At 42.0% G+C, this 72089-nt stretch overlaps 1 long non-coding RNA gene across 2 annotated transcripts; it reads left to right on the top strand.

Annotated features, from left to right (window-relative positions):
* The first annotated feature begins 36291 nt into the window (after positions 1 to 36291).
* On the top strand, positions 36292 to 50963 carry LOC310826593. Of its 2 annotated transcripts, XR_014555870.1 has the most exons (3): positions 36292 to 36465; positions 50443 to 50526; positions 50627 to 50963. It is a non-coding gene; the product is annotated as an uncharacterized lncRNA (long non-coding RNA). The 2 variants fall into 2 exon arrangements; XR_014555869.1 differs by lacking the exon at positions 50443 to 50526.
* The last annotated feature ends 21126 nt before the right edge of the window (positions 50964 to 72089 follow it).

Below are 72089 nucleotides of genomic sequence, written 5' to 3'. Positions count from 1 at the left end.
TAGGGGAATTAGAAGCTTTTGGAATTAGAACATTTTTGCAGTGGAGCAGGAAAAGAAACCATAGGAAAGTGAGGAGAGAGAACAACAAGAATAACAAGAACAACAAGAATTGGACAAAGCTGGAAGTGGGAACATTTGGGACATCCAGATTTGAAAGGTCTAAAGAAATAAAATTGGAGTTTTTACTCTTAAATATAGAGATCTGGATGGAAAAAATGGACCTTCTTGAGATAGAGTCCTTCCAAGATTGGATGTTCGAAACTAAAGACGACCAAAAAGATGGCAAAAGACTATTAAAAAGATGGCAAAGTGGATTTGTGAAGGATTTCGGCCTAGATGAGGGATCTCCAGGATGACAGCAGACATTGATGGACATTGGGGAACGCAACCGGGAAAGGGGGGAGGGAAATTTGGAATCCAAAGGGTGTAAAACTATACTTTATTTTTTATTCTTTTTATCCTATTCTGTTCTGCATATTAAAGAGGGGAACTCGTGGAAGGGAACAGGGGTCAATTTTAGGGGATGGAAAAATATCTTTAACATTGGGTCAATAAGTCCAAAATTTGGGGTAAGAACTTGCTGAATCTATTTGAAGGAATTGGAATACAAGAGGGGGTGGGGTGGAGAAGTCCTGGAAAAATGTTAATGAAAATAAGGTTTAAAGTGGATGTTTTATTTTTTTATTTTTCTTTCTTTGTTATATTTGGAAACTTTCAATAAATATTATTTAAAAAAATTAAATTCAACTAAGGGGAAACGAGGAAGTCGTCCTACAAAGTAAATAACTGTTATTTTCAATAAGGTTATGATTTATGTTTGTTATGTTTTGCTTGTTTCATGTTTTTGTTTGTTGTTGATATTGTAAAAACCAACAAAATTTTTGGGGAAAAAATAGAACAGTGTCCTGAAGATAAACAATTTTCATTTGATACCTAGAACTTACCACTGAGTTAAGTATAGAAGGATCTTACAGCCATTAACCAGCCTTTCCTTTCTCCAAGATGCATAGCATCTCTGAATACTGACTTCCATCAACTGTTATAGGCTTAGAGGTTTAAAAATGTTTTCTGTGTTATCTCTCATGCACAGCTGAAATAAATAATATATATCTTTATGTATGGGGCCCAAATCATGGGATGTAATCCATTGGTGCAGTCAAATGCAACATTCCTTATTTCCCTAGAGTGGCCACATGCAGGGGGACATCCAGTCAGGGTAACTTCCTGTTTCACTGACTGGAGCTTCCTCCCCCTGTATGTGACCTAGGAGATGGGCGTGGCTCTGACTGACTCATGCAACCATTTTCTCAGTCCTGTGTTTGTCTACTTTGCTTCACTTGTTCTTGTCTTGTTCTATCTTTTGCTGCCATGCTGCTCTATTGCAGCCATTTTGTATTAATGTAATTTTGCTGTCTGCTGGCTCTTAGCCAGCAGCACATGAGTTCAATCTCCATCTGAGATTAACTCACAGTTTCTTTGTGTAACTACCAGGTAAAGCCTCCCTTTCTGGGATCAAATTTTGTTACTTTACTCTTGTGCTTTTATTCTTTTAGGAGGGATACAAGGGAATACCAGGAAATAATCTTAGCCAAGAGATTCAAACGAATCTGCAAACTATCTTCCAGTTATATTGAGGAGAATCTGCTCCGCTACATCACTTACTAGTGTGAGTTAAGGAAGGATAATGATTATCCTATATACCCTTCCCTACTATCCTTAACATTCCCACACAAATAAGCATTATGGTGCTGCAGTGGGAATAAGTGGGGATAACTAGGCATTTATTCCACCTATCACCTTTCTGGAATGAGGCCAGTGCCAGATTTACGTATAAGCTAAACAAGCTAGAGCTTAGGGCCCCACTCTCTTGAGGCCCCCTTAAAAAAAAATCACTATTAATATACTTCTTCTTAATTGTATTTCAGTTCAACAATTACTTTGATAAAATAAATATTTTGGGGGGCTGCTAGGGGCACATTGGAAGATGGCCGACAATACCATCTCTCCATCTCACACGAGGTAATTAAGAGGCTGATATGGGAGTATGCAGCCTCCCTTGTTACCCCAAGGGAATGGGGAACACTGCCTTGCCTGCCGTTGCCATAAATCACCCCCGAGTTCGAAAGAAGGGGGTGAGAGCACAATGCGCACAGCAATCGTGTGGGATGGCTCTCCCGGACGCTGTCTCTGATCGCGCAGCCTGGTTGCAGCAGCTCAAAATAAACAATTAGAGAGAAGCAAATGCACATATTTTGAGTGAAGATCGGGAGTTAAGACTGCTAATTGAAGTGACCTCTGTGAAGTGGAGCGACGGGCTGGATTCAGGAAAATATATCAAGAAGAAGACACATAAAAGGGTCGGTATGTCGGAACGGGATGGAATGGGGGGGACTTCTACTTTTTTATCTTATGTGATTACCTAAGAATCCCCCTCCCCCAGGAAGAATTGTTGCAATTACTGTTTATAAGCAGGACGATTAAGAACTGTGTGGAAATGAATTACTAATCAAAGACACGGCTTGTGGAATATTTGAAAAGGAATGAAAGGCCTTTGGAATGACACAGTTATAAAAAGAGACTCATTAGGAAGCAGGCTGGTTCCAGGATTTACGATTGAGGGGGAGGAGACCATGGCTCTGTTATTATATCGGACTGTGAGTTTGACCTGGCAGAACCCCCTAAGAAGATCGAGAAGAGAGTGACAGGCCTGCGAGGATTAATGGGCAGACTTCAAGAATGTTTTGTACGGAAGTGTTGAAATGGTGTCTGTCTGTTTGAATATGGCTCTTGGAAGAAGGGAAAATCCACACAGGATATAACAGTTTGTTTTTAACCCACTTGTGGAGACTACCAGAGGTCACAAAGAAAGGAATATATGATAACAACAAGAAGACGAGGAAAATAATAAAGAGAAGATTGGACAGAACTGTGAATATTAAAGCAGCAGCAAGAGAGATGTTTGGATCCCTTTCTGAGATCGAAGTATGGGTACCCCCAACAAAAATTTAATAATTTGGCTTTGTAATTTGTAATTAATGTGATTTGATTGGTTTCTTAATAAAAATTATATTTTAAAAATATAAAATAAATATTTTGTTATGTGCAAATGGCTTTAGATTAAGGTTGCCAGATTTTTTTTCAAAGAATCCGGAGATACTTTTTTTTTTTTTTGAAAAGAGAAAAAAGTTATTTTTTAAAAAAGAAGAAGTTATATCTTCTCTTCTGTGGTCTCCTCTGTTGCTCTAGCCGCCATAGAGTAGGCTTGGGTTGGGCCTGGGCTCAGCCATGTGTCCTTACCATCCCGGTGCTCTCCTACCTCTCCTCCTCAGTAGCAGCAGCAGAGGTGGCGCAGCAAGGTTGGGTTTCCCCTCTTTTTTCTCCCTCCTCTTTCTCTCTCTTCCTTCTCCTTCTCCTCTCCTCCTTCTCCCTGCATTGGCTCAGGAGTTTTCCTGGCCCCAGAGCGCCACTGGGCAGTAGGCCGGTGGCTGGGCGCTCTTGCTTCCGGCTCTATTTGGGTTGGGGGGGTGTCAGCAGGAGTCTCAGCAGCCCTGAGCCTGCTGGGTAGCACAGTTGGCTCTGGCTGCCTTCAGAAGCTGCTTGCTGCTGTAGCGCCCACCATTTTGCCTCTCCAGAAGTCCCCATATGATGTGTCTTGTGTGTGACACATCAAGCCAGGATTGAGAACACCTGGCCACCTGGCTGACTGCCCAGCAGAGCTCTGGGGCCAGGAAAACCCCAGAGCCAACGCAGGGAAAAAGAGATGAGAAGGATTCATTCCTTACTAATAAATCTATAACATTTCCCAGGGACATTAAATGAAATCCGGGGACATTCCAGGGATGGATTTTGTCCGGCGACAGATTTGTAAATCCAGGGACTCTCCCTGGGAAATGGGGATGTCTGTTAACCATACTTTAGAAACCTGTTAGGTCCATAAATTACCATATAGCATATATTCAACACAAAAAACAGTGACAATTTGTTGTTGACAAAGGACAGCTGGACATATAAAGAGCCCCATTACCTTCAGTAGCTTAGGGCCTCATCAAACCTAGATTCAGCCCTGATTATGGCTAATGTAAATGTGAATTCCCGTCTGCATAGTAATGCATATTGAGAACTCCATTAAAAGTTGGGCTTTTGGTGCACTGATGCAAACAAATGCATACAGGAAAACATACAAGTACCTCCCACCCACCACTGCTGCCCTAAGGATTCAAATCATTTGTGCGTTTAGCAGGAAGGGGCAAAAATCCAGTTGATCAAATGCGAGGAACAGAAAGATGTAGCTAGTGCAAACGGAACATGTACCAATTCCAAAATTAATTGCAGAATTTTTCTGCAAACATTTGGAGCATGTGTCAAGCAGAACACCAGGCACAGCAAAGGTCTTAGAAAACATAACAGGGAAAAATCCATGCAACCCCAATTAGAATGCAGGCAAATGTTTCTACATATCTAATTTGGTTCCAGGAAGTCTGAAATCTGTCAAAAGAGAGAACCAATGTCCATTTGCAGCCTTTAAATATATGGTGGGTGATTAAAAGAAAACACCAGAAAGATTTTCAGTTGGCCTTGAATATGCATGGGGAGTTTGCGTTCATCTTATGTGATAAGCTATATTATTAATGGCATCTGCTATTCATCTGGGGGATTTTGCGTTGCTAGGCATCTATTAACATGACAGGCCTGGAGGACAGCAAGTTAAGCAGGTCATATAATCAACATCTGCAAATAAATAAATATATTAAAAGGGCTCATCTATCATGTCTGGGACACATTTGTCAGAATCAGAATCTCGGCAGCAGGATGGCAACGCAGGGAAGCCTTAATGCCTCCCGCATGCTATAGGAAAGCTTAACACAGAAGCCCCCTCTACAATCAACTTATTTAATATTTGCCATCATTTGTTTGCTCTGCTTGTATGGAATAATTGAATAATCTATTTGCTATTTTACTCTCGCAGCCAGGAAACCTATGGCAGTGCCACATTCAGTGTGAATAACTGTTTTTGATAACTGCCGAATGGGAAAAGGCACCGGAGCGGAACCAATGAATTGGAAAGGCTCATTCGTAGCCTTATCCTGCACAGTAATTCTTGAATTGCTTTGCCTGTCATCACGAGCCATAGGAATTATAGTGCTCAACACGGAGGCAGAATCAGACTTCATAATGACCCTCTAGTCAGAGCTGATAAACAATGCTGGGGGGGGGGTAGGGGGAGAGAGACAGAAGTGGAAATACTTGATATTAAAATATTAAAGGGCTAGATTTGTTTCCCTTCTTCCAAATTGTCTTTCTGCTAAAGCGAGTTTGGAAACCATCTGCAAGAGTGACGGAGGGTGTTTTTGAACTCAGTTCTTATCTGTCAGGGCTCTTAGCCTTCCATTTCCCTGTCAGTGTACTTAGATATTCAAGATGCTGCTGTGATTTGTTGCTGCTTCACTGACTGCTTTATTGTCTTAATTTTTAATTAATGATGGGAATGAAAAAGTAACTATAATAGGGGATATTACAAAGGCAGGATATTAGATGCATCAATCATGCATATTTTATTTCACGAGGATAACCAATTTTCTAATTTCCCAAAGTTAGATTTGCATACAGGGGTTCAAATTTAATGAGAAAGGGAAGCTTCATATTTGAAAGCTCATCTCATCAATAAATTAGTTCTCTGAAACACATGTGTGGCGTGTCTGAATCCCTTTCTGTTACATATGAGGAAAGAATGCGCTAGCTTAACTTCTCTTTTATAAATCTCAGGGATGTTATTTATGTGCTGTCGACTAGATCTAAATGGTACATCAGCGTGAAAGACAAAACATAGCAATTAAAAGACCACCAGATTTGTCCGTTCCCAATGCTCCTATGAAACACTGCCATGGATTGCATTGATACAGTAGGTCCACAATTGTATGCAACAAAGACCACATTAACACCAGACCAGACCCTATTAACACCACATTAACACCAGACCAGACCAGTGTCCCTATTTTCCAGGGACAGTCCCAAATTTACAGAAGCCATCCTGCTTTCTGATTTCATCCTGGAATGTCCCACTTTTCCTTAGAACCTCCCAGTTTTCATTGGAGAAATGTTGGAGGGTATGGTAAGGTAAAGGTAAAGGTACCCCTGCCCATACGGGCCAGTCATGTCCGACGCTAGGGTTGCGCGCTCATCTCACTCAAGAGGCCGGGAGCCGGCGCCATCCGAAGACACTTCCGGTTCGTGTGGCCAGCGTGATGAAGCTGCAGCTGGCGAGCCAGCACCAGCGCCGCACACGGAAATGCCGTTTAACGTCCCACTATAAAGCGGTACCTATTTATCTACTTGCACTTAATGGTGCTTTTGAACTGCTAGGTGGGCAGGAGCTGGGACCGAATGATGGGAGCTCACCCCGCCACGGGGATTCGAACCGCCGACCTTACAATCAGCAAGTCCTAGGCACTGAGGTTTTACCCACAGCGCCACCCGCGTCCCAGGAGGGTATGGTAGGACGTCCCTATTTTCATCAGAGAAATGTTGGGAGAGCATGGAGTTATGTGACCCTCGAGCCAAGGAGAGAAGTAACTATGCAACCTTTAGAAGACATCTGAAGGCAGCCCTGTATAGGGAAGCTTTTTTATGTTTAATATTTTTAAAAATCAAATCAAATCTTTATTACGGTCATAGACCAGCATAAGGGTGGGTTGGGGGTTTACAGCCATGTAAAATCTGAAAAACGAGTTGAAAAACTAAAAAGAATTAAAAATCTATAAAAATCTAGGAAGCTAGGAAAGTCTAAAAGAAGGGTTAGGAACATTAGATGGGAGTGGCAGATCGCAAGACTATAGCTATCAATCTACAGAGAACTCTGATATGAGTGCTCATTAAATCTAGTTTGTGGCACAGGTCAACATCTGATGAATTTTGAGCGCTGCTGTGCAGAATCTGGCAAGATTGTCTGTTTTAGCAGGGATGGTATCTGAAAGCAGCAAGAAGGTACAAAATTGTCCTGTGCACCCTGGGTACTTATGCAGTAATGGTAAGATGAGGCTAGTACAAATGTTTCTGTAAATACAGACACTGTAGAAGCACATGCTCTGTTGTTTCTATTTGTCCAGAGTCACAGGGACATTGTCTCTCTGGGTAAGCAGTCTTCCTGTATTGGCCTTCAAGGAAATGTTTTGTTATGTTGGAAGCCGCCCAGAATGGCTGGGGCAACCCAGTCAGATGGGCAGGGTACAAATATGATGGTGATGGAATAGCACGTCCCTGTTTTCATCGGAGAAATGTTGTGGGGTATGCCATGCATTTAAAGCTCCACGGTACCACCTTAAATGGTAACGGCTTCCCCCAAAGGATTCTGGGAACTGCCAGTTGTTAAGGGTGCTGAGAATTCTTAAAGTTAAAGGTAAAGGAACGCTGACAATTAAGTCCAGTCGCGAACAACTCTGCGTTTTTTTTCTTACCTGCACTGATGATAGTCATTGTTTGGATGGGGGGCTTTTATCCATTTCTGCAGTCACACAATCAATCAATCAATCAATCAATCAGTAGCTGAACTGGGTTTCACACAGCCACAAAAACAAATTAACCGAAAAAGCCTCAAAAACGCAAAATAAATAGCAAAAACCAAAGCGCCCAAACTTAATGCATTCCGGAAGTCCTTTTGACTTCCAAATGTTTGAAAACCAAGGCGCAGCCACCGCAGAAACAATAGCTGACAACTGCGTTGGATGTTTGGCTTTCAAAAAATGTCCGAAAACCGGAACACTTACTTCCGGGTTTTCAGCATCTGGGAAACAAGGCATTTGAGTACCAAGGCATTTGAAAACCAAAGTATCACTGTACATGGTGCCTCGCAAGACGAAATTAATTCATTCCGCGAGTTGCTTCGTCTTGTGATTTTTTTGTCTTGCGGAGCGTGGATTCCCTGGGTATTAACGGCTTTAAGAAAAAGGAAGCAAACCTGCAAGACGTTTTCGTCTTGCGAAGCAAGCCCATACGGAAAATCGTCTTGCGAAGCAACTCAAGAAACGAAAAACCCTTTCGTCTTGCGCGTTTTTCGTCTAGCGAGGCATTCGTCTTGCGAGGTACCACTGTATAGTGTTATAAAAATATTGTCAGTATATTATTAGCCGACGTGTTGCTTGTTGCTGTTCAGAGAGTTCACAAACAGAGGATGGCATCAGCGAGACATCCTTTCTAGAGGAAAAAAGCAACAAACTTATAAGCAGAGAAAAGAGGTTCTCCAGGAGTCAGTCCCATATGAATTATTTCTGAATGGCTTTAACCTTCAGTCAAGTTTCAGTATTGAGGAGTGCTTAAGGGGGGGACACACAATAAATTGAAGAGGAGATTGAACTGATTAGATGAATGGCAGCAGGGAGATCAAGTGTTTGTATTCACATTATTTGAAAGTGCCTTGCTCTGAACCACTGAACACTGAAAAATGTGAGAGTCTTACCAATATTTGACTGAGTGTAGCTTTGGTAGTTTGTATCTCACCAAAAGAATGGGGTGGGATCTGGAGGCTTGAAGCACAGCTAAAAGGATATAAGGATGTTTCCTCTTCACTGGATTCATAAGAAGAATTTGGATTTGATATCCCGCTTTATCACTACCGGAAGGAGTCTCAAAGCGGCTAACATTCTCCTTTCCCTTCCTCCCCCACAACAAACACTCTGTGAGGTGAGTGGAGCTGAGAGACTTCAGAGAAGTGTGACTAGCCTAAGGTCACCCAGCAGCTGCATGTGGAGGAGCGGAGACGCGAACCAGGTTCACCAGATTGCAAGACTACCGCTCTTAACCACTACACCATGCTGGCTCTCTCATAATTCTTCACATTGTTCTGATCCAAGGATTTCATTGTCCCCATTTCGAGGAACATCACACAGAGGACCAGCATCCTCAATACAGTGCTAGAAGGTTACATTCTTGTATTCTATTCAGTATTCTGGCATATCCTGAGTTAGAGATTATCCCTTCCCCATTTTGGCAGTGAATCGATAGGTAAAGTTCACTTGGAGAATAAACATTCTGAACTGGAATGCAATAAGGAAAAACAATTTATCCCCCCAACACAACACAACTAAAAAATAAACCATTTTATATTTGAACCCGTTCCATAGTAATGACTATATTTAGAGGCAGGAACCTAACAGATTTGAGGGGGACGGGAAATGATATTGCTTACTGCCTATCAGAACAGTAGAGCACATTATTATTAATTAACTTTGAATACTGCCCTATACCTGCAGTCTCAGGGTGGTTACAACATAAAATCACAAAATAAAATCACAAAATACATAATAAAGATAAAAAACAACACAATAACCCCCCTCCCCCTCCCCCGTTCCAGAGGATCATAGGTTCTTACTTGATATGTTATTTATTATTATTATTTAGTAATTTTCTATGCCTCCCTTCCTCTGAAGATCACAGGACAGTTTACACTATATATATAAATGCGTAACATAATAACAAAGGATTTGATAAGACTATAGCATTTGGTGTAATAGCAGAGGTATTTTTTTGTTTTTTGTTTTTTTAGGTTTTTATTTATACTTCTCATGTTTATACATTTCATTCGTTTTACAATCAATTTAACATTTCAAAGTTTGACTTCCTTCTCCCTCTTTCTGTGGTTCCTTAAATTTATTTTTTTATATCTTCTGCATATCCAATTTAATTTATTTTGCTCATTTAATTATCTACTTTAAATATATACTCTTATGAAAGTTCAGGTTATTACAATAATCCTGCTAATGTTTTTATCTGATTTCAGTTTATCTGTAAATATTCAATAAACCATTTCCATTCTTTTATAAAAAGTTTGTTAATTCTTCCAGTAAGTTTTGCTATTTCTGCATATTCCATAAGTTTTTATATCCATTCTTCCTTTACTGGGACTTCTGCTTCTTTCCACTTTGGGGCAAGTAGCAGTCTTGCTGCTGTAGTTGCATAGATACAAAAACTTCTGTACAAAAACTTCTTTTTCTTTTTTTTAAACAAAAGTTATTTTGAACATCCTTTTCAATTCATTGTAGAACATTTCCCAGTAAGCTTTAATCTTACTACAAGACCACCATGTATGATAAAAATAATCTTCTTTCTCTTTACATTTCGTACACTTGTTTGGTTTAGATTTATACATTTCTGCCAGTTTACTTGGTGTTAGGTAACAACGATATATCATTTTCATATAATTTTCTCTTAAACTATAATATGCTGTAAATTTTATATCCATTTTCCACAATCGTTCCTGTTTTCTGTATTTTCTTACAGCAAGCTGAGCGTTGTATAACATCATTTCATGTTTGAAAAATTCAATATGCACACATACACACATACATATATATCTGAATGATTTGGTGTGCACCCTTAAGGTAATGGGGAAGACTTGTCTTTCAGGGTTAGGGGACCTGGGTGAGAGACAGTGCATAGGTTCCCTTCCAGGCCAACTTGGCTTGGCCAAATAATATATGGCTACCAAGAGGCCAGGTCATCAACCCAGAGCTGTGTCTCAGGAAAGCTTCCTTCAACACTCTGAGTAGGGGACCTGGGTTACGCCTGGCTACCCCTTACCAGTCCCAAGGGCAGGTTGTTTCTGTTTGGAATTAGACTCCACCCTGCACAATCTCAGTTAAAGATCTCTATATTGGACAAACAGGCCAAACACTATGCCAAAGACATAAATCTGATATCAGGAATCACAAGACAGAGAAACCAGTAGGAGAACACTTCAGTCTCCCATTGCATTTTATACGCAATCTCAAAGTAGTTGTCTTATTACAAAAGAATTTCAGAAATAGACTGGAAAGAGAAGTTGCTGAATTGCAACTTATTACCAAACTTAAAGGGATGCGGGTGGTGCTGTGGTCTAAATCACAGAGCCTAGGGCTTGCCGATTGGAAGGTCGGGGGTTCGAATCCCCGCGATGGGGTGAGCTCCCGTTGCTCGGTCCCTGCTCCTGCCAACCTAGCATTTCGAAAGCACGTCAAAGTGCAAGTAGATAAATAGGTACCACTCCGGTGGGAAGGTAAACACAGTTTCCGTGAGCTGCTCTAGTTCATCAGAAGTGGCTTAGTCATGCAGGCCACATGACCCGGAAGCTGTCTGCGGACAAACACCAGCTCCATCGGCCTATAGAGTGAGATGAGCATGCAACCCCAGAGTCATTTGCACCTGGACCTAACGGTCAGGTGTACCTTTACCAATCTTAAAACCATGGAGAGACCTGGTCTGAATAGAGACATTGGATTCTTATCTCATTATACATGATCAAGCTATTTTTAGCCATCTCACCCCTTGCTTTTTCCTGTAAGACCAATTGCAGTCATTAACAGTTGTCAACAGGTTTACCACACCTATCAGCCAATCACCCATTCCCACCACCCTTCTGAGTAATACCCCTTCCCACCCTCTCATATATAGTGAGTCTGGTTTCAGTGTATCTGAAGAAGTGTGCATGCACACAAAAGCTCACACCAATAACTAATTTAGTTGGTCTCTAAGGTGCTATTGGAAGGATTTCTATTATTATTATTTTGTTTTGTTTCAGTTGCAGATCTGTTATTAATAAAGCTGTAGCCCTAGTTCATCCATGCTTCTGTGTCTCATGTTCCTATTTCACCATATGCTGCCAAGCATTTTTATGCCTCAAATCTGGTGGGGGATTCCAAACAGCATCCTTCACCCCATTTCTGTTGAGCTGGTGCTAGCCTGGCAGGGCTTAGGATGAGACACAATAGGATTGCATATGTATGAGCTTTTGATATATACCCAAAAAGGCAAAGGGTGAATGTGATAAAAGTTGGAAGTGCAACAGCAGAAAACATTCCATGTGTGGCACCCTATTTGCATAACTTAATCATTCCAAAATATAGACACGCTTTTACTCGCACAAGATTGAATATACAGTCATACCTCGGTCTAAGAACAGTCCTGTTAATGAACGATTCAGGCAACACACTCTGCAAAACTGGAAGTAGGTGTTCTGGCTAGTGAACTTTGCCCCGGAAAATGAATGGAAGCTGACCGGTGGAAGGGTACCGGTGGCAGGATGCCTCATTGGGGAAAGTGTGCCTCGGTTTAAGAACTTTTTCGGTGTAAGAACAGGCTTTCGGAACAAATTAAGTTCATAAACGGAGGTACCACTGTACTGCCTTAGGCTGTTCTTGAGGGACGATTCCAAAAAATCCCACTGGGAAAATGGTTATGTCCCTGTAGAGATGGCAGCACTGAATCGGTGGTTCATGTCCTTCTGGCCTTCACTCTACAAAAATTTGAGGATCAAGGTTATCACCCCTCTATTATTGTCCATTTCAGGTCACCCAACCACTGTTACAGTGTCCATTCTCTTGGCAGATCAAGATGAACAGGTGACAGCAAAAGTTGCAAGGTTTTTAACCGGGGCAATTACAATTAGATCCATTATTTGACTATTGATCCAAACCCACGAAATGTATTTTATATAATTAACTTTTTACCTTTATCATCTGTATACTGAATTTTGTTTTATAGCTCTGGCTGGTGGCTGATGCAAATAAAGATTCATACATTCATTCCATGTGTGACTTAAAGGTTCATTCTTTTATTAGTAAGCAAGCTATCCAAGAAAGGTGGTGGCAGCAATGATTGGCCACGTAGCGCTGAGGGACATTGCCTCTGTATGTTGGGTGGGATGCCTGCTATGTACAAGGCCTGATGAAAGACAAAAGCACTCTGTTCCTTTATCAGTGTTGTTGTTCTGTTTTCTCAGAACAAGTCTCATCAGAATATCTTTTCTCTCTGGACTCCGCCTGAGTTATTTAAGTGACTTTGCTATCAGTAAATGCAGGCTTCACATATTTATCAGAGTCAGAATTGGATGCATATTATAGCCCCAGGACATATTGTATACTATAGTTCCATTTGAATTTTTTAAGTACCTTGACTACTCTGTTATGGAATGGAATGAGAGGATTTTAAAAAACACCCTATCCAACATGAATTAATAATAATATCCTCCAGTGTGCACGTGGGTTTTTATTTATGCAGGTTGCCAATTCAGTGAAATGAAGAGGAAAAAATCCACATGAGTGGACCTGTCCCTTCTATTGAAATGAGTAGGTTAGTCTTTACATGTGTGGAAGAATCAACAAGTTCCACTGATTGCAAAGGAAACATAAATACATCTAAATAAGTATGAAAAGATGTGGCCTGTGTAGATAATTGCCTTTGAAATAAAAAGCAGCTATTTTCTCTTAATGTTTTATGCATTTGTTTCTGACAACAAATGTAATAAGATAAAGAGATGGCCGCAATTCTGAATAGCATTGCAAAAGAGGAGATGAACATTCTTCAGCTGATATTCCAAATATGTCTCAACTCAGAATCTGAAAGCAAACATGTCTAGTCCCAATCTTCCTTTTTTTGATTATTTACCTACAGGTTTAGATAGATGTACAGTACAAACCCGTAATTCTTAGTCCCAGGTGCAATGGCAGAAGTTGTCATTTATAGTGATTGCTAGCACCCTGTCAGTTCATTTCAATGCTGTCAAAGTCAATTATACCTAGCGAAGATGGTTGGCGCAAGTGTCATTGACCAGAAGTAACTGGATTGAACAATATGAGCGTCTGACACAATAATGTAAAGCCTTGAGCCAGTTTGCAGATTGTGAGACCTTCATGCTTAGCTGAAAGATATCGCTCTAAATAGTAATAAACCTAAAGCCATGCCAGTCACAGAGATCACTCAAGTATTCCGTGCTGTATTCTGCCGGAATGCCTGTTAAGCTGAGGCCAATACTACTGTATTTGCTTTAGCACATACCAGAACATATTAGCTGTTATAGTTCCCCCCTCCCACTGTAATCCAATAACTTCAGCATCTTTCTGTGGACATCGGGGAAAAGAATTAGATACTGAGACAAATTCAAGACTCTCAAAACAAACTGTTCTAAGGTCAACAAGGCAGTTTTACTGTAATGCGCCAAAGGAGGTCTGCAAATTTCACCTCGTTCAGAATACAGCTGCAATATTTTTAACTGGGACCAGTGCCAGTATGGTGTAGTGGTTAAGAGTAGTAGACTCGTAATCTGGTGAACTGGGTTCGCATCTCGGCTCCTCCACATGCAGCTGCTGGGTGATCCTGGGCTAGTCACACTTCTCTGAAGTCTTTGAGCCCCACTCACCTCACAGAGTGTTTGTGGTGGGGGAGGAAGGGAAAGGAGATTGTTAGCCGCTTTGAGACTCCTTCCGGTAGTGATAAAGTGGGATATCAAATCCAAACTCTTCTTCTTCTTCTTGTGCACAGGTTATGCCAGTGGTTCACCAGCTGCACTTGCTCCTCAGGGTCCATTTCAAAGTGCTGACATTTTATTTTTTCAGAGAAAACCCTCCTGGCTTGGGACCAAGGCAGTCCTTCAGGTATCCGTCTTCCCAGAACACCCTCTGAGGATGGATGCTAGTTCTGCCCTCATCACCATCTCAGTCACTTTCACGAGCAGGAATGGTACCACTCTGAAATGGGGAGTCTGCTCAGCTCTTGACCATTCCTTGTAAGATTTAGAATTTGGGAAGACCAGGTTTCCCCAGTTGTTAAGGATCTCCACTGCAAACTCATAAACGGTGATGGAGATGGTGCTGGTATGCTTGTCCCCACCACAGCTTGCAGCTGGAGTTAGCTGGAGCTCAGTTTTAGCACCTCTCAGGTGAGCTCCATTGCCATTATAAGAGAACAAGGGAGAGGCTCATGGTGAGCTCCAGCACCTCTCAGATGGGCTCCATGGCCATTGTAAGAGAACAAGGGAGAGGTTCATGGTGAGCTCTGGCACCTCTTTTTCTAGAAAAATAGCACTGGTCATAGAATCATCAAATCGTTGAGTTGGAAGGGACACCAAGGCTCATCAAGTCCTACCTCCTGCATTGCAGGAATCTCAGCTAAAGCATTCAAGACAGATGGTCCACACTCTCTCACCAACCTCACCTTTTGACATAAACACAGAAGTAGAATGCCTGGTTAGGGCTACTCGCTAGGGAAATGACAGAGCTGTCTTCTCTGTAGATTTCCAAGGAAGGTTTAGAAAAACGACAGCCCCTGATTCTGAAATGTAAGGGTAGGGTGTTAGGCTAGATTTTAGTTTGGGATATCTTCCTAAACAACCACATTGCCGGAGTTTTCTTTCTCCACCTCCTGCCCAACTAAGTTCAAGATATCTTCAGGCTTAACTTAATATATGCTGCAGAGATGAGCATTCCTAAAGTGCCCTCTCTCACACAGAGCTTATGAAATATTGATATAAGGAAAGAAGGAGGCTTAGGAGAAAATCCGGCTGCCCTGCAGTGCCTTTTCCAAAGCCACTCCAAGGGCTAAAGTTAAAGTATCTTCTTATTTTACTCTCTCTGGGATGGCTTTAGACTAGGAAGTTGGGGCTTGGCAAGCTGTCTCATGGACTCTCTTAGTCAGAGCCAATTACTAATTTGAGAAACTGGACCACAGCTTTAAGATCACAACATGGGACAGTCAAAACTCAGCCTTGTTGAATTAGTTACCGTCTTTTTTTTTTTACCCTACCTTTCCTTGAATGGAAATCAAGGCAGCTTACAAGTTCTTAAAAAAATAAATATCTAAAGGTTTAAAAAAGTACCCTCCTTTAAAAATCAGTTAAATAGCGGCTAGCATTCTCTATGCACAAAAATGGAAAGAAGAAAATGTCCCAAACCAAAGAAGAATGGATAACTAAGGTGATAGACTGTGTGGAATTGGCAAAGTTTAACAGCCAAATTACAAGAACTTAATGATGATTGTTTTGTTGAAGAATGGAAGCCTTTTTCTGTCTACTTAAATAAATGGTATAGAATGATGAACACATAATCAGAATTTGAACTATGAACAACAGAAGGAATTAGAGATTATTGTATTGCTACTATGGTATAAGGGACAGAATATAGTGTTCAGCAAAGGGGGATAAATAAAGAACGCCATGGAAAACAGGGTGGGAAGTCGACTAACAAAAGAAAAAATATATGATATACTAGAGTTTAGATGTTAAATTTCTGAAAATTCAATAAAATATAATGGGGAAAAAATCAGTTGAAGAATTATAACTTTTAACAAACATTTTAAGAGTTGGGGTTTTTTTTTGCACTTGAAATAGCATTTTCATCCTGATTGATTTTCTTTATTGGGAAAAATAGAGAGGGAGAAAATAAAATGGATAAACTAATTCTAAATTAGGTCCAACTTGACCATGGAGCATGCTGTATCTATCATATATTTCATACAGTACCAAGTTTCAAGTTAGTCTGTTGAACTATTTTCTAACTACAGTGGTACCTCGCAAGACAAAATTAATTCGTTCTGCGAGTTTTTTCATCTTGCGAATTTTTCGTCTTGCGAATTTTTCATCTTGTGAATTTTTCATCTTGCGAATTTTTCGTCTTGCGAAGCACGGAATCCCATATGAATGCATTGAAAAAGAAAAAGGAAACAAACTTGCAAGACGTTTTCATCTTGCGAAGCAACTCAAAAAACGAAAAACTCTTTCGTCTTGCGAGGCATTCGTCTTGCGAGGTAAAAGGTAAAGGTAAAGGTACCCCTGCCCATACGGGCCAGTCGTGTCCGACTCTAGGGTTGTGCGCCCATCTCACTTAAGAGGCCGGGGGCCAGCGCTGTCCGAAGACACTTCCGGGTCACTTGGCCAGCGTGACAAGCTGCAACTGGCGAGCCAGCGCAGCACACGGAAACACCGTTTACCTTCCCACTAGTAAGCGGTCCCTATTTATCTACTTGCACCCGCGGGTGCTTTCGAACTGCTAGGTTGGCAGGCGCTGGGACCGAGCAACGGGAGCGCACCCCACCGTGGGGATTCGAACTGCTGACTTGACGATCGGCAAGTCCTAGGCGCTGAGGTTTTACCCACAGCGCCACCCGTGGTCTTGCGAGGTACCACTCTATAAATCCTAGAACCTGCTTTCCCCCAATTTCCATTAAAATAGTAGAATGCAATTCAGCCAACTTATCTTTAGCACAGAGCCACAACTGTGGCCATACAATGACATTAGTTGGCAGCAATGGGACTTAAGTCAGTAGTAACTTGTTCCATTGTTTTCAAGACTCAATTTATTTTGCTGAAATCCAATGAATTTGAGAAGACCAACAATTAATGATGACTCTTCCCCCTACTTAACAGACCTACACTAAGCTCATTGTTACTTACAAAACATCTATGATGTTGAAAATCCATATCAAATTCTTTTTTTTTCAAAAAACAAAGAAACATAAAGTTTGAAACTAAAAGTACATGGTATTTCAGTTTTCTTTTTTTATAATATTTTTATTCATTTTCAAATACAAATTTATATAACCAATCTCAGAATTTATCACATAATCTTCTTTTTTTTACTTCCCCCAGTTTCTCTGCCAATCTTCCGTTTTGTTAATTTATTCACACATTTTCTAATTTTAATATTGCCTTTAAAATATAACCTCCCCAATCTTATTCCCTTTTTTACAATATTCCTCAAATTTTCACAGAACATCTTGAAAGCCTACAAGCGTTGTCTGTTCATCACATATACTTTTCAGATACTCTGTAAATTTTCCCCAGTCCTCGATGAACTTCTGGTCTCTCAAATATCAAATCTTCCCCTTTAGTTTATCCAGTTCTGCAAAGTCCGTCAATTTCAGTCTCCATTTTTCAACCGTCGGTAATTCTTCCTGTTTCCATTTTTGGGCCATGAGTATTCTTTCCGCTGTTACTGCGTATTGGAAAAGTTTACAGTCTTTTTTTTACATATTTCATTCCCTACAATTCCTAAAAGAAAAGTCTCCGGTTTCTTAAACAAATGGTATTTCAATTTTCAGCCTCACAGACTGAAATTACGCAAGGCTGGATGACACAAGGTTGGGAAAGCTGTATTTATCGCACTTAATAAACATTGGGCTACCTCACCCCAATAACCACGTTCTGTTGGGGAAACAAAATACAAATAAAATGGTGGGGTGTTGTTGTTGTTGTTTTTGAAAATGAATATAATATTCCCTCCAACTCTTAAAAAAAAAGAATCTAAAAAAAGACCAAACATTTTGCTGAAAGACAATTTTAAGAGAGAGATAGGCTTCATAATTGTTTTTGTTTTATTAAGCTTTCTGGGTTGGGGGGCGGTATCCCTGTCAAAATGCTGATACATTTTTCAACATTTCACCTAAGAGGGCAATTGTTTTCTGCATCTCTAATAGTCTAGATGGTCATGTTACCCTAATACAGACCTCTCTGGCTGATGTTCTCCATGCTGCCAGTTCCAATGAATGCCTGAAAAGCTGCCGCTTCAACAGGTATATCCTCCGCTGTTTTTTTGCTGCTGCTTAATCTTGTGAAATAGGGCGCAGGGATTACTCTAAATCTCCACATGACAAGATGAGAAAAATCTGCTTTAGTGCCCAAAAGATAGAACTACTGATGCAGAAAATCACTAAACTGCCAATTTTTCAATGGTGCTGAAGGTTTGGAGGGAGAAGGAGGGGGAAAAAATCCCTGTAAAGCAGGGAGGGTGGAAAGAAATTCCAAGAGCTTGTCTTCCACAGCTAACCCAAAATAATATTTAAAAGGACCTTGAAAAGAAACAACAGAAAAAGGGGAGGGAAAATGGGTTTTCCTGTCATATTCTACTCAGAAATGGGAGAAATATGGAAAAATATAGTTCTTTTTCAGGTGTGTGGGGCTGGGGGTAGGAGGAGAAAATGAGATTCATTTATTTTTTAAGATATATCAGTCACCTATACTGACAAAGCCAAAAATGCCAATTCTAGTGTTCTCTCCTTAAAAAAACAACACACACCATAAGTTGTCTAGATATACATTTTTTTCTGTGCTATTGAGTTCATGACAGTGCCACTGTCTTTCAGTTGATACTACTAACAAGCTTTTATCCAGAAATCGTCTTATTTTTGGCTTGTGGTAGTTTTTCTTTATTCCCAGGACATCAATAGCTGAAATAAATGGCAGGTACTTCCTCAGTGGAAATTAACAAGCAATATATTTTCCACAAGGGACGCGGGTGGCACTGTGGGTAATACCTCAGCGCCTAGGACTTGCCAATCGCATGGTCGGCGGTTCGAATCCCCGCGGCGGGGTGCGCTCCCGTTGTTCGGTTCCAGCGCCTGCCAACCTAGCAGTTCGAAAGCACCCCCGGGTGCAAGTAGATAAATAGGGACCGCTTACCAGTGGGAAGGTAAACGGCATTCCGTGTGCTGCGCTGGCTCGCCAGATGCAGCGTCGTCACGCTGGCCACGTGACCTGGAAGTGTCTGCGGACAGCGCTGGCTCCCGGCCTATAGAGTGAGATGAGCGCACAACCCTAGAGTCTGTCAAGACTGGCCCGTATGGGCAGGGGTACCTTTACCTTTATATATTTTCCACAATGCATTGAAACTGGGGTTTTTAAGCACCCCTGGGTGCTCTCTCTACTTGTAACCAACCTTGCTTCCTTCCTCTCTGCCATAATGTCAAAGACCCTGTTGTTCCCAACTTCAAGACCCCTTTTGATTTTTCTACCAGCTTCAGCAGGAAAGGATACAAAAGCCTGCAGTAGAATTCAAGAGTTTTCTCCCATCTTCCTTTGTAGAAATGTGAAGGGAGATTCTCTTACTTGGAAAGCTCTACATGACAAGCAAATAAAGCTGCCACAGAGCTGGTCAAAGTCACTTTGCTACCTGAGGCAAAGGACAAGAGGGTGTCCCCCTTCCATGTACAGAAGCCAACTCGATTGGCAGTTCATTCTTATTTCAACGCTAGCAATGGGGCAGTCAGTGCCCTCTGCCACATCCGATGGATGCAAGCTAGTTTATTGGGTGCAGAAAAAGCTATGTGGCATACACAAATCTGTCCTTCATTGGGGGAATGGCTGGAGGGGCTTAGGAACTTCTCCTGGTGGGCTTCCATCATGACCTCCCCTAGGATCTGCTGTCTGAGCCAGTTATATCACTCCAGATAATAGCATGGCCTGCTTGCACTCATGCCTTTGGTTGTTAGACTTTCAGAAGGATTCATTTTGTGGCAACATGCTTTTTCCCCTAAAAATAATAATAAATGTTTAGAGGTACTCTCATTTTTCTTCTCATATGTGTGTGTAGATAGATAGATAGATAGATAGATAGATAGATAGACAGACAGACAGACAGACAGACAGACAGACAGACAGACAGACAGATAGATGATAGATAGTTAGACAGATAGATATAGGTAGTGCTTTTTTCTTTAAAAAAATGTTTCAGGGTACTCTCATTTTCCTACTCATATTGAAATACTGCCAAACTTAGATTCACAAAACGTTTAGGGGTATGCGTCCCCCTGTGCCCCCCGAAAAAAAATCACTGGATATATACCCATTCATTAGCAATGAATTTATTTAGGCACAGGAAAACTTATACAATGGTTATAGGAGTTTTTCTAGGGCTGTTTTGAGTATTAAACCTCAGTACTCTGGTTCAGAATGCCTGGTGCAGGTAGAAATTACATATTAGTTATCAGATATTAGCCTCTCTATTAGGTAGAACCATATTTGTTGAACATTTAAGAACAAATTAAAAGTCCCCGCTTTAAAGTTTTGTTTAAGTTTTATAAGCCTTCAAGTAAATGTCAGTTTTCTCTGACAAAGGAATCCAGGTACCAAGGTAGTAAGGCACATTTTGTGAAGGAAAACAGATGTGCAGAAGAGGCACATACTTGCACCTCAGATTGTGGGTGCCCAGTGGTGCATGCATGCGCAACACATAGCTGTCAACTTTCAGATTTGAAAATAAGGGATCGGCAGCCTCACCTGTCCCGGGGATAGTCTACGGGATATATAACAATCCAGGATAGCAGTGGGAAGCAGCGAGAAACGGCACTGGAATAAGGGAATTTCCCACAAAAAAAAGGGAAGGTTGACAGCTATGGCGCAACATGACATCATGATGTCACTCACTCATCACATGCTCGGCCTACGTCCGCTACCGCCCACTTCCTCCTCCCCACTAGCTCTCTGTTGCCGCGGCGGTGACTGGGGTGGGGCTTCGACCTCCCCTGTGAGTTCTCCATTGGGGCCCACTGCGACTGTGGCTGTGCTTCTGGAAGTGTGGCCAGGCTTCTGGGGGCATTTCAACAGCTGTGGGAGGCCTCGGTGGAGGCCTTGGCCTGGTGGCCATGGTGGCAGCGGGGGTGAGGTGGGTGTCCGAGCATGCATCTGTGGGGGGAGGCCTCCCCTGCCCCCTCAACATTGCTGGGGCTCGTCCCCCTGCCTACAAATATTGAGGTGGCCGAGGCATCCACTGCCCCATAGAGATGCCACTTATGTTGCACATCATAACTCAGAACATTCTGTGGTTAAGACACCGGATAGTTCTATGGTTTAGTAAAGTCACAGAAAACAGAACGTAGTGGTAAAAACCTTCTATTTAAACTGTATATTGTCATGTAGAGTATGGAGACATGATTTAGTCAATGGACTTGTCGGGTTTAACATAGAAATTAACTATTATAAGATAAGAAATGGATAGTCATAAAAGGGTAGGGCATGAAAGCAGAGCTCAACCTTGGTTTGCCACTATGACTTGGAGAACTCAAGGTAGATCCTGCTTTGCTGAAATTTAGACAGGGCATGGTCTTTCATCAATAGAGATTTTGGGTTTTCTGCTTTGCCTCAGAGCTTGTAAGTCTGAAAGCATTACAGAAAAGGGTATAATTGGTTCATCCCCCCCCCCCTATGATTAAATCCTTATTGGACATCATCTGTCTGTGTGTGCATGTCAGTGGTGATCTGGTTGAGACATTTGTCCCATAGCCTATGTATTGGGAGAGATTGCTTGGATTTTCAGTAACATTTTAGCCCAAACATGGTCCATATAGCTCAGTATTCTCTACAATGACTGGCCGTGATCTCCAGTTTTCAAACAGAAATCTCTCCTGGTTCTTCCTAAAGAATCTAAAGCTCAAAAACTCTTATGATGCACCTAAGACTCTTATGATGCTATGACCCTTCCCTATAGGAGACATCATGGCACAGTTGTCCTAAATGGTCATTGCACACCTAGGATTCCTCAAAACAAATTATATTTACAAAGCCACTTCCACCCTAAAGAGGAGGTGGGGTTGCGAACACTCACGACCCCTCCACGTGTGCGGGAGGGGCAGGGTGGACAGTCCCTCACGATTGGGGGGTTCCCGGCTGCGTCACTGCCCAGGCGACCAATTGGGTCGCTCGGGAGGTGTGGCCTGCTCAGTTTAAGCAGGACGCAGGCATTTCACGCTTCCAGCTGCTCCGGTTTTGACTTGGTTTTTGCGTTGCGCTCTTCCTTTGCATCGCGAGGCTTGGATCTGGGGATTGCCTGCGGTCACTCTCATTCTTACAGCATGCAGGTTGAGCGGGTCGGTAGGTATTTCCTCCTTGGCCAGCTGCTTCTACTACTCAGCCTAGGACCCCTATCAGTGGCCCCGGGGGAGCTCCTAGTTGATGTGTATCAGCAGGACTCCCTCTACTGGTGGTTAACCCTTCCCGGACTCCCTGAAGATGGGCAGGAATCAGATATAGTTGGTTAGGTCCAGTGCCTAAGCCAACACCACTCACAATCTGCAACCAATAAAGTTGTGGCCTTTTTTAGCCCATTAACCTAAAATACTGGTGTCAAGTGTCTTTAGTCAACTTCCAGGGGGTGGGACCTTACCACACAACTAGTACATATTTCATCTGGTTTCTCTTTTTCTATCTCTGAACTGAGGACACGTGAGTGACAGTTGGCCTACCCACATGGATGAAACTCGCGAAGCAGGCCAAGGAAGGATTGTTACTATCAAAATTGCCATTTTTGGAGCACATTTCTCCTGATCTCTCTTGTGTGTTGCCTATTTATAGTCATTTTGCCCTTCAAGCATTCATACTGTGAAAAATTGAGGGGACGCCGCTCAGGCAGCTGGCCATGCAGAAGAGGCACAGATGGATCCCCTCATTTCGTCCTAATTTTATTTGCAGCAACCCCTCTCCCCAAAAGACCCTTCTGTATTTATTAGGATTGACTCTCACATACCAGGGTTCTGTTGGGTCTTCTGAAACAATATTAGTTAATTATTTGTCACACTAGACCACTTCTGACTGGAATTTCAGAGACTATTCGGAGCTTGCCACTTTATAACCAAGTAGAATTATCATTAAAAATTAGTGATGATCTCTGGTCACATTTGTTATTTCTTCTGCCACCTACATAGCATATTAGATTGCATAATTTTTCACAAATAACAAACAAGATCACTATAGGTGGTCTTAAATCAGTATTGCATGAATTTACATGATGTTCCATTATGAAGCCAACATTCACCTATATTGATTTTGGGATAAAAAAAATCAGGCCAGATTTCTATGTTTTCAGACCATACTTATCAAATCTATACATTTCATTAGTTTTACAATCAATTTAACATTTAAAAATTTGACTTCCTCCCCCCCCTTTTGTGGTTCCTTAAATTTATTTTTTAATATCTTCTGCATATCCAAATTCATTTAACTCTCTCATTTAATTATCTACTGTAAATATATACTCTTATAAAACTGCAGGATATTACAATAATCCTGCTACTGTTTTTATCTGTTTCCAATTTGTCTGTAAATATTCAATAGACCATTTCCATTCTTTTATAAAAAGTTTGTTAATTCTTCCAGTAAGTTTCACTATTTCTGCATATTCCATAAGTTTTGTATCCATTCTTCCATTACTGGGACTTCTACTTCTTTCTGTTTGGGGGCAAATAACATTCTTGCTGCTGTAGTAGCATACATAAATAAATTTCAATACAATTCAGGTAGTTCTGTTCCTATTTTCATTGGAGAAATGTTGGAGGGTATGGAGCTATTCAATGCCTGTACAGTCGTACCTTGGATCTCAAACTCCTTGGCTTCCGAACAAATCAGCTCCCGAACAGTCGAAACCCGGAAGTGAGTGTTCCGGTTTTCAAACAATTTTTGGAAGCCGAACGTCTGGTGCAGTTCCATGTCTTCCAATTGGTTGCAGGAGCTTCCTGCAGCCAATCAGAAACTGAGCTTTGGTTTCTGAACATTTTGAAAGTCAAACTGACTTCTGGAATGGATTCCGTTTGACTTCTGAGGTACAACTGTATGGGGAAGTTTTAGAATGTTTAATTACCAGTATGTTTTTATATATGAGTGGTTGGGGCAACTCAGTCAGATGGTGAATTGTTGTTGTTGTTGTTGTTGTTGTTGTTGTTGTTGTTGTTGTTGTTATTGTTATTATTAATAGGACATCCCGATTTTCATCAGAAAAATGTTGGAGAGTATGAGTTATTTAACATTGCACTTTAGCAGGTTTCAACAACAGACCTCAGGGACACAAAATTACAGAAAGCACTCCAGCTGTGAATTTGGATACTGGCCTGGCCCTTACAACAGATATGGGCTTGAAATAGCCTGTGAGGTGTTATCTAATGTGTCCTGGTGCCATCTCCCAGCTGTGTTAGGCCTTTGTGAAAATGTGGACGTGTTTCCCCCCATTGACATTAAAACAAGAAACCAGATCGATATCATGCTTGCGCTTTTGGATCTTTTCCTATTGGAAAACGTGCTGTTGTTTTCTTCAGCCCTAAAGGCCATTCTGGCATTTGAATTATATTTCATTTTCTTTTCTTTTCTTTTCTTTTCTTTCTTTTTCATTTTCTTTTTGCTTCCCAGCCTTTCATGCATGCACGCCCTATCTCTTTTTATCTCTTTTTATCATACAGTTCAGTACGGTGGCATTTTTAACTTCAAAATATTCCCTTATCTCTTCCTTATCGGTAACTACTGTTATGTAAGCAAGGATTTCATTACAGCTAAATGTTCACACTCTCTGGTTCCTTGTTAGAGACAGTGTTTACGTTCAGCAGATCAGTGTCCAGGTATTCACGAAATGATGTTTATTTCCTTCCCCCCCTTTTCATTCTGCTCAAAAAACACAATTAAGAATTCCTCTTTCACTCTTGTCTCCAGGTTTCCTTCCCTGTGGAACAATGCATCCCTTCATTTTTATTCATGTCAGCGGGCAGAGAAATGGGACTCAGGTATTTCCTTTTCTAAATGGTTTACTTTCAGAATACAGAAACAGTTCTCCCAGGCTTCATGCGCTATTTAGCAGCCCCTGTGGCCCGCCCCTTCTCACGCCACTGTGCATCACAGCTGGGAGTCTTGTCACCACAACAGGCGAGAAAAGGGAACTGACAACAGGACAGGGAAGGAAACAGGTTGACAAAGAAGCAACTGCCCTGTTTTCCACTTCGTGGGGGCGGTATTTAAAGAGACAGCATGAGAACTGCAAATGCAAGCCTCATAAACAAACTACATTTATGTGATCAATAGCTATTAGCCACAAAGGCTATGTTCATCCCCTCCAACGTTCAAAAACCAAAGCGTTCCAAAACCAAGGCACGCTTCCCCATAGAAAGTAGTGCAAAATGGATTAATCCATTCCAGTCTTTTAAAAACAACTCCTAAAACAGCAATTTAACATGAATTTTACTATCTAATGAGACCATTGATCCATAAAATGAAAGCAATAAATAATGTACTGCTGTCACACAATCAATCAATCAATCAATCAGTAGCTGAACTGGGTTCCACACAGTCACAAAAATAAAACAGAAAGCCGCAAAAACAAAACTGCAAAATAAATAGCAAAAACAGACAGACCTCAGCCGAATACTCAAAACTGAAGTGTGGCACTCAAATCAGAAGCGTAACACTAAAAAGGGAGCATGTTCGGCTTCCAAAAAAAAGTTCACAATCCAGAACGCTTACTTCCGGGTTTGCAGTGTTTGGGTTCCAAGTTGTTTGAGTACCAAGGCATTTGAGAACCAAGGTACCACTGTAATTATACCCCTTTAATCTGACTGGGACTTTGCTACACAGCTGCAAATAAAACTTTTTAAATGAGTTGCAAAGGGCAATATACAAATGTGACACTAGAGGGCGAAAGTGAGCTACGCAAAATTCAATGTCTTTTTCAAAACGTTTTAAAATAAGGCATTTTCACAGCAGCTTCTTTTATATGAGTGTAGATTTCACTTGGGTTGCCCCAGCCACTCTGGGCAGCTTCCAGCATACAGTGGTACCTCAGGTTAAGTATTTAATTCGTTCCAGAAGTCCGTTCTTAACCTGAAACTGTTCTTAACCTTTAGCTAATGGGGCCTCCTGCTGCAACCACGCTGCCGGAGCACAATTTCTGTTCTCATCCTGAAGCAAAGTTCTTAACCCGAGGTACTATTTCTGGGTTAGCAGAGGCTATAACCTGAAGCGTATGTAACCCGAGGTACCACTGTATATAAAAACATAAAAAATTAACCATAAAAAACTTCCCTATACAGTATAATTTATTATCTCCTTGGCTCAGGAGGTTGCATAACTCATACCCTCCCCTATTTCTCTGATGAAAATAGGGAAGTCCTACGGAAAAGCAGGACACTCAAATCAGAAACCGGGACGACTCATGTAAATCTGGGACTGTCCCTGGAAAGGGTTGCATAGAGATAAATAAGTAGTTTGCTGTAAGATGCATACTTCTCCAACATAGAGCAAATTGTTGACTGGCTCTTTCCATGAAACAAAAGGATGGGAGGCCATTGCTGGACCTCCACACAGGTGAAGAGACTAGCGACAGCAATTGTTTTCAGCAGCAAACTCGTGGAACATTTTCTTTTCTTTTGAAGGTGTGAAGCCCTTAGGCAATGTGATTCATTTCAGGTGAACTATGAAATGATCTGGCATGTTTTTAGGAGAATATTTGGCTGGGAGACTATTACCTTATGGAGCATTCAGAGAAGCCATACTCCTGGGGGTTAGTACCATCTGTATGGAACAACTCCTGACTAAGCTGCAAGCAGTAAAAAATTTCCAGTATAGTAATACACAACTGTTCAGTTATATATGTGATCATGTGAGAAACTGGCTGCTATCAGTGGATTTCTCTCTCTCTCTCTCTCTCTCTCTCTCTCTCTCTGTGTGTGTGTGTGTGTGTAGATAGATAGAGCCTTTTTCTATAAAAAAAGTTTCAGGCTACTCTAATTCTCCTACTCATGTTGAAATACTGCTCCTCAATGAGGCAAAACTGAGATTCACAAAATGTTTAGGGGTATGCATACCCCTGAGTAGCCCCCAGAAAAAGGGCACTGGATGTATGAGAGAGAGAGAGAGAGAGAGAGAGAGAGAGAGAGAGAGAGAGAGAGTGTTTTATTTTGGAAGAAATCATACTTTAGTTTAGATCAGATATGAAAAATAATCATCGGAACTGTGGTTTGATTCTGCCAATAATGTCAGAGGGACAGACGGCTCTAATGTTATTGCTGTTATTATTATCCATCTGTTTATCACAGGGCAGTTTACAATACAGAAACACAAACATACATACCAGAGTAACAAACAGTATCCTCTGTTCCTGCCAGTTTAAAAGGCCATATATTGTTTAATTAGCCAAAGGCCTGGATGTTTTTACTGGGCTCCTAAAGATCTGTAACAAAGAGAACATTCCACAAATGGGGAGCCACCACAGCAAAGGCTTGTTCCCTTGTTGCTGCCCTCTGGATCTATCATGACATACGATGGCACACGAGACACACAAAGAAGGGCTTCAGATGATGATTGCAGGTTCCAGGTCAGTTCATATGGGGAGAGGTGGTCCTTGAGGTATTGCAGTCCTGAGCCATTTAAAGCTGTATAGGTCAACACCAGCACTTTGAATTGGACCTGGAAACTAACTGACAGCACAGCTGGGCCAAGATTGGTGCTCAAATCATCTTGCCTTGGTGAGCAACCTGGCCACTGACTTCTGCACCAGCTGCAGTTTCTGAAGCATCTTCAGAGACAGCTCCAGGTATAATGTGTTGCAGCAAACTCATCTAGAGGGGTCTCTGGCAAGAGAGACTGAGTGTTTAACCACTTTGAGGATTGTAGCTCTGTGAGGGGAATTGGGGTCTCCTAACAACTTCCTAACAGCTTCAGGACAGATCCTGAAGCTGAGGCTCCAATACTTTGGCCACCTCATGAGAAGAGAAGACTCCCTGGAAAAGACCCTGATGTTGGGAAAGATTGAGAGCACAAGGAGAAGGGAACGACAGAGGGTGAGATGGTTGGACAGTGTTCTCGAAGCTACCAGCCTGAGTTTGACCAAACTACGGGAGGCAGTTGAAGACAGGAGTGCCTGGCGTACTCTGGTCCATTGGGTTACGAAGAGTCGGACACGACTAAACAACAACTCCCAGCACCCTTAACAGACAACAGTCATCAGCATTCTTTGACTGTTTAAAGTTGTATGATACAGCTTTAAATGTATAGTGCAAACAGGACCATACATATGAACTGCACAATTAGTAATGTGTTACTTGGAACTAAATTAATTATAATATGGGTTTGTGAGTCTTGTTTCATATCAAAGCTTCTGGAACTATGAGTCTGGACTTCCCTCTGACTCCAACATTTCACTGAAAACCGGGATATGTTTCTTACACACCAAGTCTCATGCTTGATGAGCTCTATTATACATTATTGAAGCTCTTTCCTGTCTACTGGATGTTATATTCATTTACCTGCAACTGCCTGCAATCGCCTCTTGTTGTATTCATTCATCGGCAACTGTCTGTATTCCACTGATTTAATAGCCCAAAGCCTGTTTGTTTTTCAGTGCAAGATATACTTTGAAATTGTAAAAACTTTGCTGTCTTACAATCTATTTCAGCAGGCAGCGTGTGTGAAATGGCAGACTGGGTTAATCCACATGTATTTACCTACATGTGCACTAGTACACTCTCCAAATGTCCCTATTTTCCAAGGACAGTCCTGGATTTACAAAAGCCATCCCGGTTTCTGATTTGTTCCTGAAATGTCCCACTTTTCCTTAAAAAGGTAAAGGGCCCCCTGACCATTAGGTACAGTCGTGACCGACTCTGGGGTTGCGGTGCTCATCTTGCTTTATTGGCCGAGGGAGCTGGCGTACAGCTTCCAGGTCATGTGGCCAGGATGACTAAGGTGCTTCTAGTGAACCAGAGCAGCACACGGAAACGCCCTTTACCTTCCCACCAGATCAGTACCTATTTATCTACTTGCACTTTGACGTGCTTTCGAACTGCTAGGTTGGCAGGAGCAGGGACCAAGCAACGGGAGATTACCCCGTCCCGGGGATTCGAACTGCCGACCTTGCGATCAGCAAGTCCTAGGCTCTGAGGTTTAACCCACAGCACCACCCGCGACCCTCACTTTTCCTTAGGACATCCCTATTTTCATCGGGAAAATGTTGGAGGGTATGGAGCTATGTGACCACCAAGCCAAGTAGATAAATAACTATACAATCTTTAGAAGACATCTGAAGGCAGCCCTGTACAGGGAAGTTGTTTTGTTTTTTGCTTTTATTTTTTAAAATATATTTATTTATGCTGGAAGCCCCTCAGAGTGGCTGGGGCAAACCACTCAGATGTGCAGGGTATAAAAAAAGATTATGGAATAGGATGTCCCTGTTTTCATTAGAGAAATGTTGGAAGGTATGCACTAGAGGCAGGAGGATGTGGGTAGTACTATGGTCTAAACCACTGGGTTTGATGATTGGAAGGTTGGCGGTTCGAATCCCCACGACAGGATAAGCTCCCATTGCACGGTCCCTGCTCCTGCCAACCTAGCAGTTCGAAAGCACATCAAAGTGCAAGTAGATAAATAGGTACCGCTCTGGCGGGAAGGTAAATGGTGTTTCCGTGCACTGTTCTGGTTCGCCAGAAGCAGCTTAGTCATGCTGGCCACATGATCTGGAAGCTATACGCCGGCTACCTCGGCCAATAAAGCGAGATGAGCACCGCAACCCCAGAGTCGGTCATGACTGGACCTAATGGTCAGGGGTCCCTTTAACTTTACCTCCCTAGATGTATAGATGGACTCCAGCTCCCATCAGCTCCTGCCAGCATGGCCAATGCTAAGGGGTGGTGGGATTTGCGATCCTAGAGGGTTACAGGTATAATCCTTGTCTTAGAGTCTCTGGAAGGGAAGCCGAACTCTTATGACTGACAACACTAGCAGCACACAAAAACAACATTTTAACAAGGTATCCACAAAAGGTGACAAACACAGTAATTTTCTAGGCACACAAGCAGAAAATATGGCCTAGTCCTGTTAAAAAGAAAGTTGGCATGTGTGCAATCTTATTGTGTACATATATGAAAGTAATCCAAGAAACAAGACCATTTTTTGCTATATTAGATCTATTAACTTTAATGATATAATTATAATCATAATCACTGTTAATTTCATATTATAATTATGTAGGTGATTAACATAATTGTTGGCATTGTGTGGATTGTTTGGAATATTACCACTTCTCTTTGCCCTAGTTTTGGGAAAAGTTAACTCCAGCGTACAAAACCTAGAGGAGATCTCTCTCAGTTTCTTATTCCTCACATCATGCTTCCTTTTATTGCATTAATATGCTATGTAAAATGGCAACATTCAGAGGTGCCACCTTGGGCCAAGGATTGGGGGAACCAGCCGCAAGCAGCGTGCCTGTGACATCAAGTGTATGTCGGGGTTGTGCGTCGAGTGCCTGTGACGTGACACATGTGCGATACCGTTACTCATAAAAGTCTTCCTTACATTGAGGTTACCAGATGTCCCCGTTTCCAGGGGCAATCCCCAGATTTACAAATCAGTCCCCTGACAAATTCCATCTATTTAGTAGGAAGTTCAAAAGTGTCCCCGGATTCATTGAAAAAAATCTGGTAACCTTATGTTACATTGTTGTTTCACCTAGTTAGCAATGGCACTTAAACAAGCCTTTCTTCTCAATGGGCAGCGTGGACTGATCAGAATGCCATTGTGCAGAGTGTCATCACATTTCAGCTCATTTGATAGAGACTAGCAAAATGCAGAGCAATGGGCAGCAGCTGGTGGTGAGGTCCAGCTGCTCATTTGACCTTCATCTGGCCGGATCACAGTGGCATACTGGAACTGAGAGAAAGACGGCTAGGGTGGCCTGGTCACTATGGTGCAGACCCACCAATCTCACCGCTTCTGCTCCCTTTCCGCTCTCCGTCCCAGTATACCTGAAGGAGCGTCTCCACCCCCACAGTTCTGCCCGGACACTGAGGTCCAGCTCCGAGGACCTTCTGGCGGTTCCCTCACTGTGAGAAGTGAGGTTACAAGGAACCAGGCAGAGGGCCTTCTCGGTAGTGGCGCCCGCCCTGTGGAACGCCTTCCCATCAGATGTCAAAGAAATAAACAACTATCTGACTTTTAGAAGACATCTGATGGCAACCCTTCAGATTACATTCTGTTGGGAGCCTCCCAGATGGGTGGAGTATAAATATTTTATTATTATTATTATTATTATTATTATTATTATTATTATTATTAATCCCAGTTTGCTGCAGTGACTCAGCCAAATGACTCAGCACAGCAGCCCACCATGCCGTTCACCGGTGGCAGTGGGATATCCCCCTTTACACTGATTTTTTAACTAAGCTCTAAATTCTTAAAGGCGTGGGTATCACAATGTAAACAAGTAAAGTATGTAAACAATAGTAATCTCTGCCTGTTTTCATCCAACCAATGAAAGCAAGTGAGCACAGAGTAGGTTTTACAGCGCTTCAAGAAGATGCTTTGAGCCCAAGCTTTGACAAACTGTCAGGGAGCGAATGATTTTCTTTCTACTCTCATTGTACAAACTTATTACACAGTCAGAATCATCAAGAGAGCATTCCCAGACAGTCTTCAAAAGTATGACACTGTGTTGCAGACACCTCTGCCTCTTGTTATTTTTGAAATAGCAATATGCTAGAATTTGGAAGTATCCCTCCACCTTGCTATGTTCTTTTCCTCTCACTGCTGTTTATCATTTGGATTTCATTCCGTCTGACAGCCGAGTGTCCTCATCTACCATTTCATTTAATGATTACTGCATATATTCACTTTGGTTTTCTCTACTTTAGACAAGTAAACCTTTTGCATGCAAGTACCAGCAAGAGCTTACCACAATCATGGTTCCTGTGGCTGCTGTAATAATTAAAGGGGTCTTGTCCATTTCTTAAACCTTTTGCAGCACACACAAAGGAATCAGTTCATGTAGTGGTTAGAGAGTTTGACTACAGCTGTGGAGACCTAGGATCCAACCCTATGCAGCTCACTGAATGATCTTGTGCCAGTCACTATCTCCTGAGGCTTGTCCACACCTCTACCTCACCATTTCACCCTGGAATGACTAGTGGTTGACCACATAACCAAACCAAATGGCTTCCCGTTTGTTCTGACTGAGTGGTCAAGAGCATGTTTTCCAGGGGAAAGCTGCAGGGCAAATCAGAAACTGTGCCTAAAAAACATGAGACAAGTGGGAAGCTGCTTGGACCCATGGTTTCTAGGCATGGTTTCTAGGCATGGAAGTGTGGAAGTCTAACTTACCACACAGGGGACAGTGTGAGGAGGACAGAACAATATACTTTGCTCTGAGTTCTTTGGATAAAAAAAGTATGGCATAGTAAACTGATATGCTGCCCTCTAGATGTTCCTGGACTTCAGTTCCTACCAGCATCATCCAGTAGGGTCAATTGTCAGGAATGATGGCAGCTGTGGTTCATCAACACTGGGAAAGCACCATGTTGGCTACTACTGAGGTATGGAATAAAAATAGACTAGCTAAATAAAAGTAGACACTCCCTTGTGGTTTGGAGTTGAACCAACAGTTAGGTGCAGCTGAATATAATGGATATATTAACTGCTACAAAGCACGGATACCCATATGTGGTGTCAAGGAAAACTTCACTGCCTTCTATTATCCCTGAAGGGCAAACCCAGGCACAGTGAGGCGGGTGGCTAGCATCCAGCAGCACCAGCCAGATGTTTCCAATGGCTTCTGCCTGGCAACTTCATCCCTTACTTCAGCCTACCAACTTCCACTGGCTTTCACCCAAGAGGATCCACCAGTTCATTCATTTTCCTTGTGCCGGAAGGGCGAACTCCACCACCCACTGAATGCATAATTCCCAAGCCCACTGCATCTGGAGGATGACATATGTCACCTTCTGAATGCATCCAGAATACTTTACCAAACAACACTATATTGGCCACCATGGATGTGGAATCTCTATATACCAACATCCCACACAACGACTGCTTACAAGCCATAAGAAACACCATTTCAGACAAAACCAGAGCAGATTTTGCTGCCAGATTCTGCCACTTTGTCCTCTTTGTCACTTTAAATTTGGTGATCACTTGTTCCTCCAAATTGGTGGCACAGCAATGGGTACCCATATGGCCCCACAGTATGCCAACATCTTCATGGCAGACTTAGAACGTTTCCTAAATTCCTACCCACTCAAACCTCTTTTGTAACTAAATGACACTGACAATATTTTTTATTATTTGGACACATGGTCAACAGACCCTGGACACTTTCCACCAGGCATTCAATGATTTTCACCCCACCATTAACCTAACAATGAATCTACGCAAGAAAAACATTTTTTTAGGACACAACTATAAAAATAGAAAATGGGCGTATAGATATCACCTTATACCAAAAACCAGCTGATTGACAATAATATCTACATTCCTCCAGCTACCATCCTAACATACCAAACAATCAATTGTATATAGCCAGGCCTTACGTTACATCTGCTCCAATTCTACAGACAGGGACTCTCACCTAAGAGACCTACAGCAAACCTTTTTGGAACTAAAATACCCAGCTGATGAAGTTAAAAAAAGGATCAACAAAGCCAGAGGGATAGCCAGAGAGAACTTGCTGAAAGATAGACCCAAAATAAAAACAATAGAACACCACTAGTAATCACATACAGCTATCAAGTTAAAACAGTTCAACTCATTATCAGAGATTTGCAACATCTCCTGGATAATGACAGCTCTCTTTCCCAAGCTCTGAAAGGAAAACCTGTCATTGCCTACAGAAAGCCATCCAATCTTAAACAGCTGCTCACGCAAAAAAATACAACAACCAGACCTAACATGGACACTGGCATAAGAGCCTGCAATAAATCTAGATGCCAACCTTGCTGCCACATACACCCAGAAAACATCATTATTGGCCCCAATAACATCAGACATACCATCTCAGGCCTATTTAATTATTCATCTTCCAACATTATACACAGTATTCTATCAAATGCCAACAGTGCCCTTCAGCTCTCTATATTGGACAAACAGGACAAACTTTATGCCAAAGGATAAAGGTAAAGATAAAGGGACCCCTGACCATTAGGTCCAGTCACAGATGACTCTGGGGTTGCAGTGTTCATCTCGCTTTACTGGCCGAGGGAGCCGGCGTACAGCTTCCAGGTCATGTGGCCAGCATGACTAAGCCGCTTCTGGCGAACCAGAGCAGTGCACGGAAACGCTGTTTACCTTCCCGCCAGAGTGGTACCTATTTCTCTACTTGCACTTTGTGCTTTTGAACTGCTAGGTTGGCAGGAGCAGGGACCGAGCAATGGGAGCTCACCCCGTTGCGGGGATTCGAACTGCTGACCTTCTGATTGGCAAACCCTAGGCTCTGTGGTTTAACCCACAGTGCCACCTGCATCCCTAAACGCCAAAGGATAAATGGGCATAAATCTGACATCAGGAATTCTAAAACAGAGAAACCAATAGGAGAACACTTCAATCTCCCAGGACATTCTATACAAGATCTTAAAGTAGCTGTCTTATTGCAAAAGAATTTTAAAAATACACTTGAAAGAGAAGTTGCTGAACTACAATTCATTACCAAACTAAAAACTATGGAGAGACCTTGTCTGAATAGCAATATTGGATTCATGTCCCATTATACATACTGAAGTTAATTTTGGTCATCTATCCCTTTAAAAATCCCTTGCCCTTCCCTGTGGAACCAACTGCCATAACAGTCATCAACAGTTATAAGGTTGAAGTGACATCTGTTTCAGCGTATCTGATGAAATGTGTGTTACACACAAAAGTTCATACCTTGAAAGCTTATACTTAGTTAATCTTAAAGGTACCACTGGAATTATTAAAAAAAGATTTTTTTCATCTTTCATCTTGCTATTTATTATGAATGCATCCAGACAGATACCATTTGCCTTGACCACATTCAAAACCTCCCATTCACACACAGACACCGACCAAATTACTTACTGGCTGCTCTTGATTCATTCATATACAAGACCCAACTTCAGTCCACAAATATCCACACAGCTTCTCTCAGTAGGCTTTCAAACATGAATTTCAACCAGCTTACATTTACAAACATCAGCTTTGTGGCATCCACTGGCGTCCAAATGCAAACAATACAACTTCTACTCACCAACATCAGCCGGCTTCCTTCAGGTCTACTGCCCAAAATCCATCAACTTCTAACCATGGATGTCAGCTACCTTCAATCCCTGATCCCAGTTAGCAAGTGGACTTGTCTTCTCCTTGCTCCACAGCATCCCACTGCTGGATGATCATCTCCTTCCATCTGTCAGTTCACCTCCATGTGAGAGAAGACCTCCCTATGCTGAATGCCACAGCAGTTGCCCACTGTGATCTCCTTGGCTTTCCTCTTGGCGCACCTTTACATCAGTTTACATCACCTTTACTCAGTTGCCATGTGCCTTTGTGATGTCACAAGCAACCCACAGCCAATGGCAGCAGCTGGGGAGGCATCATCATCTCCTCAGCCCCCCCCCCCCAATGGTGGGTGCAGCTCAGCAGTGATTTGTGTGTGTTTTTATTTAAAAGATGCCTAGCACACCCCTAACTTGTATTGATCATAGCTGTCAACGTTTCCCTTTTTTAAAGGGAAATTCCCTTATTCCGAATAGGATTCCTCGCAAGAAAAGTTGACAGCTATGGTATTGATACAAGGGAACACCACTCCACAATCCAAGGGGTTGTGCCATTTTTGGTCCAATGGCTGCGCTCCTTTGTGTCAACGTTCCAGAGCCACATGCCAGTGATGGTGGCCAGAAGCAAAAAAAGAGAGGAGGGACAAATGTGACCCTTACCATTGTACAGTGAACTCCAATTCAGAGGTTTCTATGTCACCACCCTCTCTCATCATCCAGTTAAGCAAGACCGCTCACCTTTTCCAGAGGGCAGCATTGCAGCCGGGCAGCCGTGACCCAATAATGATCTGTCGCAGGGTGGAGATTGACACCCTCTTCATGTGTTGCCCTGGCTGCATCACCAGCACTTAGCCTGCAAAGAGGCAATTAGCCTGCAAAGAGTTCTGGGAGGCACTTTGGCTAGATATTCCACATCCTAGTGCTTTTGCCTGGTTGTACACAGAGCAGATCCATGGAATTGTGGGAATGGTGTTTCCAAAATACTATGTAAAAGATTGGTGCTGTAGCATAGAATCCTGTGATGTCATACGCCTGAGGCAGTTTGCTTCAGTTCAGTTATCAACTGTTGTGTGAGTTTCAACTGTTAGAGCGGCAAAAATGTTGTGTTATTCTGCCGTCTGCCTCAGCCAGTCTGTAAATATGAGTCGGCCTCAGGTACAAATTCACGTAAATATGTTTCAGTAACGTATTACATGCCTGTCTTAAAACTTTAAAACTTTAAAACAAAGTATATTGCATAGTTGTTGTTGCTGTTGTTTTCTCTCAGAAGGAGAAAGATAACTATTTTAAAGGGTCGAACGACCCAGGGCAACTTCTGCACAACTCTGAAAAGTATAATAACCGCAGGAAACAAGAGGCTGAGATTAAGGAGGAGGTAGCAGACAGGCAATGTCACCACTCCCCTCCTGCCCAGACTGGCTGTGAGAAGGCAAACAGAGCCTGGCGCTAAGGGTAGACTTAGATTGGTGGGGCAGTGCCCCCTTAGCTAATAACCCTCTTAGCTAATAGACCAGCCTGCACTGTTAGAACTTAACCCATAACTAAGACTAAGCATGTGCATGTGAAACAACCAAGTATTGATTCTCTATTTATCCCTTTCTCTATTGTTTGCCCTGCACTGAATTTTAGATTGTAAGCTCCCTGGGAGAGAGATGTCTCTTCCTGTGCTCTATAAAGAGCCAAGCATTCTGATAGTAACAAATAAACAGCAACAGCCGCTCATGCTCTGTGTTATTGGAAGGCTGGTCTGATTCTATTTGCCAAGAACTATCCAGAAAGAGAAGATGCTTCCTTGTGAGACATTCCTGAAAATTTTAATATGATTAATTATCGGAGGAAAACCCAATAACACCTGATATGACAGAATGCTGGCTAATTAGCAAAATGGGGAAAGCCTACATATAAAGTTAGATCTAGTAAATATGACTTCTTAAAAAAAGACTTCTTAAAGAAGGAGGAGGGAAGGCAGATGGCGCAAGCTAATAGAATATTTAACATTGGGCAAGATCCCATGAGTGCATTTGCTGTTCCATATATACAGCACCACTGAAGGACTTCATGAAACTCTCTAGGAAATGGTAATTTTAAGATGGTGACAGCCTAAAACTGGAGGGTAGGGAGAGAGAGAGCGAACTATGCCTCTGTGGTAGAAAGGCTGCCAAAACACATCATTTTCAGAGCAAAATTGTGACGTTCTATGGGAATTGTCATGACAACATCTGGCTGGCTTCTTAGCAATATCAATGTGTGGCAGCAAATAGCAAGCCTGAGCTCTCAAAAAGCAATTGTGACAAGATCTACAATGATTTGCCCATTGGTACACTATAGACACATTATGAACAGTCAGCATGCTGCACATTCAGAAAAGAATTTGCCCCAGAATATATATTTTTCAAGTTTCTTAGAACAGATTTTTTTTAAAAAAAAACCACTAAAACTCTTTAGTGGTTTTTTTTAAAAGCAGAACTAAACCCATCCTTCCAGTATGCTTAAGATAAGCAGAGTTTACCTATCCAAATGAATAAAGCAAATTCCTAATTGTCAAATTGAAGTTGTTGGTAGCGAAAAGACAGCCTGAGATGGAAGGGGCTATAATGTATCTTGCAACTCAGACCCCCTGGGCTGCCTGATAGTTGAAGAACTTGTAGATTCCAGTGATATGCCAAGCGGAAAACAAACCTCAGTTTATTCCCCGTGAGAATCTTCTCTTTGACTGGAATAAAGCTTTCTGGTTACAGTTCTTATTTAACGTATTTATATTCCGCCTTGCAACGTTTTCAAAACATCATTATAAAATATAAAGTAATGAATACAAATCAGTTAAAAACAATAGTTAAGATACAATAAAGCATCATTAGAGCCAGCATTAAAATACCAATTACTGTGATCGTCTAGTTGTCAACATTGTCTGCACCTAGTTTTCAATGGCCTGTCTGAATAAGAAAGTCTTGCCTTATCAGGGGTTCCATCATCTTCTTGTCTTAGCTGGTGGTTAGGAACTGGAAAAAAAAAATATTTTCATATATTTTTATTTATTTATAAAGAATGCTGGATGTCTTTTACCACCAGATATGTGACTAAGACTACAAGTCCCAGAATTCCTATTGGGACATCATTAGTGTCATTTCTTCCATAAATAAGGTAAAGGTAAAGGGACTCCTGACCATTAAGTCCAGTCGCAGACGACTCTGGGGTTGCGGCGCTCATCTCGCTTTATTGGCCGAGTGAGCTGGCGTTTGTCCGCAGACAGCTTCCAGGTCATGTGGCTAGCATGACAAAGCTGCTTCTGGCAAACCAGAGCAGCACACGGAAACACCGTTTACCTTCCTGCCGGAGTGCTACCTATTTATCTACTTGCACTTTGATATGCTTTCAAACTGCTAGGTTGACAGGAGCAGGGACCGAGCAACGGGAGCTCACCCCGTCTCAGGGATTCGAACTGCCGACATTCTGATCGGCAAGCCCTAGGTCCCCCTTCTTCCACCCGCGTCCCCCTTCTTCCATAAATAAAAGGCCCTATAAAAAGAAGCTGTGCTGGGGCAATTGCAGATATTGATATTGTGTAGCTTGGAACAACTGGATGCATTAAAAAAATGACTCTTTTTGGAATGAAGTATTGTATTCAGAAACTTTACTTGCAGAATTTTCTTCAATACAGAACACAGATCTCAAAGATACAGCCAAATAGTGCCATACAATATCTTGCATTGTCCTGCACAGGCTCAGCATCTTAGAAATAAAAGATAATTCCAAACAGACCTATAAGCAATGGTCTCTTTACTCACAACTTCCATTTTGCCAGGATCTGTATTCACTCACTGGAGAGGGTCATTTACACATCCTTAGTCCCCAGAGCCTGAGAACAAAAACAGGCCACCACCCTTCCAAGATGGTGAATTTGCAATTCAGTACCTGTGTCACCGGATCTAAGGTTAAACACTCACGTTCTAGCTAGCAGAAAACAACAATAGTTAATTATCACCCCATCAAGGAGTTCAGAGACCACTTAGTATACTTCAGTGTAAATTTGCCACTTTAAAGCCTTCAATAATACACATTTAGGCATTCACCATTTCAGTGCCAGTTAAATAATTAACAGGGGCTCTGGGAATGCTCACACCACTTTCCAAGTCACAATGGTAAATTACTTACCTTAAGGGCCCAGAAGGGGGGAAGAGGCAGAGATCAGTCCTCCTTGATCTGTGTGCCGTAAAACAATGTGCAAGCCATTGCAGAAAGCTTTTGCAAGGAGGCTTCATCATTGAGAGCACTCAACTAAGCTCTCACAAAAACCCAACCCATTTTTGAGTCTGAATAGCAGATATTTCTGCATAATGTGGGCAACAGATGAAGAACAGAGTCTCTATGGCAGGTGTGGAGGACCTTTGGCCCTCCAGTGCTGATGAAATCCAACAGGGGTGATGGCCCTGCAACAACCCCAGGGTTCTTCTTCCTTGCCCTATGGCATAAAATAACAGAACGCTTCCCCAATCTTCTGGCTTCAGTTTAAATAAACATAACTGTCAGGGTTTCAGGGACAGAGAGCGAGGGGGAGGGGTCCCAGGGTGACGAGGAAGAGGACGACGACGACCCGAGGTTGTCAGTGAGTCCGTCAAGTGAATCCGAGGATTCCCAAAAGGGAGCCCCCCTGGTCAGGCCAAGGGGCAGTAGAGAGGGAAGCAGTCAGAAGCAGGGGAACGAAGAGGGAATCCCCGGTGGGGGTTGGAGATCGGGACCGGCCTCTCCATCGGAACGGAGTGAAGGGGGTGGAGTTACCAGTGTGTCAGAAGGAGCAGAACAGGGAGCAGAGAGGGGAAGGAGTTCGGAGCAGAACGTCCTGCCGGAAGGGGAGGAGTGTAGTACCGAGAGTAGCGTAACGGTCGAAAGGAAGGTCAGAGGCAACGTACGCGTGCCAAGTTCAAATGTGGAGGCGCGCGGAAATGAGGAGAGCCCTGAGGAGGAGCCTGGTCCCAAAGCACGAAGGAGGGGGGAGCAGGCGTCAGAAGACTCAGCCTCGGGGGAGTCCCGAAGGGAGGGAGCACAGGGGGGCAGGAAGACCCTGCGGAAAAGGAAGGAGAGGAAAAGGTGGAGCAGTACAAGCCTCTTAAGCTGGTGCAGGGGCGGGACTGACTCAGAGGGGACTTCAAACGTCTAAGGATAACAGATGCTGAGCCACGGAGCTTGGATGTAACGACAACAATGTTCTTCAATAAAACCTTTTGTATATAACTTGGACTGGATTTTGGTCTCTTGTGAGCTGGGACCTCGGGTGGCTCTGACAATAACCTTTCTCATATATGTCTAAACTGCTTGGACTTTGTCTAGAAGGCTGGAAAAGTCAGCAGAATAATCCAGTCATAATGATACCTGTAAGTGACAAAAACAAGAGGGAAACTCTCCTCATCTAGCCTAGCTATCTGCATGAATTCCCAATATTTGCATTTAGACAAAAGGACTCTTATTTAACAACTACTCAGGGAGGCAGAAGTGGTACAGAGTTTTCAGACTACCTATAGTAAGGCTTCAAGGACATTATAGGCATTTAGCTCTTTCGCTGGTTGGAAGAGAACAGCTTGAGGGAAAGGTAATGTGATTTTGAGAGGAAACTTGGCTAGAAGCAGAAAGGTTAAGCACCCTCTATATTCTGTAGCTTTGTGCATTTGGTTTTCATTAAGTGGGGGGGGTATATTGGGTCAGAGTTGCATTTTGATGTAAAAAAATGACAGGACTATGGCATCTAATTGTTGTGCAGAAGTTGGAATTTCTGGTGTTTTGCTTGGAATTCTGTAGCATATACCGTATTTTTCGCTCTATAACACACACCCGACCATAACACGCACGTAGTTTTTAGAGGAGGAAAATCCGTAGGCATGCCACCCGTAGCCATTTCCTCCATAACACGCACAGACATTTCCCCTTACTTTCTAGGAGGAAAAAAGTGAGTGTTATGGTGCAAAAATATGGTACTTTGGGGAAATCCAATATCCTGTAATAGCACCTTCTCATAATCCCATTACTAACTTTTTTAATTATTTAAATAAACACAGGGAGCTTCCAAACCAAGCAAACAGATACAAACAGATCTCTCACACTCCAACTCCCTGTACAAATTGCTCAGTACAGTGATACCTCAGGTTACAGATGCTTCAGGTTACAGACTCTGCTAAACCAGAAATAGTAGCTCAGGTTAAGAACTTTCCTTCAGGATGAGAACAGAAATTGTGCAGTGGCCACGCAGCAGGCCCCATTAGCTAGAGTGGTACCACAGGTTAAGAACAGTTTCAGGTTAAGAACGGACCTCCAGAACAAATTAAGTCCTTAACTGAGAGCCAGTATGGTGTAGTGGTTAAGAGTGGTAGACTTGTAATCTGGGGAACCGGGTTCGCATCTCCGCTCCTCCACATGCAGCTGCTGGGTGACCTTGGGCTAGTCACACTTCTTTGAAGTCTCTCAGCCCCACTCACCTCACAGAGTGTTTGTTGTGGGGGAGGAAGAGAAAGGAGAATGTTAGCCGCTTTGAGACTCCTTCGGGTAGTGATAAAGCGGGATATCAAATCCAAACTCCTTAACCTGAGGTACTACTGTATCTGAGTCAAAAATGTATCTCTTTGGTGCTCATAAGGGACTCCAGATGAATTTAGGACAATTTGTGTCTGTTTGAAAGCCGCATACTAGCCTTAATTATCCTCTTTCAGAATTAACTCTTCACTTGCTAAGGTTTATGGCCAATCGTTTGCTATCACTTCATGTCATCTAAATTTAATGTCATGTTTTCCAATCTTTTAAGAGATGCATTGCCTGAAAGCCTATAAGACGTTTATTCCACATTATATCTAGAACTGAAAACGAGATGGAATTCAAATATCCATTACATCCTGAAACAATTTCATTACCAATGAAGTAAACTCACATCTACCTATAAGCTTATCTTTCGGCTACAAAATGGGAATTTTGATTGATAATAGCTGCTGCATTATGGCAAGAATGGATTTGTTTTTACTTGAACTAAGACAGTGCTCTATTTTTTTTTTTTTTTTAGGATATCTTTAGCACATTTGAAGAGGATGATGAGATTGAAATTGCATGTGGTGATATGAGTGGGGGGGTTATATGAAATTATTCTATATCAGTTGTTTCTTAAGTCTTGAAAAGGTAAAAAATGTGATTTTATCAATGCATTCATAATACTATCATAGTACTTATACTTTGGACTGCATTATGTTCTTATCTCAGATACAAATAATTTTTATATTGTTGTATGTTGCTAGAGAATACCAGCGATTGTGTTTCATACAGTTCTTATTCAGAAATGACTTTGGACACCAATTATTTATGATTTGCACCTCTTGTCTCATTTAGTTATACTAAGGCTGCACTCCTAACCATAACTTCTCAGATCTAATTCTTACTGAATTCGATTAGGTTTACTAGTGGAATTAAGACTGCAACCAACAACAAACAAAGGAAGACTTTTTCCTCAAAGAAGCAGATTATAGGCCACAGATGGGTGGAGGTTTTCAAATACAGTGGTACCTCGGTTTAAGAACAGTCCTGTTTACGAATAATTTGGTTTACAAACTCCTCAAAACCAGAGGTAGTTTCCTGGTTTCAAACTTTACCTCAGTCTAAGAACAGAATCTGAATGGTGAAAGGGCACCGGCGACAGGAGGCCTCATTAAGGAAAGCGCACCTCGGTTTAAGCATGGTTTCAGTTTAAGAACATACTTCCGAAACGGATTAAGTTCGTAAACCGAAGTACCACTGTAAATGACATTGGAAACCCAATGAAGAAACTGGTCTCTTTCACACTTTTCATTCCTCTGTCTTATGCCTACTGTGTGAGAGCTTTCAGTTTGATTGTACAACTGTGGACTAAGCACAGATACCAGTTGAGTTATAGTATTGTGAAGGCTGGTCTTCAGGTGCAACTGAACATTAGCATGGCCTGTGCTGAGCTTCTGACTTCTTGAAACAACAGCTGGGATCTGCCAAAAATGGCAAGAAGCCAGCTCAAATACAAATTTAAAAGGAAGGAAGTCGAGGTCATTCAACCCACCTTTAAGATAAAATATCACATTTAATGTCAAGTATTTCATAGAATCATAGAATCATAGAGTTGGAAGAGACCACAAGGGCCATTGAGTCCAACCCCCTGCCAAGCAGGAAACACCATCAGAGCACTCCTGACATATGGTTGTCAAGCCTCTGCTTAAAGACCTCCAAAGAAGGAGACTCCACCACACTCCTTGGCAGCAAATTCCACTGTCGAACAGCTCTTACTGTCGGGAAGTTCTTCCTAATGTTTAGGTGGAATCTTCTTTCTTGTAGTTTGGAGTCATTGCTCCGTGTCCGCTTCTCTGGAGCAGCAGAAAACAACCTTTCTCCCTCCTCTATGTGACATCCTTTTATATATTTGAACATGGCTATCATATCACCCCTTAACCTCCTCTTCTCCAGGCTAAACATGCCCAGCTCCCTTAGCTGTTCCTCATAAGGCATAGTTTCCAGGCCCTTGACCATTTTGGTTGCTCTCCTCTGGACACGTTCCAGTTTGTCAGTGTCCTTCTTGAACTGTGGTGCCCAGAACTGGACACAGTACTCCAGGTGAGGTCTGACCAGAGCAGAATACAGTGGCACTATTACTTCCCTTGATCTAGATGCTATACTCCTATTGATGCAGCCCAGAATTGCATTGGCTTTTTTAGCTGCCGCGTCACACTGTTGGCTCATGTCAAGTTTGTGGTCAACCAAGACTCCTAGATCCTTTTCACATGTACTGCTCTCAAGCCAGGTGTCACCCATCTTGTATTTGTGCCTCTCATTTTTTTTGCCCAAGTGCAATACTTTACATTTCTCCCTGTTAAAATTCATCTTGTTTGTTTTGGCCCAGTTCTCTAATCTGTCAAGGTCGTTTTGAAGTGTGATCCTGTCCTCTGGGGTGTTAGCCACCCCTCCCAGTTTGGTGTCATCTGCAAATTTGATCAGGATGCCCTTGAGTCCATCATCCAAGTCGTTGATAAAGATGTTGAATAAGATCGGGCCCAAGACAGAACCCTGTGGCACCCCACTAGTCACTCTTCTCCAGGATGAAGAGGAACCATTGATGAGCACCCTTTGGGTTCGGTCAGTCAGCCAGTTACAAATCCACTGAGTGGTAGCATAGTCAAGACTGCATTTTACCAGCTTCTTTACAAGAATATCATGGGGCACCTTGTCAAATGCCTTGCTGAAATCAAGGTATGCTACATCCACTGTGTTCCCTTCATCTACCAGGGTTGTAATTCTGTCAAAAAATGAGATCAGGTTAGTCTGACATGACTTATTTTTCAGAAATCCATGCTGACTATTGGTGATCACAGCATTCCTTTCTAGGTGCTCACAGACCTTTTGCTTAATGATCTGCTCCAGAATTTTCCCTGGTATTGATGTCAGACTGACTGGGCGGTAATTATTTGGGTCCTCTCTTTTCCCCTTTTTGAAAATAGGGACAACATTTGCTCTCCTCCAGTCTGCTGGGACTTCGCCTGTTCTCCAGGAATTCTGAAAGATGACTGCCAGTGGTTCTGAGATCACATCTGCCAGTTCTTTTAATACTCTTGGATGCAGTTCATCTGGCCCTGGAGACTTGAATACATCTAAACTAGCCAAGTATTCTTGTACTATCTCCTTAGTTATCCTGGGCTGTGTTTCCTCTGCTGAATCATTTGCTCCAAATTCTTCAGGTCGGGCATTGTTTTCTTTATCGGAGAAGACTGAGGCAAAGAAGGCATTGAGGAGTTCAGCCCTTTCTGTGTCCCCTGTTTGCATTTCACCATCTTCTCCTCTGAGTGACCCCACTGTTTCTTTGTTCTTCCTTTTGCTACGAACATACCCATAAAAGCTTTTTTTGTTGCTTTTAACCTCTCCAGCAAGCCTGAGTTCATTCTGTGCTTTAGCTTTTCTGACTTTGTGTCTACACGTGCTGGCTACTTGTTTGAATTCCTCTTTGGTGGTTCCCCCCTTTTCCATTTTTTGTACACATCCTTTTTTAATCTTAACTCAGTTAAAAGTTCTTTAGATAGCCACCCTGGCTTCTTTAGGCACCTTCCATGTTTCCGTCTCATTGGTATTGCCTGAAGTTGTGCTTTTACTATCTCCCTCTTAACAAACTCCCAGCCATCATGAACTCCCTTTCCTTTTAGTATTACTGTCCATGGGATCTCACCCAGCACTTCCCTAAGTTTTATGAAGTCGGCTTTCTTAAAGTCAAGAAATTGAGTCCTAGTATGCTTGGCTGCTCCTTTCCGCTGTATAGTAAATTTCAGAAGAGCATGATCACTCGCGCCTAATGATCCTTCCACTTCTACCCCACTAACCAGGTCATCAACATTGGTTAGGACCAGATCTAAAATTGTTGTTCCTCTTGTTGCTTCTCCCACTTTCTGGACAATGAAGTTGTCTGCAAGGCCAGTGAGGAATCTGTTTGACCTTATGCTCTTGGCTGAGTTTGACATCCAACAAATATCCGGGTAATTGAAGTCCCCCATTACTACTATCTCCCTTCCTTTTGCATTCTTGGCCATCTGTTCCAGGAAGGCATCATCTATGTCCTCCGTTTGGCTTGGGGATCTATAGTAAACTCCCACAATGAGGTCACTGTTATTCTTCTCTCCCTTAATTTTGACCCAAATGCTCTCACTTTGGCTTTGAGGTTCTAAATCTTGGATCTCTTCACAGGTATACACATCGCTGACATATAACGCCACTCCTCCTCCTTTCTTATCTGGTCTGTTTCTCTGAAATAGATTGTATCCCTCCATTATTACATTCCAATCGTGGGACTTATCCCACCAGGTTTCAGTGATGCCTATTATGTCATATTTAGTTTGCTGTACCAAGAGCTCAAGCTCATCTTGTTTATTTCCCATGCTTTGCGCATTAGTGTACAGACATTGAAGTCCATTAATCATTCCCCCGTGTCTCTTATTTAAGGATTTTTTCCTCCCACCACTAGGTCTGCATGCTGTTTGCTCCATTTGGTCTATGACATTTGGATGATCATTTTCATCAATTGATAGACTCCTACCTTCAGGAGCACTGTCTCCCTCCCCCACATTAGTCAGTTTAAAGCCCTCCTGATGAGGTTTCTGAGATTTTTGGCAAAAATATTCCTCCCAACCGTTGTGAGGTGCAGCCCATCGCTTGCCAGAAGTCCATCTTCAAGAAACTGCAGTCCGTGATCTAAGAATCCAAACCGTTCCTGTTTACACCATTTGCAAAGCCAGCTGTTCACTTCCACTATTTTTCCCTCTCTCCCTGGGCCACGTCGTTCAACTGGGAGGACAGATGAGATGACAATTTGTGCATTTAATTGCTTCAATTTTCTGCCTAGAGCCTTGTAGTCTCTTTTGATCTTCTGGAGGCTATTGCTTGCAGTGTCATTGGTTCCCACATGAACCAAGAGGAAGGGGTATTTGTCAGTGGGTTTTATGATTCCTTGCAGTCGTTCAGTTACATCTTGGATCTTAGCCCCGGGGAGACAGCACACTTCCCGAGGCATTATTTCATTATGAAGATGTCATGCCAGCCATATAACTGCAGAATACAACAAGTTTAGGAGTGTAGTCCTAATAGCAGTTGGGTGGTGTCTTGTATGTCTCCTTCTGGCAACTCCTACAGCCAAGCTGGTGCCAAATGTATTGTTTTGGTTTATTTTGGACCATATTAGTGAGACTGGGGAAAGGGGTGTGTCTTGTCATCTGGGTAGGACCTCCATACACACTGCCCAGGTTTGAGCCCCAGAGAGGTCAGTTCTGGAAACTCAGCAAAAACAAACATGGGAGGCAGCAGTTACAAGTTATAAGCTCAACCTGGAGTGTAAGCACTATGGGTTGCCTTTGTTGGTGGGAGAGAATATCAGGTCTCAGCTACAAATACTTGCATATAGACAGAAATGCTCCCTGGTCAGTGGTACAGTGGTACCTCGATTCTTGAACAAAATTGATTCCAGAAGCCCATTTGGCTTCTGAAACTTTAGAAAACTGAGGCGCAGCTTCCCATTGGTTGCAAGAGCTTCTTGCACTCAGGGGAAGCTGTGTCACACGTTTGGGTTCCAAAAAAACGTTTGGAAATGGAAGCATTTACTTCTGGGTTTTCGGCATACATGAACTGAAATGTACGACAACGGAGGCATTCAGGAACCGAGGTTCCACCGTAACACGATCATTCTGAGACTGAGTTTGTGTTTTGTTGCTGTAACCAAGGGGTGGAGGCATTCACTATTCTAATCAACACTCGCTAGTAATCATTTTGATACTATTGTCTCTGGAGGTTCTGTGCTGGTCCCATCAAGGATTATTTTGGCAACGTGAAAGCACTCTTTGTACTAGAAGTTCAAGGGTATTGCAAAACATAATGCCTAATTAAAAGCCAGCCTTTCATCTTCCATCTTGGAGCCAGTTTGTCCATTTCCTCAGCTTCTTCTTTCATACCCCTTTGTGTTCCTATCATCATCATTATTATAATCAGGTTTCATTACCAACATATGCTATAACAAACTAATTCATGGCATAAACAGTAAAAAGAAAAGAAAAACCATGTTGCACATTAACCTTAATGACCCTGGGTCTATAGGATTATCAGCTGATAGTATTAGATAGATGCAGTGCCAAGTTCACATCAGTGCAAAGACAACAGGAAAACATTATTTTAATGGAATTTTAATTGATGCTTAATTGTGTAATGAAATTGTGCATGGCAGCCGATGGAAGCATTATCCTCCCTTTAAAGTTGATTCAAGTGCATGTGCTAAATTGAATTTCCAATGTCCCACTGCTGTCGTTGATCAGAAAAGTCACAAAGGCTGCCTGAGCGCAGGTAAAATTGTACGGCATGAACATTTTTCTTCTGGGCTGGTGCTTTAGGATAGCAATGATGAAGAGTTGAATGCATTCCAAGCCAGCTGGATTTCACTGTGCAAATATAAAATCTAAGCAACTCCATTTGATATATACTTAACAACAAGCTCCCACCCCAGGCAGCTTAGAAAGATGGCTGTGAAAAATTACAATACTAGTGAACTGGCATTTTGAAAATAATTTACAGGCCACAGACGGAGAAAGAAAATACCAGGAGGAGGCACCTATGGTAAAATGACTGCTGTTTTATAAAAAGGATAAGAAATTGGTGTTAGGATCTTAGGGAAGGTGATATATTTGTAACAAATCAATGATGCCATTGTAAGGCTGGTTCCACAGCATGCTACACCATCAGTTTCAGCTTCAATGAAAATTTCTAGGCAAGACAGTATCTCCACAATCGGAGGCATCACCCAGGACCACTAAAGTCACCCAACAGGTATAAGTAGTACCAGCATATAAATCACCAATCCTAAAGCACAGCAATCATATGCAAGAAATTAAGGAAGGGTATTGTAGATGTTTATAAAAGTAAGCATTCTGGGCACCAGGAGAAAATATTATTCTTCACCAGGCCTTTGGCTGATTAATATTCTACAGACTTTTAGATGTGGCTATGGGGAGAGCGGGTTATTGTTTTGCTGTTTTGTTTTACTCAGTGCTTTTTTTCTTTAAAAAAGTTTAGGGGTACTCCCATTTTCCTACTCATATTGAAATACTGCCCCTCAATGAGGCCAAACCTAGATTCACAAAATGTTTATGCGTATGCGTCCCCCAGAAAAAGCACAGGTTTTACTTATTTACTTGATTTTATCTTATATTGTATTCTGTGAACTGCCCTGACATCTTATGATTAAGGGCAGTATATAGATATAATGAATATAATGAATGAATGAATGAATGAACGAACGAACTAGATATAGACCCGGGTTTCCCAAACTTGGGTCTCCACCTGTTGTTGGACTACAAATCCCATCATCTCTAGCTAGCAACATCAGGGGTGGTGGGAGTTGTAGTCCAAAAACATCTGGAGATCCAAGTTTGGGAAACCCTTACAGGCTAACGTTTATTGGTAATATATTCAGGAAAAATCAGAAATACTTTTTCACAGAACCCATCAGTAATGTATGGAATTTTCTACCCTGAAATGTGATAATAGCTACTGGCTTAGGTGGCCTTGAAAGAGCAATGTGACAAATTTGGAGATGCTACTGCTACTGGTATCTTTTAATCATAACTGTTAAGTGGAGCCCACTTCTTCAGAAGTTCTATGCTACCAAATACAGGTTTCTGCAGAGCAAAAGCACACACTGTATTTGTGAGTTTCTTAGGCACAACTGGTTGGTCACTTTGGAGACTACTAGGATGAAGGTCCAAGGTGGTACCCAGAACCATCGTTATCTACACAATAGTCTTCAACCTGTTCAGAACTGGGGCACATGGTTTAATCCAAACATATATTTTGGGACCCATTTATTATTTTGTTTGACTGTATATTTGTATCATGATAGGACTGTTGTTGCAGGCCAACTTAGGTTGAAGGCAGACATGTATGTTATGTTTTTATATATTTTGGAAGCCACCCAGATTGGTTGGGACAACCCAGTCAGATGGGTGGGATATAAATAATAAAATAATTATGATTATTGAATAGGATGTCCCTATTTTCATTGGAAAAAATGTTGGAGGGCATGGTAAACCTGGGTTTGCTGCTGTGTCATGTGTGAAGGAACCCAATATAGTTTTAGATCACACTAGAAATAATCATTTTGTAAAGACTGAAGCATGCCCCATTGACTTCAGTGGGACTTACTCTCATGGATGTGTGCATGGGAGACTTCTAATATGCTTCTGTTTGTAAAGCAATACATTTTGCTTTATGACACATAACTGGGTTTGTGGCATTCAGCTGCTGCAATCACGTCTCAGAGGGAGTGCCTAACCGCTCTGCTTTTTGGTACAGGTGTCAAATAGTGATTACAAACGCAGACAAAAAGCTCTACCTGGATTAAGCCTGTGTGTATTCATAACACATTGTTTTGATCCCCAGCATCAACAAAACGTAGTTATAATGAAAAGTGCTGCTGGTGGCAGCATTACTCCAGATTAAGGTCTGCAAGCCAAGTGGAAACTTTTAATGAGTCATAATTTGCATGTTTATCATAATGTGCACCAGTGGCATTTGCACTTTCAAACTGCCTATGTTTACATCTGATTATTATTCTTTTTTTGCTAGATAGCTTACTTGCTGCTGATGCAGGCTAGAATCTTGAAGTTGCTCTTGAGAGCCATAATGGGACATCCGAGATTGGGATCAGAGGTGAGGGAGGCTTCTGTCAAGCCATGATGCTCCGCTTAAATCAGGACACTTGGAGGGTATGGAAAGTTAACCTATCATTTTTTTTCTCAACTCCCCACAGCTCTGATGTCTTAGTCTGGCTTCTGGAAGTATGTCTGTGGCATGGGAGGAAGAGGAGGCTCAAGCCGGTGTTGTGTCTCCCAAAGTGCAACCTTCTGCTAGACTGCTGGTCCATGCAGCATCTCTCCTTGTTGGGATTCTATTCCACCTTTTGCTGCAAACATGGGACTGTTGCGTGTCACATGTCTGTTTACATTCCAGCACAGATTGCTGGCGTAAGCGGAACTTCCATTCTGTATAGCTTTTGTTTTTAGCTATCTCTCCGAGAAGACGGCAAGGAGAGACGACATGTTTCTTTGTCCTGATTTATGTTTAATAAATGCGTAGCTTAGTATGTATCTACAGCCTCAAGCCTCTTCTGTTGTACAGTATACACTGCTGAGAAAAGTGTGCTGAAGTCTGCAAGCTTGAGTGGCTGTTGTACGTCAGAGCAAGAGGTCGATGAATCTCCGCAGCGGCAAGGCTGAGAGGGAGATGTTTCAGCTGGGGCTGAGCCAGCTGGCCTTTTGACCCCCTTACGCCGACACTCCCATCACTGCTCAGCTCAGTGCAACCTCGCCACACTTATCCGTGTGACATCTCCCAATGCTGCTCAGGATGTGCTGGTTCCACGGTGTCTCCCAATGCTCTCCTGAGACCATGGAGGAGAGGGAGGACAACAGACAAAGGTAGGAGGGGGATGGAGGGAGCAGGGCAAGCAGGTGAGGAAAGGGTCAGCAGAGAGGAGGTGAGTGATGGCATCGTCAGGAGGGCAGGAGGTGCCCCAAATTGTCCTCCCTAAATGTTGAAGGTGGGTGGGTATGACTTTCACCTTTGGCTTCAAATTTGCTCCAAGTAAAACAGTAAGTAAAAACTGAATTAAGCAGCCAGTGAACACACACACACACACACACACACACACACAGCCCTCTGAAATTGTGTTTGTGATGGAACCTCAGCAGATTGGGTGACTTCCTATATTAAACTCTGTGACTGCACTGAATTTGCAGGGAAAACAAATCGATATAATACTCCTTATAATGACTATGCTTTTTTGTGTAAGTCAACAAATCTCCTATTAATTAACCAGTGATTAAAGTCAGCTTGTGAAAATTAATCACAGCCTGGAAAAGCCATTTGTCCATGTGTGCTTCATTACGGCGGTGTTTGCCCTTCAGGCAAGAAAGCAGCAAGTAAATGCCACAGAATGAGCAGATTAAACTGTAGCTACACTGATCTGTTTGCCAGAGATTCCAATTCTCCCCCTCCTAGCTTATGGGTTCTATGAAGTGTGTCTGTTAAGCTTGTGCTATGAACTAAATGAACATTCATTGCCGTTTTGCAAGAACGTGGCAACTTAATCCGCCAAATGCATGCTTTGGGTGTTTAGCAAAAGAATAATAGCATGCATCCAAGTTCAAGTGTGTGACATTGTTGAAACCAGGACATCTGATAAACACAGTAGAATCTTGCAAATTACGACCCAATTTATTTAGATCATTTTTGAACTTTAAAAAGCACTTTGGTCAAATAACTTACTAGCACATTTCTTTTTTTATTCACACCCTTCTGCACTCAGGCTCAATGCAATTTACAGAGCATAAGCAAAAATCAAGATTTTATCTTAAAAACTGCAATGTTACAATTATTACTATTCCCCCTAGAATAACACACACAAGTCCCATTCAACTTGCATCTTAGTCAGGGTGAAGAGAAACAGCTCATGCACTCCAAATTCTAGGAAAGAGTCTACTTAAAGTTCTGCAAAACGATTGCTTAAAGTGCTAAAGTGTTGCTGTACATGTTTATGAAAGCATGATACCATTTTTCAAGGACTGCACCATTTCAGAATGTGGGACAAGAGGTGGCAGCTGCTGTTTTGGAAACACTGCTCGCAGGGACCGGAATTATATGTACTCTGTCTATGGTGGAACAAGACTGAAATGAGTCACAGTCATAAATCGGCATACAGATGCTTCAGGTTGTGTTTTCTCAGGTTACGGACTGCTGAAACCCGGAAGTACCGGAACGGGTTACTTCTGGGTTTTGGATGTTGTGCAAGCGCAGGAGCACTAAATCGCGCTTTGCGCATGCACAGAAGTGCCAAATCACAACCCGTGTGTACACAGACACACCACTACAGGTTGTGAACACTGTGGGTTGCAAATGTGCATCCCACATGGATCATATTCGCAACCCGAGCGTCCACTGTACTGGAATTTGAGGTGGGTCCAGTCTTATCCCAGAGGCTTCTGAGATCATAGAATCATAGAGTTGTAGAGTTGGAAGAGACCACAAAGGTAATCGCATCCAAGCCCCTGCAGTGAGGGATCCTTTGCGCAACATGAGCCTCAAACTCACGACAAATGAGCTACAGTAGATGAAGAAAGGAAGAGTGAAATTAGGATTGGAGGATGTCTGCCTTGAGGTGCACATCTCGTTAAAAAACCTAAAGCTTTCCTACTAGGTATTACAGGATTAGATATACCAAGACCGCAAAAAGACTTATATGAATATGCAACAAATACTATTAGCAAAACATTGGTAAGAAGAAGGTGTCCCAGCTAAAGAAGATTGGCAAGTGAAGTTAATGGAGTATGCTGAAATGACAAAATTGACTTTGAAATTAAGAGGAAGAGATGACAATGAATTGAAAGAAGATTGAAAGGACTTTATTGCATATATACAGAAGCAATGTACACAGGTTAACACATTAGCAGGATTTTAAGAATACTTGTTTTGACCAAACTGCGGGAGGCAGTGGAAGACAGGAGTGCCTGGCGTGCTCTGGTCCAAGGGTCACGAAGAGTTGGACACGACTAACAGACTAAAGAACAACAACAAGAATACTTCTAAAGACCTTATGACTGGACAAGAAGTAATTTTAATGATTTTATAATTTAAAATGGACATGTGGTATAATGATAAACAAGGGGACTGGGGAAGGGAATAATAATAATAATAATAATAATAATAATAATAATAATAATAATAATTTATTATATCCCGCCCATCGGGCTGAGTTTCCCCAGCCACTCTGGGCGGCTTCCAATCAAGAGTTAAAAACAATACAGCATTAAATATCAAAAACTTCCCTAAACAGGGCTGCCTTCAGATGTCTTTTTAAAAGAAGATAGCTGCTTATTTCCTTCACATCTGAAGGGAGGGTGTTCCACAGGGCGGAATAGGGGAAAGTCAACTCTATTTTTTCTATGTTTGAATATGTATTTTTATTTTTGGAAAATTAATAAAATAATATTAAAAATGTGCACATCCCCCGTCCTAAATTTCTCCCAAACACACCCATCCTTGGAGGCAGATATATGCACCTTGTTCTGCTCTTCTTATTCATATTTGGACTATCCAAGCAACTACCTATGAGCAGACTGCAGCAGGCGGTGCTAAATGCCCATTTTCTCCACAGTATTTAGTTGCTAACCACTTCTCTCAAAACCTGGGAAGCAAACCACTCAGTGAAAGAAACCATAAGAAAATAACAAAAGAATCCCTTTTTGGTACTCCTGGTCTTTCCATCTCTTTCCTGATTGATGTGCTCTATCTCTGGTGGGTTAGCAGGGTCCCACTCTATCCTCACAACTGTCCATTCCATCTGTCACCTCTTACAAGTGCATTAAACCTCTAATAGGGTTCCTGGACCTATGGGACCACTTCGGCTCAATAAAATAGCTTTTATTTAATAACAGATCACCGATTATAGATAATTTAATAAAGGAGGTATCCCAAAAGTGCAAAAGGAAGGTGTGCGGAACTTGTGGGGTGTTTTGTAAAGAAGACAGACAGAGATAGATGGATGGGGACAATTGTAGGCAGGCCCTCGGGTCGGCTAGAGAATAGGTAAACCAATCACGAAGAGCCACAGGGTACCAGAATGTCAGCCAACAGAGCGAAAGGACTTCTGGATGCCAGAGGTTTTAATCTCGTTTTCTCCACTTGTGAACTTGTTGATTTCTTCCTTTCCTCGAAAAAGAGAATATCCTTTCTTTTTGCAGAAAGCTGATCCCTAGTATACACTTACCACTACCAGTAAAAGAGCAAAGCATTGTGTGATTTATTTATTTTTTTTGCACTAGAGCAGTACATAAATAAGTGGTAAACCATGTGAAATTTATTTTTATTTTTTTATTTTTTAAAAATAATATTTTTAAAAATTTTCCAATCAAACCAAATTATATATTCCAAATTACACAAATTGTCCAATAATCAAACAAATCTCAATGTTATGCCTAATTATAAAAAAATATTATTTTTTAGCTGACTTCCCATGCTTCAAGATCGGAGGGAATCCTAATCATCTCATATTTCTACTGCATTTCAAAATATTACAATAATTCCCTTAATACATTCCTATGTTAATCCTTCATTATTTTCAACAGCCTCTGTGTTCATTCTGCAAGTGAGTTTAAGTCCAAATAAAATGTTTCTGTGTGGATTTTATGTCTTTACTCTTCTTCTTTATGGTTTAAACCATGTGAAACTTAGCATGTCCAGACAGCCTGCAGAATTGTAACGCTCCAAGTTCTAATACTACATAAGAGGAGGAAGGAACACAGCTCATAGCTTCTTTTGCTTCCTGCTCTGATGTCATAGAGGTGCTGGATAGCATAGAGGTGCAACCACGAACCAAGGAAGAACTGGGATTTTAGTGCAGGATTTAACTTCCTTCCGCAGGGCCTGTAAGACAGAGCTATTCTGCCTGGCTTTCAATTTGAACTTAGGCTGATCTTTTATTCACTTTTCTCCCCTCCCCCTTTATATGAAGATTACCTGCTCTGGGATACCACAGCTAATTCTCCCCTGGTCTCCTCACTGGCCCAAATAGGATTAATTTAGCCAGCTAGCCCTGCTGATCATCTAATATTTATTGGATGGATTTTCCTCCTGAACTGATTTTTGAATTCTGAATTTATTGTTATTCATGTTTTATACTGTATGTTATGTTTTGTTGTTGTTGTTGTTGTTGCATCAATTAAGTGTTTTAAATTTGTTGTTAGCTGCCCTGAGCCTGGTTTTCTGAATGGGGAAGGGCAGGGTATAAAAAAAAAAAATATTATTATTATTAATGAGCAACTTGCAAAAAGTAAAATCATGTAACTCACAGAGAGCCAGAGAGCAATAAAGCTTAAACTGCTAGAGATGAGGCAGTGATGGAACCAAACTTGCTTCTTTTACATGTGAATTCTATGGTGGCATACCTAAAAACACATCCACGCAATATTAAAATAATAAAAATCAAAACAAAATAATCAAACCAGAATAATACTGCTGACCTATTAATCCAGCTATAACAATACTCCAACATTAAAAAGCTTGGGCAGACAAAAATGTCTTAACCTGCCAATAAAAGCAGTACAGCGGTACCAGTGTTAACACAAAACGGCTTAGTACAAAATTCAGATAGCAACAGCAGTAGCTTCTAAGACCCTGAAGAGGAAAGACCCAGTGTGCTTCTGCTGCCTTTGGGTGTGTTCGTTGGTGCCTAGAAAGAAATGGACTGGAAAAAAAGGAACATATAGAGACTGTGACTAAGTTCTGCTAAACCAGAAGCTTCCGATAAAGTTGGATATAATGGAAACAGATAGTTTGAGAGCCCACCTGGTATAGTGGTTAGAGTGTTAGACTAGGACCTCAGACACCAGTGGAGTTCAAATCCCCATTGATGACCTTTTACTATATAGCTGTTGACCTTGAGTCAGTCATTATCTCTCAGAACTAACATACAACACTGGGTTACTACAAGAACAGGGTGTGGAGAGGGAGATCTCTGTATGCCACTTGCAGATCCTTGGAGGGAAGATGATATACAAACCTAATAATAAATAGCTAGGATGCCCAAATGCAAGTGAGGAGAGGGCTGTTGTTGTTGTTGTTTAGTTGTTTAGTGGTGTCCGACTCTTTGTGACCCCATGAACCAGAGCACGCCAAGCACTTCTTACTTCCACTGCCTCCCGCAGTTTGGTCAAACTCATGCTGGTAGCTTCGAGAACACTATCCAACCATCTTGTCCTCTGTCGTCCTCTTCTCCTTGTGCCCTCCATCTTTCCCAACATCAGGGTCTTTTCCAGGGAGTCTTCTCTTCTCATGAGGTGGCCAAAGTATTGGAGCCTCAGCTTCAGGATCTATCCTTCCAGTGAGCACTCAGGGCTGATTTCCTTAAGAATTGATAGGTTTGTTCTTCTTGCAGTCCATGGGACCCTCAAGAGTCTCCTCCAGCACCATAATTCAAAAGCATCAATTCTTCGGCGATAGCCTTCTTTATGGTCCAGCTCTCACTTCCATACATCACTACTGGAAAACCATAGCTTTTACTATATGTACCTTTCATGGATCACTGCCTTGCCGTGGTGAAGGGGCTTGAATAACTCAGAGAAGCTATGAGCTATGCCATGCAGGGCCACCCAAGATGAACAGGTCACAGTGGAGAGTTTTGACCAAATGTGATCCACCTGGAGCAGGAACCGGCAAGCCACTCCAGTATCACTGCCAAGAAAACTCCATGGACAAAGACAACAGGCATATAAAAGTTATGACACTGGAGGAGAGGGCTACTGTACATTTAATTATTCCCTCCCGCCTCCACCAAATGGATAATATTTCTCACACCATAGGGCTGCCAGGCTAAGAGAAGCTACTCCTGCTGAAAGTCTGCCTTCTACATAACAATTAGGTACCTATGCCCCTGTCCTCATTTATATCTGCTCACCTCACACTTGGGCATCAATCATATCTTAAATATTTCACCATTTGTTTCCTCTCTCAATTTGAGTCTCTCAGACCACCTCATTTTCAGGGTGAGCAGCGCGCAGAAAATTGGACGCACTGATAAAAGTGCTAAATTAATTACAATGCAAAGGTCAGTATGAATTTTCATCCTTAATGAGTCATTGGATTCTGTTTAATGATTTTTTTAAAAAGAAAGGAATGCTGACAAAAATTCTCTGCTGCCCTGAAACAGCAGGCAGCCGCAAGACTAGAGAAATAATAAAGGGGGGGGGGGTTGGCTGACGATGATGGAAATCATTGCGGTGGAGTGGGCCTTGTTAATTTTTAGTGACTTGAAGCTGAACCCGGGGGATAGAAAGTTTTAGATCCCCTGGTCTAGTAGTTAGAAGGACTGCAAACAACTAATTTGTTATGTAGGGGAAGTTTGAGAATTGAGGGAGATGTCAGCCCTTATGCCCTAAAGTAGGTGTCACCAAGATGGTACCTACCAGATGTTTTCAGACCAGAACTCCAATCATCCCTGGTTAATGGCCATGCTGGCAACATCTGGAGGGTACTGGCTCCCTCCGCTCTATAGCAAAGAGCCAGAAAGTTCTACTATTTTCTCTACATATTTTGGGGGGTTGTCATCACAGGAGTGTGTCAGTCAGTAATCGCACAGTTCAAAGATGGAGTTAACTCTTTATTTGCAAAAAATAGAATCTTCACAGTCTTGGTTGAATGCCAGGCCTAATGAGCAGAACAGTTAATTCCTCGTGGTCTTCCTTCATGCAAATCGGTTGCTGAGAATGAAATTCCCTGCTTCCTCACAGCCTTCTAAGTTTCCACCTCTCCAGGGCTTTTCCCAAGCAATCAGAGACTGTGTCTATGTGCAGCCAACCTCACCTCTGCCCTTTTTGTGCCTCTTCTGGTTCTGGGATAACCAGAATACTTGCTCATAATGCAAATCATTATGCCTCAGTCTATCCTCATTTTGTTATTGTGAGTCTGAAATTCAGCTCCTTAGAAGAAAGGTGGGATAAAAATGTGAGAAAATAGGTATATCCAGACAGCAGAACTTCAGAATATGTCTGCCACCATATATATATGAACTACTATGCAGCAAGAATGTTCAGATCAAACTGCTTGTATTGTTTCTGCTGAGTGTCAAACAATAGCAACGGGAAACCTACGTCATTTGTCTCTTCAAGTCTGGTATAGCAATATTTGGACAACTGATGTATTGGAGAAAATTGTATGCCTGTTACAAGGGGAAGAGAAACCAGAAGCATTCGTGGTGGAACTTTATTTAATATGCCAATACATCGGATATGCAAAAATACATGCTAGCTATGGACAAAGAGATTAGATTAAATGATATTTTCTCTTCTCCACCATAATTGAAATTTGTCCTTCTACTTCTCTTATTTTGGCTGCAGTGTCTGTAGCACAACTTACTACCCATTCCATTTTGGGATTTGTTTTGATATATGCTGTTCTTTTTGTTCTTATATGTTGAAAAAAACTAATAAATATAATTAAAATAGTTCAGAAAAAACTATACAGCAAATTTTACTGGACTAATAATTGCAAAAGAATTGCAGGATTTGGACTTCATATTCCAAGTGTAAAATCCTTTCTTTTCTCTTGTCACTGATACGTAAAGGGAGCAATGCAAATTGAAACATGAAAATTAAATATGGAGAAATGTGATTATACAGGTAGAAATTCAGTGCAATGACTTATGCATATAGAACTACTTGAAGTTATTGAGACAGATCCCATCCCTTTCCACATCAGTTCTCAACAAAAGCAGAATTTTAAATATGCATTCTGCTTGGAGATTCCACTCCCCGCATACAAATATGCAGTTTGATTTTTGTTGTGCTCTTTAAACTTTCAAACTTCTTCGAGCCATGTTTATAAAAGCTGTGAAGTGTGATTCAGGATCTCATAAGCGCATACTATTTGTTCACTGTTCTGGAAACAAACATCTACCGTGATTTTGATTGGCTTTCCCCTCTTCTCAAATGAAGAAAAATATCTGAGTAATGATGTCTGATAACTATACTTGGTGCAAAAGGCTCACTTTGAGCTCTCCGTGGTGCTGAAAGTACCAGCCTGCTTTGCCCCATTATGACCTGCTGGAATATTGTCAAGATCAGGACAGGGGCAAGTTCTTTCCATATAAGGTAAAGGTAAAGGGACCCCTGACTATTAGGTCCAGTCGTGGCCGACTCTGGGGTTGCGACGCTCATCTCGCTTTATTGGCCAAGGGAGCCGGTGTACAGCTTCCAGTTCATGTGGCCAGCATGACTAAGCTGCTTCTGGCAAACCAGAGCAGCGCACGGAAATGCCGTTTACCTTCCCGCTGGAGTGGTACCTATTTATCTACTTGCACTTTGACATGCTTTTGAACTGCTAGGTTGGCAGGACAGAGCAATGGGAGCTCACCCTGTCACGGGGATTCGAACCACCGACCTTCTGATAGGCAAGTCCTAGGCTCTGTGGTTTAACCCACAGCACCACCCGCATCCCTGCTTTTCATATACCCATGGCTTAAATATTTTCACGCTACCTTGGAAAAGCCAAGGCAGTTTCCACAAATGCCTGAGCAGTAAAATATTTAAATAATGCAATAGATCACAGCAAAAGGAAGATCCAGCAGCAGAATAAAACCAGGCTTATTATAAAAGCATGTGAACACTGGCTACTATAGTGAGATTTGTAAAACATTGTAAAATCTCTTAAGAGCAATTAAAAGTCCGGTAGAACAGAGATGCCTTTACAAAGGAATCCAAAACCTGATCACACACCATACGGAAAGAGGATTTGGTGTATAAATCACAGTTTCCCTAGAAACAGGACTGCATTTCTTCTTTCCTTTGACACCTCCACCTGTGAAAAGTGTCATGAGCTTTCACCAAGGGTGCTGCATATCGCTACCCAAGGGCCTTGCTTTTGAGGCCAGGGGTCAAAATGTTTGCAAGATGCTCCCACACCTTTTCAGCTGAGAGCTACTTCTGATGGCTCAGGAAGAATGCTATTAAAAATGTATTGGAAGCAAATCTCACACAAAAAATTTACTTTTAAGTAAGGCAGAGCCCAAAGTTCAGCTTAAAAAGGCATGAGGGAGGTCATGAAAATGGGTCCCCAAAACCAGGGTCAGTTTTTGGAGGGGTGGTAAAATTATTTGAAGATTTCAAGACCTTATCCTTTACTATTCAACAGTAGCATCTATTTTCCTTTATTCTACTTCTAGTAGAGGTAAAGCTTAGTATAGAGCAGGGGTAGTCAAGCTTTTTATACCTACTGCCCACTAATGCATCTTTCTTGATGGTAAAATTTCCTTACCATCCACCAGTGCTCGATGGAAGAAGGATTCAGCTTGTGCCATAGAACCCCCTACCGCCCACCTAGAATCCTGAAACGTCAACTAGTGGGCAGAAGGGACCAGGTTGACAAACCCTGGCATAGTGGAACCTTGGGTTGCGAACATGATCCATGTGGGAGGCACGTTCTCAGCCTGCAGCATTCACAACCCGCAGTGCCACGTCTGCACACACGCGGGTTGTGATTTGGCGCTTCTGTGCATGCACAAAATGCAATTTAGCACTTCTGTGCATGTGCGAGCGCCAAAACCCAGAAGTAACCCATTCCGGTACTTCTGGGTTCAGTGCAGTGTGCAACCCGAAATTGCGTAACCTAAAGCATCTGGACCATAAAGAAGGCTGATTGTCGAAGAATTGATGCTTTTGAATTATGGTGCTGGAGGAGACTCTTGAGAGTCCCATGGACTGCAAGAAGATCCAACCTATCCGTTCTGAAGGAAATCAGCCCTGAGTTCTCACTGGAAGGACAGATCCTGAAGCTGAGACTCCAATACTTTGGCCACCCCATGAGAAGAGAAGACTCCCTGGAAGAGAACCTAAGGAAAGATGGAGGGCACAAGGAGAAGGGGATGGCAGAGGATGAGATGGTTGGACAGTGTTCTCGAAGCTACCAGCATGAGTTTGACCAAACTGCAGGAGGCAGTGGAAGACAGGAGTGCGTGGCGTGCTCTGGTCCGTGGGATCACGAAGAGTCGGACACGACTAAACAACTAAACAACAACAACATAAGCATCTGTAACCCGAGGTACCACTGTATAGATAAAGCATTTTCTCCCCTGAGAGTGCCCTTACAATTATGCTGCACCATGAGGCATGTTCAGGCTTTTGCTTAAACTCGCAAATGCTGTACCTGTGACTGGGGGAACTGGTAAACCTGCAAGCTCCACCTCCAGTGTCTCTGTGTGCTCATTTCCTGCCTTCCCATTGTCATCACCCCAGAACCCAGCAGAGTCAGAGGCTACAAAAGTCTCAATCTATAGAGTTAGAACAAGTTCAGTGATCTGAGCCTGCTCCTGGAGACCGGGAGACCACTGAGCTAGGGGTTAATAGACTGTCACCCACAAAGCAATATCCCATACCACCAGAAACTGTAGGGCCAGAACCAGGACTCACACAAGCATCTTCTCCTGACCCCAGGATATCCAGTGGCTTCCACAGTCCTTCACCAGCAGTACATGGAATGAACCAAGACTGAAGCTATGGAAAAGAGGCTTCTGCCCATTTTCAGACCAGAAGATTGGCCGTTGAAGATTCTTCAAGTTATCCACCAGAAGGTGGAACCTGGGAAAGGGAGCAGAGGCTTAGAACATTGCAGGTGGCTCTCAACCTTTGTTGAGCTATCTGAATGACCTTGCTGCCTCATCTGGTACAGACCTGAACATAGGTTGTACTGCATGGAAAAGGGGCTTCTTCTCATGTTTGCCTGAACATCAATACAATTGTCCACACAATCACGGACTCTAATAAAACACGGTCCCCAATTCTGCACAAGGATTTCCTCTTGCTTCCAAGTGAATGCTAGTAGAAAACATTCTAAACATGACACAGGGAAGGTATGGGGTTTCAGGGGTTGAGAGGCATGTGAGAATGCCCAGGGATTGCGTAAGCACTATTACTTTGAGAGTCAGTGTGTTCAACTGAATGCCTGAACATGCTTTATTTATGGCGTAATATCATTCTGAATGGCAGCCAACATTTTTTAAATGCTGGGCTGAAGCAGTCTTCTTAATTTCAGGAGTAAGGTTAGGAGACAAAAGAGTAAGACTCCACCCCTCCAATGTTAAAGAAATGGTTTAAAAATTCAGATAAATGGAGGCTTACCATAAGTAGTGTGTTAGTGTGTCAATGGCATTTTACTCTCTCTTGTATTTTACGGTAATTGCTCTGGCTACTTGAAATATTCAGGAGCTGCAGCAGTCTGCAAACAGCCATACTCCCATAATGACATGCTTGGAAGAACACCATATAATGATTTAGCAACATTCTTGGAACTTTTTGAAGGACAGGAGTTGAGGCTGCTGGTCAGTGACTGCCATATGGAGATCTGGCTGCTAGCAAGGGAAGATCTGAAAGCTTCCAAAGAATTTCACTGCCTCTCCCCCTCCTCCCCGCTTGCACAAACTGTGAATGAGGAGGACAGGCATATTTTGAGACAGGAATGTTTCATCTGAACCCTACAGTGAAAACACAAGAATCTCTCACTCATCTCAGTTTCTGCATGAATCACAGGTCTATGACTCCTGAGTGGAAGGAGGCAGATCTAGGGCAGTCACTCATTCAATGAGACCCGAGCATTTCCTTGAACAGGTGCCTTGAAGGAATTCAAAACAAACAAACAAACAAACAAACAAACTGCACTCCTATTATATTATAAGCTATCAGTCTGAAAATATCCTTAGTGACAATATCTCCATTAAAAAAAAATCTGCAAAATCTATCATAATTATATTATTTCCCTGTCTTTATACATGCATATACTCTGATCAACTAAAAAGAGGCTTCTGATTTTAAACGAAACAGCAACAACCCACCATGCAGATTCCAAACACGCTGTATGGCTTATTATCTGAATTTGGTTACCAGTTCTGTGTGCGGCTGGCGGAGCAAACTTTAGTATACTGTCACTGAAGTGCAGTAATAGCAATGAAGCAATGAAAAGCTGCAGATACAGCTGGAATAACAATGCCTCTTTGATTTAACACCAGTTCAATAACTGAAACAAAAGCTATAAGATTTTTAATAACTTGATCCCTAGCCAGCCTTTCTGAAAAGACACTAAAGAGAAAGAGATATATATGCCTCTTTGATGGAATGCTTGACACTGGTAGTTCAGTTGAAGCCTGTCTTTATTTTCTCACTACAAAGTAGAAGAAGCACCAAGGAATGGTAGAATGGTGGGTGGTTTGGGGGATGAAGTGATAGAATTTCACATAGTAGGACATGCCATTTATAAATGCTGGTTTGTGAGTACTTTTATTCTTCCCATACATTCATCAAGGGATACAGCAAGTATCATGTCGCTTTAACTGCATGGATTGGAAAGTCTGTCTCAGTCTCTTCCAGTCCCCATAGTTGAGGTCCATTAATGCTTTAGCTCTAGCTGGTGACTGCTAGTCAACATAACTGGCATGGACTGGGGCAAGCTGTAGAGTTAAAGCAATAGGCACCCCAAAGGAGACACAAAGGTGTCGTAGGTGGGGGGAAGGTACAGGTTTCTCATTGGACATCTTACATCCCCTTTGAGTGCTATAATGGGTGGTATCATTATGGGTGGCCTTGAATGGGGGTACTCATGGCTTACTCCCAGGTTAGTGATCAAAAGTACTTCCAAGTAGGGCTGCTTGGTGAATTTGACCTTTGTGAATTCTGATACAGCCTGTCCTGTCTGCACCTCCCCGTATAGGGTGTAATTATTTGGATTTCACACTTCTCCAAAATTTCCAATGAAGTTATTGGTTCAAAAAGCAAAAAAGAAGAAGTGCCAAAATAATGTATTTTAAAAAGTGTACTTTGGAATATAATACACAATGTATATGTTTAGATGGAATACATGCTTATTTTGTGATAAAATGAGCTCAAAAAATACTTTGTAGAGGTATGTTTATCTACAAATTTCCATGCATGTTCCCCCCCCCCCAATTGCACATCAATGAGGAAAGGAGAAGGAACAGACTTATAAACTGACAAATGTAAAATTGACACAGACAAGACATAAACCGAGCCATCCCTTTCCCCAAGAGATGTTACTCTGACATTTTACTCATTTCCTCCCTAAGATCGTCATCTTCACATTATATAACAGGAAGTATCTTATCTGATGGTCTGTACAAGACGAAGACCCTGCTTAAATGTTTTAAATTGGAAAAGGTGTCACTAGTATATATGCTGGTTTGAGATGTTGTTGTGAGGTTTTGGGGTTGTTGTTTTTCTATATAATGTTCCTGAGCACCTGGCTGTGAAAGGTCTGTGCTATGCTCACTCTGGGATTTCTCAAAGCAGATGCTTGACCTTTGTCAGTAGGAATCCATATGTTAACTCTACAAAGTATGCGGAATAAATCCATTCCTTATAATAGCTCTGACATTTTTTATCCCCGTTAAAATAGTGTTGCACGTTAGCAAAAAGTCTTTGGAACATGATAACATATAAAATGCTAAGGCCTTTTAACCACAGGTTAGATTAAACGTGCATGGAATGAAGCAATTCAGGCTACCCCATTGCCATGACCACTTGCAATTTGCCAATTGCAATTCAGCAGCAAGCTGGACCCAGAGACTTCCTTTGTTGCCTGGGAAACAGCCAAATGGACTTCCCTGCTGGATTGTGGTGGGTGGGAAAATGCTGGCCAGCAATGGTGTGCCACCAAGAACCGTGAACAGTCTTCTCAAAATTCAAAATGTTTCTATTGGCTCAAAAAGTTGATAGCTCCTGTATAGTAATGAAGGTGAAATTCAATTTTCTGTATGTTTTAATAAGAAACTGCTTAATTCAGGCTGACTCATAAAGTGGAGCACAATTATCCATCAAAATTTACATGACTATGAATTTTGCAATGCAGCTGCCCAACCAACTTCTATGAAAATTCACATATAACAGTCTAGAGTGAATAGAATTGCATTAAATAGTGAAAATAATGTAAAATGCATCATTATGGTAAATTGTTTCGAAAACTGTGTATAGTAGGACTGAAATGCTTGTGATTCCCCCCCATGAAGACTTTTAAACATTTTTTAAGAAAACAAATTCTCATATTGATGTGGAAATATGAACAGAATTTAAGACTGGAATAAAAAGAGATCATCCATTGCTGCCATTGAAATACAGAGATGGTTCTTGATGGAGCTGTGTTGGCAATAGTGTAGCCCGTCATGTTGAAGAAACCATACAAATCAGCTTAGCATGTTTGGTAATGACTGCCCAACCACATTAGCCATCTTGTTTCATCTTAATGGAACAAGTTAGTCCCAACTAACTTAAGTACAACAAAAAAGGCTACAATCCTGTGTTCACTCACTTGGAAACAAGTCCTCTTTAACAAAATGGGATTAACTTTTGCCTAGGCAAGGGGGAGAGCTTCAGTACAGTTCACATTTGTCTGTGAACTTACCTCATTCTCACTTTCTGAAGCAAAACCTGAGCTAAAACACAGCTGCCCTTCAAAATCTACACTTCTCCCAATTTTGCAATGTAATATCTGCAGTAATGCATGTGCTACGATAAAGTGTCCATATAAAGGCATATGCAATATGCATCGTTTTTTTGTAAATGCAAACTGATGTGGAACAATGGATAACTAAAATTATGAATGGGGGGAAAGACCCCAGACTCCGGGGATTAGCCGTTAAACTATTGTCCATTGCCCATTTACATGGTTGTAAATTCCTCCGAATCTACAGGGACTTACTTCTGAGTAAATCTGCTTTGGATTTTGTTATTAAATATGATAGTTTGATTGGGCCCACATCTTAACTATGCTGGTTAACAAAGAAAAATGAGGTCTTTCTATGATGTTGAAGCATTTTTTATTGGGGGAGAGGGACAACAGGTTAGCACTTGAGCTCAAAGCACAATGCAGTAATTATGACTACAGATGGCAAATTGACATGTCATTTTCAAAAATACTGTTCATCCCTTTTCATATAAAAACAGAGAACATTTCATGCTTCAAAGGTCAAAAACAGCACTGTATAAGAGGAATATTTGCATCCAGAAATCTAAGCTAATGCAATTGGCTTGGATCCAAAAACTAGCAAAACTGTTTCTGTGTGCCTAAGGAAGTTTTGGGCTTGTTTTTCTTACGTACTAGTCTTACATCCTAAGCTGCTTTTGCAACTGTTAGGTCTTTCAAAAGCAGTTTGCCATTTTACTGCATGTAAAAGAAATCCAACAGGACATTCCAAATTTCTTGGGTGCGTCTAAAGTATTTCCTTGGGTTTCACCCATTGAATCCATTGAGAAATTGAATCAACATACTGTATGGCTAACAGGAAACAACGTGTTCAGAAGAGATTTTTGCCAGCTATCTTTATTAATATATTTTTGGACCGGTTTCCAACAATTCTTAGAATTCTGCTCAGTCAATAAGGTCTCTCTGTTGCCTTTTCCTTACTGTCGTATTTCTCATTCCATACTTCAGCTTTGTAACTGCTTTGGTCTATTCCCAGCCTCTGTCAATTACACATTTGTTTAATAATAAGTAAGATATGCACTCCACATCTTCTTGACCAGTTCTAGGCTGGTTAGCCCTGAGTTCTGAAGAACCTCTTGAGGAATGTGATAAGGAGCAGGGAATTTGCTGCTTGTAGGCATGCTGCTTCATTCTATCTAGGACAGTCCCATCCATGAGGCAGATTGGAGGTTTCCTGTGAGATCTGCCGATGGCTCTCAGGAAATCTCAGGAGATCTTGCCAGAACCCACCACCATGTGACCCACAGTAAGCAAATCTGCAAGAGCTGCCCCTAACATCATCTATGTTTTATGTTTAAGTAAAGGTAAAGGGACCCCGACCATTAGGTCCAGTCATGACCGATTCTGGGGTTGCGGCGCTCATCTCGCTTTATTGGCCAAGGGAGCCAGCATATAGCTTCCAGGTCATGTGGCCAGCATGACTAAGCCGCTTCTGGCAAACCAGAGCAGTGCACAGAAATGCTGTTTACCTTCCCGCCGGAGCGGTACCTATTTATCTACTTGCACTTTGACGTGTTTTTGAACTGCTAGGTTGGCAGGAGCAGGGACTGAGCAACAGGAACTCACCCCGTCACAGGGATTCGAACCGCTGACCTTCCGATCGGCAAGCTCAGTGGTTTATGTTTAGAGTTGTAGCAAATACATATTAGAACACCATTAGTCCCCAGTGATCTCTCCTCTAAAGGAAACCAGACCTGGGTAAATGCTGACCCCAGAACTGCTCAGGGAAGTAGGAAGTGCACTGATGGAGTCAATAGCACAAAAGGAAACAGAACTGCTGCTGTTTTAATCCAGAGAGTAGCTATCTGGTTGTTGGTAGATAATACATGTTTGGTGACTTCTTCCCATTGGATGTGAAGTCAATGTGACATGACAACATGGCACAGAAGCAGCAACGAGGAAATGATCCAGATGTGCTCAGTCATACTGTGAGCCATTGTTACATTGCTTGTAATGGCACACATGTATCATGGCTCCTATTTTACATGAAAAAAAAAAGGATTCCATGGAAATGTTTTCTGTGTAATGAAAGGATCATTCACCGAGCTCTGAAACACAGTGCCGAATGAAACACTCATTAATTACACAGAAAACTTTATGTTTTCAGGCATAATGTTGAAGCTAGTCAAACTGTGGTACCTACTTAGTAATTACTGAGAAGAAAATCTCCTGTTCCAATGGCTGCTGCCGCCTTTTATATCTTGTGAAATATATGTTGTAGCAAATAAAACCAGGGAGTATTAGAGACTCCATCAGCTGGAAGAAATTGTCAGTGACTGGGAAGGAGGGGAGATTTTGGCAACCTCCCTGCAGTACCCTGAGCCTCCTCTAAATCTGTCCCAGAAGATTCCTTAGATTTCGGGAACAGATTTGGGGAAGGCACAGAAGGCTTTAAGTCTGTCCAGTCCTATTTACTGGGCATTTTAAAAAGAAAAAGAAAAATGCAAAAAAAAAGTTATGTTTACATTATATGCCGTTTATATGCATTACATCCAGGTTTCTTTCCTTTATTTTTTTCTGGGGGCCCCCAAGAGAGTGGTGCCCTAAGCTATAGCTTGTTTAGCTTATATGTACCGTATTTTTCGCTCCATAGGGTGCACTGGCCCATAGGGCACACCTAGTTTTTAGGGGGGGGGAAATAAAGGAAAAAAAATATTTTTCCCCCCCCAGCCCAAAAGAGCAAAGAAGCCAAGACAGCTAGTGGGATCCATCCCGCTGGCTGTCTTGGCTTCCTCTTTAGCTGCGTGCGGCTTTGGCAGAAGCCAAGACAGTGAGCGGGATGGATCCTGCTCACTGTCTTGGCTTCGTTTTTAGCCACAGGGCTGGGATGGGGGAAGCCTGAGCTTCCCCTGACCCCAGGCCCCAGAACAAGTCCGGGAGCGGCGGCATGGTTGCACGCAGCCTTGCCGCCGCTCCCGGAGCTTGTGGGGTTGGGGGTGCACTCCGAAGGCTTGTGGCTAGCTGGCTGAAGTCTGGGGAGCGCAGCAGGAGTTGGCGCTGTGCTCCCTGGGCTTCAGGTTTCAGGCTGCTATCTGCCACACTCCGAAGGCTTGCGGATAGCTACCTGAAGCCTGGAGAGTGAGAGGAGTCGGTGCGCACTGATGCCTCTTGCTCTCCAGGCTTCAGCGAAAGCAACGCAAAGCCTGGAGAGCGCGGAGGGAGCGCTCCCTCTGTGCTTCGGAGGCTTCCCGTTGCTATCCCTGAAGCCAAGGAGCCTGCATTCGCTCCATAGGACACACACACATTTCCCCTTCATTTTTGGAGGGGGGAAAGTGTGTCCTATAGAGTGAAAAATACAGTAAATCCAGTGCTGGTGATGAGCCTTGTTTACAGTGCCTTGGCATACCTCATTGCTTGGGCTACCATGGAGCAGTCCAAATCCAATGGATCCCATCAACCAAAATGGGGCTTGTGGAATGATGAACTGATCTTGAGACCCAATGTCATGCCAATCCTTCTGCTGCCATCAATAAAGATTTGGCTTGCCTTTATCCCGTCTTGTTATTTTGCTGCTCTCAATTGTTGCTTGATGTGCCTGCCTGGGCAACCTTTAAACTCAAGATGCAATGTATTGAATGCAGGACTTCCATTTTTTGGACATGAAAAGTATGTGCTGTCCCTCTGAGCTATGTCTATTCCCTGTTGCACAAAGTTCTGGAGAATAGGGTTGCAGTTCTGTTTTAATGGTCATCAATTTCAATGTCACTTCCTCAGGGCAAATTGGTTCTGAAACCACCTTTGAAGTGCTCCCTCTGGAGCTGAGCTTCAGAATGGCGAGAAAGCAAAATTATCCCGCTTGGGTTGGAACAGATGCCAGAAGTAATCCCGCTTAAATAACCTGTCTTGTCAGAATTTAGCCCCCACCCAAGAGAATAGGTAAACCCATGAGATTATTGCAGAATAAGTGGTTTAAGATTTGAAGTCCTGACAGCTTTAATCAGAAGTAAATCAGGAATGATGGTGCAAATGATAATGTACAAAAAGGGAGAAGTAGTTAGCTCGGTATTTATTAGGCTACAAGGTTGGCAATGAAAAGAAATAATCTTAAATCAATAACTATGAATAAATGAGATGCTTCATCTAATTTAGGACCCTGTAAAAAATCTTATTTGCCTCTTTACCTGTACCTGCAGTACAGACTGAAAAGGCATAAATGACATTGTAGACAGAAGGGAATAACCTTGCTAGGCTAACACTTTTTTATAAATTTCAAGTGCATATGGAGAAAACTTGGTTTTTATTCCCTCCCAACCCCACAATGATTTCATTTGGAAGCATTTTAGAAGTCTACACCAGAAAAGCACCCTCTCACTTTCAAATATAATTAAACTTTACAAGAGGTCAACGTGGTTGAGACTGGAGTGCATTTGGGCTGGCTCTCTGCAGAGTCTACAACCTGCTGTTTAATTTGAATTGTTTTAGACTACTGAAATTTGTTTTGATTTTGTGGGATTAGAATCTCTTGAATCTCTTAACCTCTATCGATGTAGCAGGCGGATCACTCTTAACAGCACAATGATACAAACCAGAACTTCTTAGGTCAACCTTGGGTGACTGTCAAATTGTATGGCTTGCTACTGGAACTAATGATGCACTTCATTAGGATTCAAGAGAGGCCACATAGCCAACACATTTTATTATTATTATTATATTATATTATATTATATTATATTATATTATATTATATTATTATATTATATCCCTCTGCCAAATAAATTATACACTCCAAACAGTATGGAGTTTTAGATCCCTTGTGGAAGCATTCCACAGTATGACAATCTAAACTAAACAGTCAATCACCCATGGTCTCTAGAGAACATCAAAGAGAAAACCAAGGCCACATATCAAGACGTTCCTCACAGATAAATGGATTCCTTTTGATATTACTTTTGAGGCATGGGACCTGTTTGGGCATATAAGGTAAAGGTAAAGAGACCCCTGACCGTTAAGTCCAGTCGCAGACAACTCTGAGGTTGTGGCGCTCATCTCGCTTTACTGGCCTAGGGAGCCAGCGTACAGCTTCCAGGTCATGTGTCTAGCATGACTAAGCCACTTCTGGCAAACCAGAGCCATTTACCTTCCCGCCAGAGCGGTACCTATTTATCTACTTGCACTTTTGACCTGCTTTCGAACCGCTAGGTTGGCAGGAGCAGGGACCGAGCAACAGGAGCTCACCCTGTCACTGGGATTCAAACCACCAACCTTCTGATTGGCATGTCCTAGGCTCTGTGGTTTAGACCACAGCGCCACCTGCATGCTCCTCCTGTAAAGATCTAGTCAGGGATTATTTTTTTAGCTTACCGGAATTTAGCTTACCAGCACCTTTCAGGTGGGCACCATTGCTGTTGTAAGAGAACAAGGGAGATGTTCGTGGTGAGTTCTGGCCTTGGGTGCCAGCTTGAATAAACAGTAAGCCCCACCCTACATAATCGATCACATGATGTGGTGCTCACACACCATTTGAATGGTAATCAACTGGAGGTGGGGCTCAAATATTTTATTGGGGAGAGGACTGAAGACCCCTTGGCCCCTAGGAGTTGACTCCTATGGTTCTGGCACCTCTTTTTCTATAAAAACAGCACTGGATCTAGTAGATCTAATGAAGCCAGTCCTACCTGGAGATGTCGAGGGCTGAACTTGGGAATTTAACATGCAGAGCAGGTGATCTGCCACTGAGCATAGTATAGTAGTGTATAGTAGTGTATAGTAGTGTATAGTATAGTAGGTTGTATAGTAGTGAGATTGCCTTTTGGCAATCATCCAAAGACTTAAGGGTCACATGCAATTGCCTAGATCCAGATATGAAATCTGAAAATACAAGAAATCTGTAGCTGGAATTGGAGCTCTTGGCAAGTCCCAAAATTTCTGTGTTTTGCTAATCAATGTGAAGCTCACAATTTGAAGCACTTGCTTCTATACAGCATAATTTCCACATACCAAAATGTTTCATGAGAAGATGAACCCTTTTTTGAACAGCTTGTATGCTTTAGAATGACTAACTAATTGCCGTGTGAAAAATTACAGCATTTCTGATATTCTACCTAATTATCACTTCTGGGCTATTTTCATTAAAAATGATTCTCATAATTTATTAAAATAACTTCTCTAATTGTGTTCATGCATTAGTAATTACAATTTTTAGGGTTTTATTCTCTAAATTTGAGTGGTTGAGGAAATTATGGAAG

This window comes from Podarcis gaigeae (assembly GCF_964106915.1).
Source record: "Podarcis gaigeae genome assembly, chromosome: 10".
NCBI lineage: Eukaryota > Metazoa > Chordata > Lepidosauria > Squamata > Lacertidae > Podarcis > Podarcis gaigeae.
This window is presented reverse-complemented; position numbering and strand designations above follow the sequence as displayed.